Raw genomic sequence first — 72089 nt, forward strand, 5'->3', positions numbered from 1 at the left:
ATTTTTCTAATGTGTTCTTGGATCGGCTTGCCAGGATTTTGTTGAGAATTTTTGCTTCGATGTTCATGAGTGAGATTGGCCTGTAATTCTCTTTCTTGGTTGTGTCTTTTTGTGGTTTTGGTATTAGAGTAACTGTAGCTTCATAGAAAGAGTTTGGCAATAACTCTTCTGTTTCTATATTGTGACATACATTAAGGAGTGTAGTTATTAGCTCTTCCTGGAAGTTCTGGTAGAATTCTGCATTGAAACCATCTGGCCCTGGGCTTTTTTTACTAGGGAGTTTTTTTGATAACAGCTTCTAATTCTTCACAACTGACAGGTCTATTTAGATTGTTCACCTCGTCTTGGTTCAACTTTGGTATATGATACTTATTTAAAAAAATGTCCTCTTCTTTTACATTTTCCAGTTTTGTGGCGTACAGGCTTTTGTAGTAAGATCTAAGGATTCTCTGAATTTCCTCCGTGTCTGTGGTTATGTCTCCCTTTTCATTTCTGATCTTATTAATTTGCATGTTCTCTCTCTGCCATTTGATTAGTTTGGCTAGGAGTTTGTCAGTCTTGTTGAATTTCTCCAAGACCAGCTTTTTTTTCATTAATTCTTTGAATTGTTTTCTGTGTTTCTATTTTGTTGATTTCAGCCCTCAGTTTGATTATTTCTAATCTTCTACTCCTCCTGAATGAATCTGCTTCTTTTTCTTTCTAGAGCTTTCAAGTGTGCTGTTAAGTCTCCAATATGTGCTTTCTCTGTTTTCTTTAATTGGGCACTTAGTGCTATGAACTTTCCTCTTAGCATTGATTTCATAGTGTCCCATAGGTTTGAGTATGTTGTGTCTTTATTTTCATTAAATTCAAGGAAGACTTTAATTTCTTTCTTAATTTCTTCCTTGACCCAGGGGTGATTTAGTAGTTGACTGTTCAACTTCCATGAGTTTGTTGGCCTCCTGGGGGTAGCATTGTTGTTGAATTTTAACTTTAACCCATGGTTAAACATGATCTGACAAAACACAGGTGGTTACTAATATTTTTTTGTATCTGTGGAAGTTTGCTTTGTTACCAAGTATGTGGTCAATTTTTGAGAAGGTTCCATGGGCTGCAGAGAAGGTATATTCTTTCCTATTTGGGTGGAATGTTCTATAGATATCTGTTAAGTCCATTTGATTCAATACCTCCAAGAATTCTCTTATTTCTCTGTTGGATTTCTGTCTGATTGACCTGTCCATTGGTGAGAGAGGAGTGTTGAAGTCTCCTACTATTAGTGTGTGTGGTTTGATGACTGCCTTGAGTTCTAGAAGTGTTTCTTTTACATAAGTGGGTGCCTTTATATTAGGGGAATAGATATTCAGGATTGAGACTTCCTCCTGATGAATTGTTCCTGTTATGAGTATGAAATGTCCATCTCTATCTCTCCTGATAGATTTTAGTTTGAAGTCAATTTTTTTTAGGTATTAGAATGGCCACACCTGCTTGTTTCTTAGGTCCATTTGCTTGGAAAACCTTTTCCTAGCCCTTTACTCTGAGTAGATGTCTGTCTTTGTGGTTGAGGTGTGTTTCTTGTAAACAGCAGAATGTTGGATCCTGTTTTCGTATCCAATCTCTAAGTCTGTGCCTTTTTATAGGTGAATTAACAAAATAAAAATAACAATATAAAATAAAAACTATCTCATTGAAGGTGAATAAGACAGAAAATTGTATGAAAAATAGCCCAAGAGAAGGCATAATAATCAGGAACCCACTCGTTTGCACACTAAGGATTCCCATACGATCATTAAATTGGAAGCCATTGTGTAAGCATCCCTCTGCATACTGCTTCATTCAACAAGATGATTTCATGTACAGTTTGCATCAAAGATCTAGAAGATAGAAGGAGTCATTAGGTAGAAAACAAGTGAAGGGGTAGTAACACTTAAAGTGGTATATAATTCTCATTATCATACTAGTATAAGGAATACTAGACACAAAAATCATACTATCAAATTTTCCCTTGAATTATCAAAACTAAACCCTTCAATTTTAACTCTCAAAATATAAAGTCTAAAAAAGGATATCATTTATGATATGAAGAACACAGTGAAAACACCTTATAACAAAACGTAAATTTACTAAGTTCTTAAACTATAGCCAAGACTTTGCATATACTTATCCATAAAAAAAAATCTTCCAAGCAAGGAATGCTAGGGGTAATCTAGTTGTTAGTATCTAATTTAATTGTAGTCAGCTTTGTTTTGTATATCTGAGTCACATTCAGAACTATAGTGTTTTTAGATAGGATAGGGACTTCAAAATATCTATTTCATGTTTATTATAAGATTTTGCTGTTTCTCCTAAGTCTATCTGAATTTAATGCCATGCAGATTCCTAAGCATAGGTACTAGGTGTTTAGTCTCCTTCATATCTAGTTTGTATAAATGTTTGAGTGTTTTACCCATGCTCAAATTTCTAGACATCAACTGCTCGTGGAAGACGGGAGTACAGTTTGAGAGTTGATAAGCCGAGTTTATGTGCCATGGCAATCTGTGTTTAGGAGACGGGACTCTGAAGCATGAAACATGTAGAAAAGATTATTAGTTACCAAAAAGCTAACTATCACAGAGTGTTTTCAGAAGACCTTTGTAACATGTCACACAAACTTTGGTCTGAGACAATAATTTAAATTCTACAGAGATATGTTAAATCCGAGTGTCTATCACTGAGACACTCAATTTGATAACTGTCCTTTGCTGTCATTCTGTCTTCCTGGATAACATTTTTATAATGAATTCAAGTTCAGAATAAAACAAATCCAATATGGCTTCCCCCAAAAGTCAAAACAGACATCATCTTGATGTGCTTGATAACTGATCAACCTTCACTTTGGGATGCAGGTATTTTTTAATTGCCTTTCCATCAAATCCTCATTGACCTGATATATTTTATTAAATATACACAAATCTATTGATTTAGAACTTTTTGCTAGTGTTCTTCCTTTTCTATCTATAAGTTTTGGGTTTTGACCTTCTCAGCGGCTTCTCTTTAGGGGTCCTTCTCAAGAACCTGGTCAATGTTGACCTTCCCTTCTCTACTCTTTGGTACTGCTCACATTCACAACATGGCACTATTATGAGTTTCTTGACAACAGTAAAATCACAAGTTATTCAAGATGCTTTAGAGTTCAGGAAAATGTTCAAAGACATATAAATGGAAATTCTTTTTGCAAAGGGTTATTAGTCAGCACTCATAATCATGGCCATTTTTAAATGTGAATCTTACATTTTGTTTGTCTTCTTTCACTCATCAAGCAATTAACCTCTTTATATATCTTTTGGCTAATCTTTGGAAAATAAACCCCCATAAAATTGTTCTTTTTGATGTCATGCTGAACTTTCACAACAGAGTAACACAGGGATAATGTCTATGTTCATTTCTGTGACAAATGAAATAAACAAAGTGTGCCTTGTGTAATTTTTCTAAATGTTAGTGGTTGCAACTTATTAACCTATTTAACAGCTAAGATGAGTTCTTATTGTAATTATCCGAGTTCCTCTTCTGTGCCTTTAACAGATCATTCTTTATTTTTGCTACTGAGTGAGTTAGTGAGTAATTAATCCATTTGTTTTATGAATCTGTAGTGTATCTTACAGACCCATATAACCATTATCCTGTGACCAGTCCCAAGCATGCCTTAAAATGAATTTATTCTATTTTGTGAGTATATAAGAACTTATTGTTTGCTTATGCAAAGGTTCTATTTTTTAAAAAGTTAATGTTATCAAAAGCCTAAATAGATGAAGTAATGGTAAAGAAAACTGCAACACAAATATGAAATTTAATAACGGCCTTCCAACAGCTTGCCTTTCAAACTGTTAAGAATTCATTAAACAATGCTTGAGCAGCACTGACAATTAAATTACTCTCATATGAGGTACCTAGTCATATTATGAATATTGCATACTACAGAACTCACATTTCTAAAGGGATGTAGACAACAAATTGAATTTCAGATAATTAGCACGAGGCTTGAATTCTGTCTCCAGAAACCTCCCACTCTGTTTCTAAGCAAAAATAATTGGAATGTAACAGTTTAAGAAATATGTCCATTAAAAATATTAAGGAGAGTTTAGAGTTTCTGGCTATATTAAATGAAGTTTCCAAGACTATAGAGTAGTGTAGGGTAATGATATTGACTGGCCTTATAGAGTAGTAAATATTGTTTTACAAATTAAGCATCTTAAAACAAAAAAATCTATAAGGAGCCACTTTTTATTTTCCCCTGGATGTTTTAGCAATTGCTAAACATCATGTTGATATATGCCGTAACTGAGATTAAAAACCACAGAATCAAGAATTATAGTATCCATGGAACAGATTTGTTTCTTTAAAAACACAGGAATAATTATCCACTTATGTAGCCTTCTTTTTATTAGAAAATCTTTTTAAATTTAAAGAAAAATTATAACTTTTTATTTCTTAGAAAAGAATGTAAATTTCTTTATTAAGTCTCTAATTTCCAAGATCAAGCTTTTACTATAGGTAACTACTTCTGGGCCTTAAATATTAAATCAATTATATAGGGATTTAAAGAATTCATTTCACGTTAAGTCAACCATTATTTAGCTACAAAGAACCACTCTATTTAAATGACAGAACTGTATGAAGCCACCTTTGCTTACACTGGACATCAAGACTACCTTTGATTTTGCTGTAGAAGAGAGACAATGTATATGTGATCAATTCGCTACAATCCTTTGATAATGTATTTCTACTCTTTTACTGAATATGTACATTTACTAAAGGAAAATCCATGCTTCATAACAACTTTACGATTTCTTAGCCATGGGTTAAGCCATTTCTACAGTGTTTATCTATCTGCTATTCTTCTAAGATGTTCTGCGTCTACGTGGGATTAGTAAGTTTTGGTTTTCAAATGGTTGGACGAAAAGTTCCTAAAAGTTTAGTAAATTGCACTTGTGTATCCCACAGACAAGGATATTTTGTGGGCTCTAGTCTAATGAATAAATCAATCTGTTACAAGATTAGTGACATAATGGTGTTTCACTTCTCTCTGCTTGCTATCTGCCACAATATGAAATGAACTCTTCTGCTCTACCACAGATTTTCCTCAGAAATGGAATAAATAAATAATCCTCAAAACTACATACAGAGTATTATGAAGGCACATTACAACTCAACTAGGTAACCAATGTTCACAAGTATGCATTCTGAGAAATATCTCAGTGTGTATAAATATGTAAATATGAACACACACAAACATATACATTTACATATGGAGAGGCACACAATAACAGAGTATTCCATAGACTCTGAGTGTAGAAGGAAAAATAATAATATGCACTCTGGAACATGACGATTATGTGAAGGAACAGTGATTTGTTTGCCAACGTTTTGTAATTTGAACAAATATTAGATAAATCAAATATTGATGATGGCAGATGCATTAAATGACAGACTGCTGACATAACATGATTTTGGATAGAGATTATATTCTCAGGTTATTTTTTTATTTATTAAATTAGTAATGTACCTCTAAAATTAAATATTAATAATATCATTTAAAGTGTAATTACCAAAGAAAAGATCCAGGTGTATAGATTTTAAATCACATGAGGATGTAATTCTAGAGATTCCAATTTATGCACATTTGGGAATGCCACAGTAAAGTCCATTATTTTCTTCCAATAGCATTATTTAGTAATTATAATAACAAGTGACATAAAAACCTTTGACATCTGAAAAAGGGAAAAAAATAAAAGGAAGGGAGGAAAGAATTATGTGGTTACAGTCCAGTTTCGTGATATTAGAGACTGTTAGAGGTTAATGAAATATAGCTGGGTATTGTGACACATGCTTTTAATTCCAGCCCTCAAGGGCAAAGACAAGGTGATCTCTGTGAGTTCAAGTTCAAGGAAGCCGGGTCTACAAAGTGAGTTTCAGGATACCCAGGGCTGTTACACAGAGAAACCCTGTCTCAAAAAACACAAAACCACAAAGAATACCACAGTTAGATAAACAAATGCTTTATATGACTTTAAAGTCTTCAAATATGTATTTGATTTTTCATCTAATGAGTTTCAAAGTGATATTTCAACCCATAGAAAGTGTGAAACAATCAAGTCTTCTTTCTTTTATTTAACCTCTCCTCACTCTAATAATTAGTGAACTACCTTCAGAACAGCTTTAATTTGTAACTTCTATGTTTGAGAACAACTCCTGTTCTAGTCACTTAGCCGTGGTTGGCAGAATTAACCGTACTATTTAAAAATTAATTAAAGAATTAACTAAATTGATTATTTGTATGGAAAGGAGATTGTGTCCAAGATAAAACTCCCAAGTAAGTATTGACACACAGGTGCCTTGGCTATTGCATGCTTGTGATGGTCAAAAAACACCTTTGTGGAATCTTTTCTCTCATAAGCTTGCATAGGTTCAAGGGTTCAAATTCAGTTTGCCAGACTTACCCCTCAGGTGCCCTTATCTGCTTGACCATCTAACTCACCACAATTTCACTCTTTTAATATAAAAAATAATGTTCTAATATATTTACCTGCTACATCATATTAATTTGTCGACTGTTTATGGGTACCATCATGACTCATGACGGAAAAGGGAAAGTCCTAGGACATAGCTTGTTTTTATATGCTGCTGGTGTGGGAGAATTGTCTGTAATCTGTCAATCATATTTTAAGTAAATGCTGATTGGCCAGGCAGGAAGTATAGGTGGGAAAACCAGACAGGAAGTAGAGGTGGAGCCAAGAGAACGGGAGTATTCTGGGAAGCAGGAAGCTCCCTCCCAAGTCCAGCCCAGATCACTGAAGAAGCAACATGTGAGCTGCCCAGCTAGAAAAGGTACTGAGTCATGTTGCTAACGTAGGTAAGGATAATGGGGTAATATATGTTATGTTATAAGAGCTAATAAGTAGTCAGAGCTAAGGGTCAATCAGTTTATAAGCTTATGGAGTCCTCTGTATGATTATCTTTGGGGCTTGCTGGTTGTGGGATACCGGGCAGGTCATAAACCCCAACAAGCAAGACCCCTCATGTTACATGCTGAAAATCAAATGCAGTGCTCCCAGAAATACATTCCTGTCAGCTGTTGAGGTTTCTCTGCTGAAGCCTATGCAAACTGATTACCCCAACTGGAAGACAACAACACTGTAGTACCATTTTTTATTACAAATATAAGTTAATAGTTGATTGAATAAATTTTCATCACCACCAAAAAAACCAAATGTATATATGTATATAACATTTGAAAATGTGATTTTATAAAGGCCATGAGTTGGGAGAATGCTGAAAAATCTGCAATGGAAGGATAGAACCCAACAGAACACTTAGGGCCTTGAGAAATACTGCCTTGGAATCATTGATCCTAAGAAGAATATTCTCCCAAACATCCAACAGATATGCTTGTTTACATATACCCTGTGAATCTCAGGTTTTATAATTGTCTGCACAGACTTAATATGTCCTGAACTAGCTCCATAAAAAAGAGGAGTGGGAAAGAAGTATTCAGAAGAGGGAAGAGAATTTAAGGAAAAGACAAGTAGAGGGGAAATGGGAGTTTTGTTCAAGAAACTGAAATAAGTCTGCATCTTAATGCTAGAAAAGTACGTGGGTTATTTTAACAAAAGCTTCATGGGATCGTGACAACAAATTCTATAAACCTCTTTTGATATCAAACATTGGATTATAGATAGCCTTTATCTTTCATGCACTAGAAAACCCTGGATTCAATTAGTAAAGGATGTGGAAATATTTGAAATTTAAAATATCTAAAAAGTATCAGTGAGTAGAAAACAGCTCATTTGGAGATTAATCCACCAATAACGCATTAAGGCCAGTGTAAACACCAGCATCTTGTAGAGATTTTGTTTTGTCGCTACAATAGGGACAGACACACAGCTCTAGTCAGCCCCAGACCCCTCAGTGGCCTCAAATTCCCTTTCCTTTTGGAAATGACCTCTATTCAGACAAAAAGGACTCAAAGCTTCAAAAAAAATGAATTTCAGTGAGGATTTCAGATGTTGTCAATATGAAAGAAAACTGAATTTATTAAAGGAAGAGTGAAAGGCACTCCAAGAAAAGAAAACATGCCTGGTGGCAGGAGTGTGGTCTTCTCATGGGACAGTCACACTTACGAGTCTTTACAATGGACACGTAGACTCTCTGCTTTTATCTCTAAAGGCTTCTAAAGCCAGCCTCCTTACCCCCAGCTTTAAACATCATTCTGGAATGAAGTTTATAACAAGGTTAAAAGTAAAGATGATTTTCTTTTCTAAACAAAATTATGAGGTAGATTTGTGAGCCTTATTGCTTAGATTAAGAGTGTCCTAGAAACCTGAAGGTTATCCATCATCTTTGGCTTTGAGTAAACATGATTTATTTACTATCTTTGACAAGATGTCTTTAGAAAAACCCATTGTTCTATTAACAATTTTGCTCTTATCCCTGGTGCAAAAATTTCCTGAATGACAACAGATCAGCCAGAGTGTGTCATTTTTTCTCTCTTACATCCACGTAATTGCTTGCCTCTCAGTCTTCTCATGTCTAGGTTTTGGAGCACAGGGTTCTGGTTTTTCTGATGCTGGTAAACTTTTACGGGCCTAGTAAGGACAGAGTGCAGCAAACAGAAAAGAGACGACAAGCCTAGATGATGAAGGAAGTATTTCAGTGATGACTGGAAGGAGATGTCTAAGGAGGCTAGTTTTAAAGCCTGAATTGAACTTGTATTTTAACAAGAAATATTAGATCAAACTGTTCCTGGAGGGGTCTAGTTTGTGTGGGTACAGTAGTAGTGGTTACACAATCTCCTTTTCCTTTCAGTGCCTGAAATTCTTTGTGCCTTTCATTTCTTTCATTGTCCTCATGGTAAGCTCTTTTCCCAAGATATTCTTCACCTTTAACCAGTGGCTTCTTGCCATTTTCATACAATGATGTCTAAGCTTCCACTCTGAATTGAGTTCCCTCCATAAGGTCTTGAATTTTAAATGAGCATAATTGTGTGATCTGTGCCTTTTCTTAAGGCATTTCCCTCTGAGTTACCTTCACCAGTTTCCTGTGATTGTTTTTTTTCATGCATAATAGCTGTGATATATAGAACTGTGGACTGTCTTTATTAACTCCTCACAACTGGTCTGATGGATAAACAGACAGCATGGCTGGACAATCTATTGAAAATGATTTCTTATGTTATTTACAGAATCAGAAGAGAAATACTTGTTAGTCAAAGACAGATTTGATTCCCAGCACCAACTAACACAATGGTTTCCTTGGAGCAATATATTACTTAGGAACCCTTCATGGTCATTTAAATTAATTGATTCAAAAGTCACTCCGCATTATTTATTGATTATCTACACCAAATGCCAACTTCAGGGTTGGGTTTTCAGTGGTGCATTGAATAAATATGGCTTCTCTACTGCCTTGACCTCTTAGAAATTATCCACAAAGAATAGTTCCCCTAATTTGATGAAATGATTACATTTATAGAGGTAAACAATGAAATGGTTTGATTCAGTCAAGACTCCAGGGCTAGCTTCTGTGAGTTACACCATGGCTGAAGAAAAATAAATAACACTAAGCTCCTGTCTAAAGAACTCACAATCTACCAGGAAGTATTGACCACAGAGCTTGCGTGAGTGAACTATAGCTTGGATCCTTTACTGGATGTATAAAGAGTAGAGAACTGAGTGATATTATCTATCTGAAGTCTCACTAGAACTGATGAGGTGAATTGTGTTAGCTAAGCCTTAGACCCAGGATTACATTTCCCAGAATATTCCAGAAAAGAAAGCATGGACAAAAAGACACAGGTGGAAATTTTCACTTGCATTTCAGAATTTTAAACAATCCTCGTTATCCATGAAATTGCTATCTAAGGAATAGTATCACATCAGTGATATATGAGCCAATAGGTAAATAAGTAAAGTGACTTGTAGTATTATCATAGGAATATTGATCCCACAGTTTAAAGTGAAGTTGTTTCTCTAGTTTAAGCTTTTATAGCATGGAATGGGAATTACAGTGGTCACCAGACAACATGTACATATTTATTTCTATAAATTAATAAAGCACATGAAATTTTATGTTAAATATCTTCAAGGCAACCACTCTTTCCATTAATTGTTATGAATCTCTTTAGCAAATATCAATTCCCTAGGAGCTTTAATTGCTTTCATTACATTTTATTTAAAAAAAAACTTAACTCTTTGAGCCCTTTTCTGCTTCAGTTGAAGTTGCTGTTTTAGAATAGGGCACTGATCATATTTACTTTCTCAGTGCAAAGTGGAAATTATATGCAAAATGTGTTGATTTAATCAACCTTTATTTTTCCTCAAAGTGCATGAACTTTCACTAGATTCCCAAAGGGATTCATGGCCCATAATATCTCAGAAGATCAGAAATTCATTCCTTGTATGTTTGCCAGTTCTCAACATCCTTTAAAAGGCTTTGGTCAGTTGTTATCATCAAAGCATTAGAATTAATTTTAAAATCATCTTCTTATATAAAAGAGGAAAAAAAGAAATTTAACTTCACCACGTAAGATGGTTCTGCATTTTAAATATAAATTAATGTAGCCCGTCAAATCAACAAACTAAATCAGTAAAATCATATTATCATATCAATATACACAGAAAAGAACTTTGACAAAATTCAACAGCTATTTATTATATATTAAAAACAACCTCAGCAAACTAGGAATGGAGTTGAATTTCAAATCGCTAATGCATATTTACGAATGTATTACAAATAACATCAGACTGTATGCTATTAAACTTGAGCTTTTATGTTAACACAAAAAGAATAAATTTCCTCTTTCCTCTTCTATTAGTTTGAGTGTGTATGGTTGTTGTTCCCATCTACACCTGGAACTTTAGTTATAGATTTGAGTTGTAATGGAATCATATCCGGTCTTCTGACAGCTTAGCCAAAACTTTTAACCATCATCCAACTCCCACGCTCTGAAGACTTCTTACTATCAACAATTACTTACTTTTCAGTATCAATAGTAATAAAGTAGGCAAAGATATATAGAATGAAAAATTAAGAAATAAGGTTTTGACAGTGCCATGCTCATCTAGATTGTATTTCTAAATATTCAAAGAACACTTACAGCTTAACAGGAAACAGATTCACCCTAATTAAAGAGTAAACCTAAAAAATCTCAGCAAGTATTTCCCCAAACAAAATTAAAGATAACACATTAATATATGAAAATATGCAGCATCTTAAATGGGAATGTTAATTGCAAGAACTGATGTCTGGAGTCCAACATACAATAAAACCTTCATAACCATCTTCTGGTGAAAAGACAAAATGCCACTACTACACTCCAGAGTTTAGATATTTTTCACACAACAAAGCATGGTCTTAGAGTTAAAATAAATAATCAAGCTCTTTGTAATATACATCATAAAATTTAAAAACTATGTTTTTTGCATGAAATCTCCTCTTGAATGTTTGTTCCTACAAACATTCTTCACCTTAGTCAAAGCTTGCAAAAATCAGTATGTCAATCAACAGGTAAATGAATAAATATATGGTGTTGCACCAAAAGCTAGAATACTATTCAACACAAAACAAATGCCATAGATAGCTGTTAAAAAGAACTGGAGGAAATTTAAGTGCATATAGCAAATAATAGAAGCCAATAAGATGCTAAATGATATTTATTTTAACAAGTGATGCACTTTGAAAGATTAAACTGTATAGAAGATACTGCTCTCTGTGTTTGACACAGTTTAGGGGCAAGTAGAAATAATTAAACAGCACACAGAAGTTTATGTTAGGAAAAATACTTTGTGTGAAAAGATAAAACAACAAACTAAGATGGAATCTTAAGGAAAACTTTGCACTTTAGTTGATTATGATAATCAATGTATGTTACTCAGTTATAACAGATGTGTTATATCCCCCTCATGAGGGATGCTGATGATAGAGAAAGCAATGTTCAAATAGAGACAGGAGGTGGAGGAGATCTATCTATTTTTTCTTTTCTCATAATCAAAATTACCCTCCAAAGAGAAAATCAAAATCAAAACAAACCCCACAAGAATAGCAAACAAAGAAACAACAAAATAAGAAAGCAAAGTTAATTTTATGAGATCTACTATGAACATCTACCAGGATCTATTCTTATCAATACTAATTTAATTACTTTAAATTTTCAACAGTAAAATCTGAGATGTATTATTAATTATTGTATCTTTTCTACCATCTTCCACAACAGAAGCTCTATTTTTGGGCTTCAATACATGTGGGAAATGTGAATAAGTGAATATAATGTTATTTCAAAGTTTGGTGATACTGTGTAAATAAGCAACGCACATGATCAGAAGAACATGTTCATTCTGTGACATATCTTGTCACAGAATATCACAGCCTTTTTAATAAATATACATGTATAATAAACTTTTATTAGCAAAAGATTAATGTGTGTAACTGTTTTGTTCACATAAAAGCAAAATAATTAACATATTTCACTCTGAAGTGATTTTTTAAATTCCATTTTCGTCATTCACAACTCCTTTTTTGTTCTTTAATAACGTTAATTTAGGGTGTCTGAGCTGAACTGACTGCCACGTGGAAGCAGGACTACATTTGAATGCAATCAGCAGAATAGAATCTCTGTGTATTTCCATCATAATTTAAGGCTAAGTTGGAGCATGATAAATGATGCTTGTCCTTAGTCATTTTGTTACTTGAGCGGTGCTATGTCACTCATGTCTTCCCATTGTCCTTTTGAAACTGCCACAGAGGTAGCAAATCTTCACTAAATACACTACTCTATTAAATGTATGAATTTAAAAAAATTAAAATGCTAAAAATTCAAGAGCAGGAAATATAGAAGAAGCTGAGAATACAAGAGCAGAGAGACTTACTGACAACCCTTAGATGCATTCTGCATTGTGTGGTTTAGAAGTAATCGTGTATAGTGATATTCCTCAAAGATATAACAAGTTATGGGTGGTTATATGATTAGATCACAGTTTATCCATCTTCACTCCACCAACACTTATTAAGTATAATGCTCTAGATATTGCACTGGATGTATAGTGAATCCTTACTACTCTGAAGAATGATAGATTTGATGGGAGAGATTGACAAATTTTAATTACAATTACAGTACATGGGAAATGAGATGACTTTCTAGGCAAAGTTGCATGCGATGTTCAATAATGATAAAGAGGCTACACACCTCAGCCATTTATGTGTGGGTACAAAAGGCCTTTTAAGAGTTGTAGCATGAAAGGTTAACCGATATACTATAAAGCAGCATAAGAAGGAAAGGTTGAAAAATTGCACTCTGGCCTTAAAGAAGTGTGTTTGACCCAGGCATATGAGCTTGAAACCAGAGGAGACTCATTAATGTTCTTAAAGCAAGAAGTACCATAGCAACTCAGTAATGCAGTAATATTTTCTCAGCTTAGAACACTCTTTCTAGTTGCTTGCTTGCTCTGGGTATTAGATTAAAACAGGGAAAGCCTGACAAAAGAGCAATCACTCACATGCTTGATGGAAAGTTGGAAACACAAACTAAACAGATATAGCTTGGTAAACAATATATATATAAATAAAGCCTAGAGTACAGAAGGCACAGTGAAAGAATGAATGTGCTTTCTCCCTGGTGGATGAGAAAGAGCAAGGTTACTCAGTGCAGAACTTCGGAGCTTTGCAAACTCCATCCTGCTAGTAATTCACCAACTGGGTGTGTACAAGCTTATCCTTGAGCAAGGGCAAAAAACACACTTCAGGTTAGATAGGATATTTCTGATTAATATACACCTATGGATTAAAATGGTTTAAATATTATTACATGCTATTATAATCCTGTATGGACATAAAATACAATATCTATATTTTATCCAAAGATTATTGAGTTATTGAAATTTCCTTGTCAATTTTAAATATGGGAAGAAAGAATTACTAAATAGTAAAACTTATTTAACTAATCCTAATTGTTAAAAAATTTTACTTATGGTATGTTTGTTTCTGTTTTGATACTATTTGCAGCCTTGGGAAAAGTCATGTATATGCTTTTATTGTTTTCTTTTATTTTTTGTTTTGTTTTACTTTTGTCTTGTTGTAAACATCGTATACAGAACTACAATAAAAATAAGAAGAGCTATACTAAAGAATTATATTCTTAAGACTATAATTTAGGAATCATTTCTATAGTTCCTAACTAGAGAAGTTCCTCTGATTGAATAGAGAAGCTGAGACCATGAGGAGGTAATGTATATAGTGCTCCTTCCTGAGCATGAAGTTGGCTCTAGGTGCTGCTTCCCTGCAGCTGCTTCCTATCATTGATGATAGTTTTTCTAACCCTTTAGGAGAGTAAGAGGGAGGGAATGCAATCTGAGTGGGAAAAAAGGTACAACCACCGCCAAATATGTATATATACAGATATATATTCTTTTATAGGATAAATATGTTCTCCATTTTGAAATTTACATTTGGAATATATAGCCTGGACTAGTATTTGTTGTTACTGTCAGTCCATTTGATATGATAGCCATTTTCTCTCTCTAGATAGAGAATTTATAGGTATTAAAATACTTTGTTTTTTTTTAACTTAATCTACTTCTATTTCTCAGATTCTTTTTAAAATTCTATCCAGCTATAACAAATCTTAAATCTTGCAAGTAAATGTATGGAACTAGGAATGGTCGTATTGAGTAAGATATCCCAGGCTCACAAAGGTAAAATCACGAGTTTTCGTTTACCTTAGGTTTTGAGTTTCAACTTTTTGGAAAATTGAAGTGACTCTAATTAGGAAATTGGAGGGAAATAAACAGAGTAGGAAGAAAAAGGAAATTAAATAACAGTAACTGTTTCTGAGAAAATCATATGGAATCATACTATGAAGTATCTACCTTAAACAAACTATGTGTGCATATTTATACCTGGTCTGTGCATATATGTAAGACCATGTATAAATATGCACACATAGTTTGTATGAAATTTCCTTATCTGGGCTGACAAAATTACCACCAACAGTAAACAATTATTTGATGAAATTTCAAACATTAGGCATCAGATTTCACTTTTGAGGTGTTCTCAGGCTTGTCTAAGAGACTCTGACAGCATTACATATGATTACTATTACGTTTGCTTGTACCCCAGAGATGTAAGGTAAGTCCCCATAGCTGAAGACACCATAAGCTTCAAATATAGAATTTAGAGGCTCTTGACCTGTAGCTGACCTGAAAGCTTCCTCCCTGAGTACGAGCTTTTGTGAAACCAGTAAGAAAGGAAGAAACAGTTCTAGCCAGCTATGAATCACAACAGTGGCCAGCTTGGTCAGGTAAGGGTGCTATGGTGGCATGCATGATCAAAAGCTCTCTAATTGAATGTAAGACCTGCTCAAGAAGAGTGAAAATCATACTTTGTGTTGATAACCTAGCCTTTTATCCAGAATGTGTTAAATCACAGATCTTAGAGGAGAAACAATAGATGCCACTTTAATAAACCAGTACATTTCCTAACCTCATTCTAATTATCCATCTTAAACACAATGGATAAATGACAGACCTTTCTCCAGCAAGGAAACTTCTTGTAGTAATAGATAGAGACCATAACAAATCACAACCAATCAAAACAAAAAATTATAGAACCCAATCCCAATAGACACATCTACAACACATTTCTTGCACTCAAGACTCAGGGATCATTGCAGTAGAAGGAATAGGACAATTTTAAGAAACAGAATTAGGGTGCCCTGCCCTCTCACAGGGCTGGAGAGGGAGGGGGGCGGGAGGAAAATGCCAGGAGGGGAGGAAGCAGAAATTTTGAATGATTTTATTTATAAAGCAATAAAAATTTTAAAAAGATACAGAATCATGAAGTTTGCTGTAAGATTGTATCTCCTATTATATTAGAAACTGCAGTTCTTAAGTATTCACCAGCATGACTGTCTAATCATGAGATGACCAAGAACAATAAGAGCACAAATGTTTAAGTGGACAAAGGAAAGCCCATGAGGCCTCTATATTGCATAAAAATTACTGGCAGCTAAAGGAATGCTGAAAGTGGGAGAAACAGTATTACCCAGAGAAGAACACACCAGTTTGTTGTCCAATATTAAATAAATGATCAGACATTAAAACATACATACAAATACTATTATACATACAGAGTAGGTTGTATTTATGCGTTTCAAATTATATATATAATTTGAGAAAGTGGATCTCTGTGAGTCTGAGTCCATCCTGGTCTACAAATCTAGTTCCAGGACAGGCTCCAAAGCTATAGAGAAAACTTGTCTCAAAAAAAAAATACTTCAACTCTAAGAGGTTATTCCTTAAAGCTGATTTCTAAACCACTGTAGTGAGGAGTCACTCATTGGCTTCAGATCATATCTAGTTAATCAAGGAAAAGGAGGAATAGTACTGTGCAATCTAGGAAAATATTAGAACCATTCTCAAAATAACAGTGTTCTTCCTTAACCACTTTACCCTGTAAAATCATTCCTGTGATTTTCATCTAAAACAAACTATTAATAAATTCATTCATGTGATTTACTGCCATGACTCTCCTATGGCCATAATATTTAAAAAACTAAGATCTACCCTGTTTTTTACTCAGCATTACAGATAAAGTATGGAAATTGAAAACTTATATAATGTTTGTTATTGCGTATGAAGATTCACATAGGCAATATATCAATCTGACTAAACATCTGTCTCCTATCATCTTTAGATATCTTTAGATGTTACGTATAACATCAGTATGTATAAAACTGAACCTCTTCATTCTAGTGTAATTAACAATTGTGATATGACAAAACTAAGAGAAATGCATATTTCAAATAGATAGAGCAGTTTACAGTCTCAGGATTTTGTTTGATTGCATTGGACACATGAAAAATATGATTTTGTCCCTATCAGAAAAAAACAAAAAAATAGTAGTAATAATCTTGCTTCTATTATAAACAAGCGGATTAGGACTTGGATAAGAAATATAAAAATCCTATAGTGTGTAGTCCAGTTTAGAAATGAAAACCTAGAGTAATATTTGTAGAATTTAGCCCAGATCAGGTAATAAAAAAACTTATTGAATTTATTGGTAAATAAAATATATTTTTAATATTATGAATGAAGTAATTTACTTTTATCCTTGAAATATTTAGTTATTATGAGTATGTTTCCTCCTTTGTTCCCTTTACCCATTCTTTCCTGCCCAGAAGTTATTTGCTAATATAAACAGTCCAATTAAAAAAAAATTGTTGTGCTGTGATTCTTAATGGCTACATCTTCATACTATTTTCTCTGACAAGCTCCCCCCTCTGGTTACATGCTACAATAGGAGTGCTAACTCAAGGATTGGACTACCCCTCCAATCAATGCAATTAGAAAGGAAAAATGTGAACAAAGTCCTTATAAAGGATGTGTTCCATTCTATTTTTCATTATAAATGTGTTCAAACAAATATAGGATAAATGGATGACATTGGTACATATACCCAAGACAAGTTATTTTTTCAGTTTTACTTTCAATCTAACATGAAACATTTCTGAAAAGGGGAGCTGAGGTGAGTTTTTGCACGATTCAGGCAGTCCTAAATCTGTGACTTAATATCACTGAATAGCATAAAATTCTCACCTGATACAAACATTAAGTACATTTAATGGGTTTGTTGTAGTCATTAATTATTACAAGAGCATGAATAGAAAATCATAATGAAGGGTAGTGTAATGTCTACATTGTCCAAATATGCTACCAAATGGAATGTGAACTTAGTAAAAATGAGATAAATTTCCCACTATAGCATAGCACTAATAGCAGAGCTGCAGCCTGTGGACTTAGGAGCCTAAATATTTTGAACCTGAGTTCATATGGGTGAACTCTAAGCAGGGTTAATCATGGGGAAATAGAACTTAGAAGAATGAAGCAAACAATGTGACCTGAGATAGATAAAGAAAGATGTGAAGAGTATTTAATAAAATATGGAGAGTTTCAGTTACAAACAAATATAAATATTTACTTTTATTTATCTACAGACAAAAGATAACAGAAAATTAATCTGAAGAATATCAATAGAATTAGAGCCTCTTTGAAGCATTTAAAATCAAGTTCTTTAAGTTGTTAGACAAGGGGATTTGAACAATTGAAAAATAGTAATTTGATGGTTATAAGATTTGAAATCACTTAGTTTGTCCATTAGAGCCTACTTCTTCAAGATTCAAGCATATAAAAAGACCAGCTGGGACACCCAGCCTTGTGGTACTGAGTAACTACTAAATTCTTCAATTTTCTGTTCTCAGCTAGCCATTGTTGGATTAGTTGGACTTCAGCCTGTAAATCATAACAATAAATTCTTTAGAAGAGAGAGAGAGAGAGAGAGAGAGAGAGAGAGAGAGAGAGAGAGAGAGAGAGATTCATTTTATTTGTTCTGTGACTCTAGAAAATCCTCACTATTAGTGTGAGTTTGACTTGATCTATCAAGGTTAAAAGTTACCTACTTCAAAAATTAGAAGTCTATTACTTGGCAGTTTATCAAAATAAGAAAAAGACAGATTTTTTTAAAAAGAAACATATAGGTTGATGGGGAAGCCTTGTTAACCAATTATCTTTAAGAGGTGGGATCAAGTTAGAGTGTGGCTATCTCTGTGAGACCCAGAGAAAAATGGACACATGGCCCAGGTGTTCTCTCTCTGTGTGAATTTTTTTGTCACACAGCTGAGCTTAGACTTCTTGTTCCAGTTTCGTGAGTTTTGCCCTTATAATAAATAAAAATATAATTGTTTATCTTTTAGCTAGCATGGTTATTTCCCGAATCGAGTTAACTTCTTCCGTGTTGGTCGATTTGTGGGGCTTGGGTCTCCAGTGACTCTAGCCAGCTGCCATTAGGCTCCACGCCATTCATTTAGGTATACAATTCCTACACAGCCGCACTGAGTAGCTGCTAGATGCAGTCTTTCATATTTTCTCATTAAATGTCTCAGCTGGCTTCTGGGTTTATTTTCTCAGTGCTCATGGATGCTCAGGCAGGACACAGGCTTCCTCTATTGTCTTGTTTGGCATTTGTGCTCGTGCAGCCGTTGACCAATTAGGGACCTCCGTGGAGCACACAGTCTGTGGTTTACACTAAATAACAGGTTTTAATCTGAGCATAGCTTTCAGCTTTTAACGCTAAAATTCAGATTCAAACTGACCATGAGGCTGCAAGTGTGCCACAACACCTACTGGCAGGTAACACTTATTATAGCTACTTCAACTAAAACTCAACCACAGTTAAGATTTATAATTTAAAATATAAATTATAAATGTATAATTTAAAAGGCAAGATGGTGGACACTTTAACCATCCAGGAGTTCAATAACCTTTTTACTTATAGCATGTATGATGTTATGCAAGGTTTATATGATTTCCCTCCTATATCCCTCTATTTGAATCTGGGGACTAGCTTTGTCCTTCATATTTTCTCCTTAAAAACATAGCTTGATAATAGCACCAAGAAAGAGGAGCTTTTAGAAATGATACAGTCTTTACATACTGATAATGACCAACTAAAAGGGGAATTCAGCACTCTGAAGAAGGATACAACTAATCTGCCAAACAAAACCCAGTCAAATGAGGCACTTTTAGAAATGATACAGTCTTTACAGACTTATAATGATCAACTAAAAGAGAAATTCAGCACTCTGGAGAAGGATACAGTCAATTTGACAAACAAAACCCAGTAAAGGATTAGGGTTCCAGGACATTTTCTGAGAGAATTTTGTATCGTTGCATATATTCATCGGACTCTATCAAAGGGTTATGATAGATTGAATGATAAACTATCTCTCCAGGAAGGTAATAAACATGCTATAAAAAGAGCATCTGGCACCAAATACTCTGAGATTGTAAAATAATATACATGGGAGCCCATATGTAAGATTGATCTAAAAGAAATTATACAAGCATTGTTGCTTATGGAATACATTTGTCTTTTGTTGGTGAAATGGTTAAAATGTGAGCTTCAAGTAACAAAGCAACTCAACAGGACTGAATTTAGTTAATCTCAGCAGTCCTAGAAAATAAACCACAGTTGCTTTGGAAGTTTTACTAGAGAGAAGTGAAATTTTTAGAGCAACAGAGAAATGCAAAATGACTTGAGATCTCCCAAGATCAAATTCTGGGTGAGGGACATTACTCTGATCCTCAGGATCAGGCTCTTTATGATGAACACAGTGTGTCCCTATATAGCAGAACAGCTTTAAATATTTGAAAAAGGATTCAGGAACCAAGAAAGAGAATTGAATCATATATTAGGGTTAAATAGGGTGAGAGAGAACTCTTTAGTGACTTTTTACAGAGATTAACTAAGACAGTACAAATAGGAATAACAGACCCAGAAACTAGGCTCTTGTTTCCACAGGAGAAGAAAAACTATGGGTACCATCAAAATTAATAAAGATTCACTTTGAAAAAGAGAAACCCCTTGATAATGAGAAATGTCAGCTCATCCAAAATGGTGACAATCATACAGGTGGTAAGAAAACCATATAGGGTTGAGGCATGGTTTTCCTCTTGTCTTTACAGGAAATTTCACATCTTCAAAAATTCAAAAGACCCTGGATTTTTGGATGCTGACAGAAAACTATCCAATAAAGATCATCGAGGAAAAGAAATATGACTAATGAGGACAGGTGATCAAAATATATACATTTAAATATATATACATTTATGAATATATAGAGATGGATTTGGAGTTGGACAATGGCTCTGTACTTCTCTAAATCCAAGTGTGTTGTTAAAAGGAACATTTAGAGTTTCTGTCTCATGTCAGGAGCCATCTTATATGGGACAGAAGGACGACTTTAGGAAAAATTTTACTTTCTCCACGTGTATTTTGTCTATATCATATTCTTCATTGAATGTATGTCTATATGAATAATGTTCAAGTTTTCCATGATAAACAATGGAATTTCCTACAGATCCTTTTCCTGCAGTAATCTTTGATGTTTCCAGGAAGAAAATGGGGTCCCACAGCAACAACTTCACCTAATTAAGATAACATCATGATGCTAATAGCACAGCTATAAGACTGGATTTGGGGCATCAGCTTCTGATTATGGCATACCTTCTCATGACTTTATGGCCAGAACTCCAATTAAGAACTTTGGAAAAAACCCTATATACTGCTCAGAACTTGTTTCCTACTATGCTAAACAGCAAACTTGAAACTAATCATCACTTTACTTTTGCAGGATCCCATAAAAAGAACATTGCCCTCATGACAGTGGGAAGCAATTCTAGAGAACAATGTCCTCTCTCCCAAAAATGTTTGTCATCAGGGTTAGGGATACTATTTAGGTGTTGTTGATTATTACTTGTATCAGGTAGAGGGTTGTGGTGGAAACTATGTAGATTCAGAAATTATAAAAAAGGATCATAAAATGAGAAATAGTAAATACTTGTGAGCTATTATTTATGGATAATTTGCATTGGTATAGCTTTTCATACTGATACAAGTTCAAATTATATTTGTTACTTCTGTTTACAATATTTGTATGCCCATGCAAAGTTATTCTGTTAGATTTTATGCATGCATGTTTCTACCTCTGTTTAGGGAATTTGAATATTGATATAATATCTTAGGGTATTTTTCTGTATTGCATTGTATATTATTCTTACTTCTGATCAAGATATTTGTACATTGTTTACATTTTGAGGTTATTTTCCTCATTTGCTGCACATTTGTTTACAGATTATTTAATATTCTGACATGAAGTCTTAGTCTTTAAGTTATATAGGTGTTAAATATTATAGGTCAATAGTTGTTCATGTTTGTTATATATATTGTCAGATTAATTAGGTTCTTTAGTTACATAGAGATTGTATTCTGCCTCAATAGGTAATCTCCAACCACTTCAAGGATCTGCACAACATGGCATTTAAATAATTTAGGGTTCTATTGACATGAGACATGATTGCTCCCGACAGCACCAATCTATTCCAGAGAGAATGTTGAGCACTGAAGACAGTCCACTTGGAGTTTGTTTTCTTCTTGGATCAATTGGCCTTTGGGCAAGGAACTGCCCATGCCTCAACCATTGACAAAGTACAAGGTATCCAGACTGGATAAGCATGACACAAGGAAAAGGACTGCCAAACCTTGCCAAGACAGGGTAAGAGTGTTTTGAAAAATCTCCTGCTTCTGAAAAAGATCTGTAAGTTATGCTAGGCCTTAGTCAAAGTTAGTTGCTTCTTCAAAGTTGCAAATGAGTCTTTGGGTGATTGTTCAGGTATCCAGTTGTCTCCGTCATATACTGCTTACATTGGAAGATACTTGATTTCTCTTCCTGCCTACTAATCTCCCTTCTCAGGCCTTCAATGGGGTTGAAGATTAGATACTTGTAAGTGTCTTCTTCTGTACTGTTATATTTGAATACTTCAGCAGTCCTCTTCAAAGCTGAACACTGGTTTCCTCTGCATATACTGGATTTTTGGGATCCTGTCTGTTTGGATGCTCACCTTCCTGGACCTGGAGGGAGGGGGGAGGAACTTGAACTTCCCACAGGGCAGGAGACCCTGACTGCCCTTGGGGACAAAGAGGGAGGAGGAGAGGGAGGGGGGGAGTGGGAGGGCGTTGGGAGGAGGGGCGTAAATGGAAACTTTTTATAATTTAATAAAATTACTTTCAAAAAAAATTATAACTAATCTTCATTACCAAGATTATTCACTGCCCACAGTGATCAACCATAGCATACTTCATTCAATTACAGAAGAATACTCATTCTCAAACTTGCATAAAACATTTGATAATATAAATATGAGCCCTAATAGAAAGAATCATTGGATGAAATAAAATTATATAGCATTCCCTCTTATGTTACAATGAAATTAATATAGCGGTCACTGATGAGAAATGGATGAACAGTCCCTGAACATTTTATGATTAAAAGACATGTTTGCTTTTAACTTGCTGGTAATGGAAGAATATTCCATTAGACATTATCACACAAGTATGGTCATGTAATAACAATATCCTGGTTTTCTCTGATTCTCTAGTCTGATCTGTTTTGATAGTTTCAGCAGGCAAAAGTCTTGAAGAAGCACCAATTTTGTTTTAAAATTGGTTTTGCATTAGAATATGTGACAGAAAACTCATTGCTTCAGCAGTGTGAATCATCTTGCTTACACCTACCTTTGTTCTCCCTACCATTCCTCTGGACTGGCTGGTTTTCATTCATTAGAACATTATTTTGTTAATGAGATTGCTTTATAATCACTTCAGGATGAAAAGAATATATTTTATTATTATCTTCTTCCTGAGTTTGTTATTAAGAACATAATGCAAGTTCATGATAAATGAAAACAATGACTAATTTCTTTCTATTGTTCCCTGATCTTTCCTGAATAAATCTACAAAAGTGATAATCACAATTCTATATTTAAGATTGAACATAGTTTCAAAAGTTCATGCTGTCACTTTTCTTGATTTAATGGTGGGTAAACTACATACCTGTTTCATTATGAATCACACGGGAATTAGTTATGGCTCAAATTAAACTTTTAAATATAAAGAGAATTCACGCCACTCCTAATGAATTAAGTCCTTAGAGTTTATCTTTCACAAAGTGTTATCATTCTCATTTAGTTTTAAGCATGGTCCACATCATCATAGATTCAAATACGGCAACTCCCAATAAGAACTCCTTTGCTTTGATGCTTTCAAAGGGCCGGTCTAGTTTCTAAATACTCATGTCACATTAAAAAAAGATCATCCTCGTCATTTGACTACTACGAGTAGTTTTTTTTAAAAATAGATTTTATTGATGCACTCTGTGTTATTGCATTATACTGAAATAGTAAAGCTTAGTTAAAGCAATAATAATTAAGCAGTTTTTCATTCATGTATCATTTAGCTTAAGCATTTTTCGTTTTACATTGGAGTTAAATTACTTTAACTATTTTCTTCTGAGTATATATTTACAATATTCATTGGAAAAGACTAAATCTGGAAGATAAACTAACTTGGAATGTACAATACAGCAGCAGACACCATCTTCAATATTCTAAAACCAGTATGTAATATAATATATTTTCCCAATCCTTTTCTCATTCCACCAATAACTCATATACCTCATCTATTTGCTTAGAATTGCTTATTATCAAATCAATCTCAATACATATATACGTCTGTCTTGGGTCTGAAAGCACAGTTTCTTTGAATTTATCCACTTACAATATTATTTTCTACTGTTCCATTGAGACTTCAGATAACCAGGGTGATTAGATGTCCCATTTAGAGCTAATCACTCTAAAGTCTCTTGACCAGTTATTGTTGTTGTCTGTGTTAATTCATGTGTACTGCAAGTAGAATACTTTCTGATGAAAGTAGAATTATATACGGATATATAGGTATAATAGTAAGTCATTAGCACTCATTTTGTTAATATAAGCCTCTGTGTGTTTCCTTAGGACTGAATGGCTGTGGTATTAGGTGGTACAGAAACTTTCATCTACAAATGGCACCCAAACATTTGGCAAAAATTTCCACATAAAGCCTGAGAAAGCTTTTATAAAAGGATTCTAGTCAGACAAGTACAGAGTCAAGCACAGTTTCTTAGATCTTTACTCTGCTAGGCTTTGTTTGCTGGCAGCAAGCAGAGGCATGGTCCTTTAAGAAAAAAATTCATAATATCATTAGCTACAAAAAACCACATGGTGGCTCTTTCAAGAGGCCCTGCCACCAAATGCTTAGATGGTGTTTGCTATCAGTCAGGGGCATGCCTCTTGGTGGTGGCATTTCTTTAGAAACTTCAGAAAGTTATGACAACAAGAACGGTACCTACCTGTACCTTTGCATGAAGCAAGAATCTCAGGAAGTTAAGGAATGGAACAGAGCCAGTTGCCAAACTTGTATCTTTAATCCTATCTATATCATTTAGCAGATTAAAGACCCATGTGATCAGAAAATGATAGATATATACAGTAAAGATAGATTCAGATGAAGAAAAAACTAAGTGGATTGTAGTGTGTTTAAAAATATATGTAGGCTTTGGAGGGAAAAAAGATAGAGAAAGTCCTAAAAGAAGAAATAGAGTAAGAAAAGAAACCACATAAAAATACAAAAAAAATACAGAGAAATACCATATACTGTATGTTATTGTGTTATCTTTGAATTATTTGACTGCTGAGGAAAGAGCAACAACTGACTGCTAAAAGACATTTGTTTATAAAGACTGCTGGATTATTCCAACCTATATATTTTGAGAATGCCTTGAGTTCAAAATTTAAGTCAAAAAATATGTTACTTTGTAGTAGAAGTTTTGCTTTTGTTTCCATAGGAAATGAAAGGCTATGGATCCATCCTCAAGTAAGAAAAGCAAAGTTTAATCAAGGAAGATCCCCTGAAAATCTTCCAATGAGAACGAATGGTCTAGATGATTCAATGTTTCAAAGCACTTCTCTATCAGTTTCTTGTTATTTCTATATACAGAAGAGCTTTAACACTGCTGGCTAAGATGATCTAGCCTCACAGAATATTCCAGTAAAGAGTTAATAATAATTCTACCTTTTCTGTGGGTCCACATATGTAGCAGGAAGGTCTTCTGTATATGTGTTGCTTTTATTGGTTAATGAATGAAGATGACTTTTGGACCTATGACATGGCAGAATCGAGCTAGGTGGGAAAACTAAACTGAATGCTGGGAGAAAGTATGCGATGCCATGTAGCCACCAGAGGAGAAAGATGCTAACCTCCAGCTAGAAGCTTGCTGGTAAACCACAAGCCTCATGGTAAAATATAAAATAATTGAAATGTTTTGATTTAAGATATAATAGTCAGAAATATGTTTAATCTATTGACCACACATTATGGCAATTAATAAAGTTTCTGTGTGGTTATTTCAAGTCTGAGCAGCTAGGAATGAATGAAGTGACTCTGTCAACACTTGTAAGATTACTAGCACCCTCAATCAACAGTAAGTAACCTAGAAAACTATGCCCACAACACCCAAAAAATGGATTATGGAAGTTTGTCTTTATTTACAATGTTGGTTACAAGTTGTTATGGAAAATGGTCAAAAGAAAAAAAAAACTAAACAAAGGAGATTAGATTCATGGTTTGTGTTTTGAAAATAGAAAAAAGGGAAAATGCTATGGGCTAATGCTCTTGTACACTATAAAGTTTTATTACTCACATTGGTATAATTAATGTTGATTGGTAAGTAAAGGCAGGAACTATGGCCAGAGTGACAAGACTAGGAGAATTCAGGGTAGAAGAAAGACAGATGCAGTCACAAACCAGATGCAAGGAAAAAAGATGAGAATGCTTTAATGAGAAAAAAAAAAAACAAAGCATGTCAAGAGTGACTCTAGACACAGTGTCTTATTCTGAAAACAGTCATTAAGCACTGACTATTATGTACCACCACCACTATAAACATAAACTTTTAAGTTACCTTAAGTACATATATTAGTGATTAAATTGGCTTGAGATGAAACTGATACCTTACTTTTATAGGTGTATAAGAGTTCTGAAGACATCTCCTTATATTTTCTCATCAGAAAATAATTATTGAGTTTTCTTTACAATTGCCTAAATAATATGCCTTTAATTTTATCTTAATGTTATAATGTATAATACTTGAATCCATTCTATTTTATTATGGTCCATTTTACCTTTCTTTAGAAAGACTTCTATAAAAGCCTAATGATATCCTTATTTCACAACTTGTGATCTTTTATAGTGTCTTAATTGTATTTGATAATCTACATTTCAAGATAATTTCAATAGTCAACTGTGCTGATGCAAACTGGAAGGCAAGTTGTTGAGTATGAGGGAAAGAATTATAAATTCAAGGACATTCTGAGTTAGTTTTGGACAAAATCATGCCATATACCAAAATGCCAGCACTAAGGAGAATAAGGCAGCAGCATTTCCATTAGTTGGAGTCTTTACTCTTTAATAGAGCAAGCATCAGGCCAATTTAGACTACACAACACATTGTTTTAAATAAAACAAAACAAACAAAAGGTGGGATCTAGACAATGATCTTTGTCACAGTCTAAATCAATTTTCAAATGGGATCCTAGACTAGTCTTATATCAATAATTAGTTTGTGTGAGGGTCCACAGAGTTGTAATCCTGTTCCACTATGATTAGAGTACAGAAAGTTTGATCTTACTTTGCCTTCTCAAAGTTGCTGACAGCAGGTGTGGCTACAAAGAAGAGATTCTGATTAGCATTTTGAGTATAAATGTGGATCCACTACAGCTGGACCAAAGGTTGGAGAATTCAAGTCTACTTCTTCTATCATGTCTATGAATTCTGTTGCCTACACCCTCTACCTTTGGAGGAAAATATACAAGCATGTGGAAAATAAATGAGGGAGATTCAATACTCACTGAATGTTCCTCTTAATGCTGTTCTGTGTTTCTATTTCTTATTTCTGTTAAATCTCTGTTCCTTTTGCTTAATAATTCTAATCCTCAAGCTCCTATCCTGGAACCTGTGAATTTTGTCAAATCTGGTCTTTCACAGTTTGAATGAATTTCTCAGTTTAATACCCTCTACTAACCTTGGAAAATGCCCTGTGCTAGTGAGATGGAAGAAAAACTGTCACTCTAAAGGCAGGATATTACTGTCAAAATTAGAGTGTGTTGTTACTCTATGAAGGCTAACTGAGGGTACTATAAAGGTTATAGTAGAAAGGGTGACAATGAAAGCACAAGATGGCTGTGACCATTTTTAGAAGTCTGGTACCCAAGGATTTAAGAAATAAAGAACATCAGAGAAGGTACTGCATTTTTATTATGTTCACACATAAACAAAAGTGGCAAGTTTTGCTTATCAAGCCACTGTATCAGACATTGCAATTTATTTTCAGGTAAGAAAGATCATGCCTTGATATCATACTTTAAATCATTTTAATAATAAAATAGTGTTTCTTGGTGCATTGAGAATACATACCCAGCTTTCAAAATAAATTAATGAGAGGTGTTAAAAATTTCAGGCAATACTTTGCATATCCATTTCCTCTATCTTTATCTGATTTCCTTTTTCATATGCAGATTTAATAACTTTGTTTCATTTTACTCAAGGGACCTATAATGGTGTCTAAAAAATGCTAAGGAGCTTTGTAGCTTCTTTAATGATCTTTGACATTGAGTGAAACACCCTCCCAAATTGACAGTTATGTACTCTACTTCTATATTAATAATAATTTTTATTTATGCAGATTTGATAAATCATCATAGGGTGGACTTGATTGTGTCAGAGATATCGGAAATTATTCTTTATCTATTTGACTGTATTCTGAGGAATGATGCTAATAATGAGCATGCCCAAGTCTCAGTTTTATATCTGCAGTCTCTTTCTTCATGCAATAATCCTTTTTCTTTACTTATAATGATTCAGAATCTGCTTACTGTTCTGTTTTTGTAGCCTCTGACCTAAGCTAATTAGTTTTCTTTGCTAGCATAGCACTACAATAACAATTATTTCAACTATTCCTCTTTTGAGTGAAGCCAGGATAATGAGAAGTCCCTTGAATTGAATTTGAACAGTGGAACTTGATAAAAGCATGGAACCTTGAGAAGCAAGTCAAATCTATATTATGCATGTGATGTAATACATCTCATGAGTCTCTCATTTTTAAGCTCCTCATATCTTCATAGGATAACATATTCAACCTCAAAAGTGATATTTTGATGAGAGCAGACATTTCAGGGTCTAAATTTAAAGTTGGAAGCTTATCTCTAGGGTTAATCTATTGGAATTACTTATCTGAGCTGAAGTAATTCAAGTAATTCAGGTGTAGTGGAAACCTTTCTAATAAATTCAGAAGCACTGAGGAGTAGTGAGATTGGTAGCAGTGGTGCTTAGTTGATCCTCTTATCATTCTTGACTTTTAAAGCCTACACGTTTAAAAATGTGTTTCAGAAATCCGTGTGCTCATGAGCATTTGATTCACTAATTTTTGAAAGACTGATGAAGGTCTTTCAATGGTAAATTGAAGATACAAAAAAAAAAAAAAACCCGAAGTATCAACACACACAAGTAAAAAGGACTTAGTAAAATGTCACTGTGGAGTATAGAGGCAGGCCAAATCTTGAATATACTGGAAATTATACTCAAAAAGAAAAGCTATAAAATGCCTTTTGTTTAAAAAAAAGGAAGGAAGAAAGCATGGAATGAAGAAAGATATATAAATTTTGTAGGTTTTTGAATTTGATGGTGGATAGAGAAAAAAATTTCCTATTAGCTTACATTACAGGTATCATGTATATAGAATATGTATATAGAATGTTTAGTGTTTAACCTGTGTTTTTAAAGGAAAAGGTATATATATATATATATATATATATATATATATATATATATATATTCCCAAACTTAAGGTTATGGCTAGGAAAAAGTTAACTTCTAAAGATACTATCTTGATTTCTCTTCTCTCTTTGCTCTTTAGTCTTCCCTTCCCTCTATATCCCTTATCCCCTGCCTAGTTCCCTTCCTGTAGTGCAATGCTCTTCCACCTCCCCCACCCACTCACTATTCTATGATTAAACATAATTTAACCAAATAGGGATGACACTTCTAACATCATTGAAAGCCCCAATTATTATTCCATATTCCTTACTTCCTTATTGCAACATGAAGTTTTATGTGTGTGCTTATTAATTCTAATATGTAATAATATGCAAATGTATCATTTTTATGGCAATAGGAATAATACTAAACAAATGTGGTTGCAATTTAAGTAACGGTGCATTTTCATTGATATCTCAAAATAATTGAGCAAAGCAAATTTTAAAAAGTAAAAGGTTTATTTTGTTATGTGGTTTCAGATATTTCAGCCCAAAGATGATTGTTTGGTCCACTGCTTCTGGGATGGTGGTAAGCCAGGGTGCCATCATAAAGTGCATGCAGGAGATACCTGTGCATTTGTGGTTTATCTGACTCACAAAATGGGAAACAGGAAAGGGCCAAGGTTCCACTGTCCACCCTAAGAACATAATCCCAATGACTAAACCTCTTCCAAGGAGACCTTCACTGTTAAATATTCTGCCACTTCCAATAGAGTTATAGTATGGAGATTTGTATTTGGGTGGTGACCACCCAGACTCCTGAAATAATCACACAGAAATTATATAATTAAATCACTGCTTGCCCTATTAGTTCTAATTTCTTATCAGCTAGGTCTTACATCCCATCTCCATTAATCTGTGTATTGCGACATGGCTGTGTCTTACTGGGTAAAGTTCTATTCCCAGCATCTGTCTCTGGTGGGGCTATATGGAAACTCTCGACCTGCCTTTTTTCTTCCAGCATTTAGTTTTGTTATCTCTACCTACCTCTTTTCTGTTCTGTTTAGGCCCAAAACAGTTTCTTTATTAACCAATGGTACTCACTGCATACAGAGGTGAATTGCACATCAGGGATCACAATTTAAATATGAACCTTTAAGTGTGCTTCCAAATCACACTTAATTGTTTATAAACTTAACTACTCATATTAGCTGAATTATTCTAATATTTAGCTAAACTTTTACTATGAGTGGCAATTTTCAGCATGTTATAAAAAGTATTCTTTATCTTTCTCTTTGTGTTCAGTTATAAAAGGTCATTGCCCTGCTCTCTACCATGCTAAGGCAATCAGGCTAAAACCCTTTGTGCTGTTTTGTCTATAAAAATCCACCATTCAGAAGGAAGAAACAAGTCTCTACCTTCTACTTGAACTGGAAAAATAAATAGATAGATAGATAGATAGATAGATAGATAGATAGATAGATAGATAGATAGATAGATAAAACAAGACTGCCTTTAATCCCAGCACTCTGGATACAGAGGCAGTTGATCTCTTTGAGTTCAAGGTCAACCTGGTCTACCTAAAGAGTTCCAGGACACACCTGGGACAAGACAAGAAAGAGAGAGAGAGAGAGAGAGAGAGAGAGAGAGAGAGAGAGAGAGAGAGAGGAGGAGAGGAGAAGAGAAGAGAAGAGAAGAGAAGAGAAGAGAAGAGAAGAGAAGAGAAGAGAAGAGAAGAGAAGAGAAGAGAAGAGAAAGAAAATATTGGGTATCTCTATGAAGTTTTTTTTATTTTTTGTTTTTCTTTTATTCTGGCTTTTTTCTCTACTTTTATATTTTTTATATTTTATTTTGATTTCTCCTGTTTGTTTTCTAGTGAGAAAGAAAGGACATGTATTTCAGTAGGTGTGGAGGATTTGGGAGGAATTGGGCAAGGTGAAACCATGATCAGAATATATTGTTTGAAGAAATATTTTTAATACATGTATACAGATATAAAGAAAATAAAATATAAAGTAAAATAGTTTTATGATAATTAAAAGCAAAGGGGTTGGAGTTAATATAAGAAGAATAAAAAGGAAAAAGGTTTCAAGATTAGGAAGTTTACATAAACTATGAACAAACATAATGATACTAATATGTTGGATGTTGTGAGAAAACAGACCAGGTATGAGTAAAAATCAAGAATGGGTATGGTGGGAGACATTCTGTATGTGTGTGCTTTGTTGCCATTATAGAGATTCTGAGAAGTCAAGTAGTAGGTAGGTAACTGTGTTTTATGAGAAAGAGAAAAGAAATCCTTCAGGTCAAAAGGAAAATCTTTAAGAAGTGATTACAGCATAGTTAACAATGTTTTGCATTCTAAAAGAATTGAGGGAGTAACATTGTGCCTTCTAACCAAAAGACCAGTTCATGTGGTATGAGCATATTGATGTTGACTTTCAGAAATCCTTCTGAATATGATAAAAGTTATTCATTTTTGTCAATTTAAATAAACACTTAAAGTGGTTGCACAAGTTTGCATTCCCACCAACAATGAATGAGTGTTCCCCTTACTCCACATCCTCTCCAACATAGGTTATTATTGGTGTTTTTGATTTTAGCCATTCTGACAGGTATAAGATGGTATCTCAAAGTTGTTTTGATTTGCATTTCCCTGATAGCTAAGGAAGTTGAACATATTCTTAAGTATCTTTTGACCATTTGAAATTCTTCTGTTGAGAATTCTCTGTTCAGTTCAGTACCCCATTTTTTAAATGGGGTTAGTTAGAATTTTAATGTCTAGTTTCTTGAGTTCTTTATATATTTTAGTGATCAGACCTTTGTCTGATGTGGGGTTGGTAAAGATCTTCTCCCATTCATTTTTGTCTTAATGAATGTCCTTTGCTTTTCAGAAGCTTCTCAGTTTCAGGATGCCCCATTTATTCTTTGTTACTCTTATTGTCTGTGCTACTGGGGTCATATGTAGGAAGTGGTCTCCTGTGCCCATGTATTGCAAGCTACTTCCCATTTTCTCTTCTATCAGGTTCAGTGTGGTTGAATTTATATTGAGTTCTTTAATCTATTTGGACATGAGTTTTATGCATGTGTGGTGGTCTCTCAGAAAACTGGGAGTCAACCTACCTCGGGATCCAGCAATACCACTCTTGGAAATATACCCAAGAGATGCCCAATCATACCACAAAAGCATTTGCTCAACTATGTTCATAGCAGCATTATTTGTAATAGCCAGAACCTGGAAACAACCTAGATGTCCCTCAATGGAAGAATGGATAAAGAAAGTGTGGCACATCTACACATTAGAGTAGTACTCAGTGTTAAAAAAAACAAAACAAAACAATAACATCTTGAATTTTGCATGAAAATGGATGGAAACAGAAAACACTATCCTTAGTGAGATAACCAAGACCCAAAAAGTTGAATATGGTATGTAGTCATTCATTAGTGGATCCTAGTCATAAATAAAAGACATAGAGTCTATAGTTCGGGATCCTAGAGAAGCTAAGTAACAAGATGAACCTAAAAAAAAGACACATATAGATCCTCCTGGAAATTAGAAGCAGACAAAACCGCCAGGCAAAAGTTGGGAGCATGGAGGTTGGGGGAGGGGAAAAGAGGAGAGAGACGTGAGAAGGGGAGGGTAGGAGAGAGCCTGGAGAAGTGGGGTGGTTGAGATGGAGGAAGGGCGAATATGGGAGCAGGAAAGAAGATATCTTAATTAAGGGAGTCATTTTGGGGTTGGCAAGAGGCTTGGCTCTAGAGGGGTTCCCAGGTGTTCAGGGATGTCCCCAGCTAATACCCCGGGAAGTGGAGGAGAGGATGCCTGAACTAGCCTTGACCCATAGTCAGACTGATTACTATCTTGAATATCACCATAGAACCTTGGTCCTGCGACAGATGGAGATAGAGACAGAGACCCACATCAGAGCACTGGAATGAGCTCCCAAAGTCCAGTTGAAGAACAGGAGGGAGAATATGAGCAAGTAAGTCAGGACCGCAAGAGGTTTGTCTACCCACTGAGACTGTGTGCCTGATCTAATGGGAACTCACCAAATTCATCTGGACTGGGACTGAACGAGCATGGGATCAAACTGGACCATTTGACTGTGGCTAACAATTGGGACAGATTGAGAAGCCAATGATAATGGCACTGGGATTTGTCCCTACTTCATGTACTGGCTTTTTGGGAGCCTAGTCCATTTGGAATACATAACTTCCTAAACCTGGATGAAAAGGGGAGGGCCTTGAACTTCCCACAGGGGAGGGTACTCTGCCCCTTCTTAGGACTGGAGGGGGTGGGGAGAGGGTGAGTGTGGGAGAGGGAGGGAAATGCGAGGAGGGGAGGAAGTAGAAATTTTGAATGGTATTATTTATAAAGCAATAAAAAAGAAAAAATAAACAAAATCTTAGATGTTACAAAGACAAAAAATAAACACTTAAATTTAAAGAAAAAAATGAATTATTTTAAATGAATTATATAAAGAATAAACAATTGCCAAATTTTATGAACAAATCAAAGAAATAGCATTTAGACAATGAGTGTGCTCAAGACTTTGGCTCTAGTGTTTCCACATTGACCATTCATTTTAGAGTGCTTAGAGTGTAGGTTGGACCACCTTAGAATCTCATTCCTTAGCCACTACTTAAGAACTTCCCTAGCAATCACTACTAGCTCATGAAGAAAGTGTGATGCTCTGTCTTTGGAATAGTGTATTAGATATACGCATTATAGGTAGGATCTACATTCTGTTAACAAAGCCATGCATTATAGGTAGAAAAATTTATTTAATTAGTTACATTTTTCTTAATGGAGACATTTTTGACTATGTAATAGCAGATTTCCAACCTATAATTACCCAAGAGAAAACATTCGAGGCTATACAGATGCATGCACACATACAACATATGCACTCACAGAACCTGAAGACAAGAGCTAACCTAATCTCATTGCTTACTGTTATACTAAACTATAGTGAAACATGGCCAAGCATACTCCAGGAGTGTACCCATGTCTGAGTCTGCATTTATTGTCAGGTCACTGTCTCAGTCTTATTCTTTGTTCATTTGCAAATTCATCCTGATAGACTAGTGGCCACCCTGAAAGTTGTTCTTAAAGACTTGTTAAATTAAATTGCTCTTGATTTTTCCCTCTGGCTATGCATAACCCACTGGGTTGTCATAGAAAACTCTAGAGGAAAGAGATTTCTCACCATAGCTTCTCACAGGTGGTAGAAATCGAGTAGCATTGTGTTCTACATCATAATGCAAGATACTAATAATAATTAAGGAAATTTAAATCATATCCCTGTTTTCCTGCATTGGTTCACATTTATGCATTTTTACCCTCTGAATCCTTCCTCACTTGCAAAAATATCGTTCTTCTTTTATTTGGTCTCCTATATGACCATAGTTTAGACTGCCTGATCTTTTCAGTAGGGATTAATTTTTTTCTTGCTGTAACTGTCCACAGCATGTGTTGATACTAGCATCTCTTACAACTTTCAAATATATCTGAATTTGGATGGGATACACTTCTTTATTTGATGTTAATGCTTTCAGTGGCAAAATTTATTTTTCTTCAATGTCTAGATATATTAAATGCCCAGCTTTTTTTTAAACATGACTGATCAGATAAACAATCAAGAAGGATACATGAGATGAATCCTGTATCTACAGATGTTTTTTCCATCAGAATCTCTCTCTCTCTCTCTCTCTCTCTCTCTCTCTCTCTCTCTCTCTCCCCTACTCTTTTCTGAATCATGTTTTGCTGACTGATACAATGAGGAATGGTTATAAATCTTGAAAAATAATCACCATTTTGAATCTGATTAGATGCCAGTCTGCAATTTTGAGAGTCTCAGTTGTTATTGTTTCATGTGTAAAGGTAAGGAAAACATAATAGTTATACAAGAAATTTAATTATGTCTTTGGGATGCATTAATATTCTAGCTAAGCAAGTAATTCTGCTTTCATTTTAATTATTCTTCTAGAGTATCAAGATAGTTAAAATACATCATAATTCCTACAAGTCTATAAAAGTAATGAAGAATGAGGAATGAGCTATAAGATTTTATGACAAGCGTGAAAAGCTGGAAAGGAAGGACATGGTATATTTTTCAAAGTCCTTGAACCTTTTGTTAGAACTACCATACCAAATTTTCTTAGTCTATTATGGGCATAAGAATGAATGAATACCTGAAGTTCAATTAAGCTCAGCCAAGTATTGTAAAGGACTCTGGGAAAAAAGGGATTAATTTTTAAACTTTTCTTTAGAAAATAAAAAGACAGGAGTGATGTTTCTTAACCTATTACAAGCTAATATTGTGGGGTCAATAGATCACTCCATATTACCTAACTGCTGAAGACAGAATGAAAATCACTATAGATAAAAATAGACAAAATTCCCTCAGAAAAATGCCATATATGACTTTATCTCCTCACTCAGTTTAGATTGGAACTCTATTTAATGCCTGGATAATATTTAACTACTGATCTATCATAGCACCGGAAACACTAATATTAAGAATTAAATTAATTTTTTGTGCTTAGTTTTAGCTTCTTTAATTTTGTTAAAAGAGCTTAGTTAATTTTTATGTTGAAGTGTTAACTAATAACTGTTAACAAATATAACAGATAAAATGTTAAACAGTCAAGTCTTTTGGCTTCATGAAGTATATTATGTGCTCATGAAGCCAAATAAATAGATTTTAATAAGTCTTCCCTAACCCCACAGGAATGAAGAAGAAAGCAGAAATATTGATGTTGTTATTATCAGTCAGCCTCAATATTGTATGTATTTATATTCTTTATATCCCAATAAATTTCACTGAATTACAAGAACTATTTAAAAAATTCAAATCTTGTATTAAAAAAATGTAAAAAAAGACAATGCAGGCTGTCATTGCCAATGATCAGAAAGGAAGCTGGGATCTCTTATGCATATTACTCCTAAACTTGCTCTGAAATTTGCATAAACTCACATGACATTTTGGTAAATTAATTTCTTCGAGAAGATGCCATGAATTTTAGAAAGAATATTATTTGGCAATTACTAAAGAAATAATTTATTCTCCTGTATAAAAAAATAAATAGTTGCATTAAGTACTTGTGAACTGTCAGAATGTGATGTATGGTTGCTTCCAGCAACAGCAGTATATGCACTCAGCTCATTCAGCTTAGTAATATATTTTCAATAACACATGAATTAGGTCACACATTTGTGTGAAAACCTAGAAATAACTCTCTCCTTTTCCCACCTCCCTTATCTATATAATCATCCCCCTCTTTCTACCTCTGTAGCTAATTTTTCTATGTGTATCTTCATCTTTCTCCTTTACAATGATTAGTCATCATCTCTTGACATCATGATACTTTGTAGAAATAAATACAAAAAGAACCAAATAGTATTGTGCTCAGCAAAATATAGTTCCTCCCAAAGAGGGTAAGAATATTTATGATCTGTAATGCTCAAGAAAGCATTACTTTTGTTATTTATAATTCTTTTATATGGCTTGTCTCATAATATTTTCATCAAATTCTCTGGGGATCAATGATATTATTTTGAATATTTACTAATCTGTTCCTGGAAGACATGTGATTGATCAATTCACATATGAAACAGTGGTGAGTAAAACATTTAGAGACTGGTTTTATTGACTTCAGTTCCATATTCTTTCTACAGAACAAATAACTGAATGATATTGCCATTTAATCATGCCAGGTTCATAGCATTTCTTATTTGTGCTTTGAATTTTCTTCCTTACTCCTGTGTTATTCAAAAATATTACTATTAAGAAGATCATTCCTGACTTAGATTCAAAGATGAAGGCATGATTTCCATGACCAGGGGCTGAACTGGAACTTATAATGAATGCAGAGATGCCAGTAGAATACAGAACAACTGAAAATCAGCATTGAGAAGATAAAAATAAATAGGGAAAACTCTGGACACAAACACTATTTTCCTGTAAATAGCATGGCAAGACAGAAAAAAAAAAAACATACTCAGATCTTGACTTGGTGCAAATACACATTGTAACTTTTTTCTTTTCTCTTTGATGTGATAATATATTTTCATCATCTATCCTCTGCTCATCCTCCCCCCCAAAAACTCCTAAATATGCCTCCTTGCTTGCTTTTAAATAGATAACCACTTTGTTCATATATTACTGTTATAGGCATATATGTGCATAAATATTCGTGTATATATTTCTAAATACAAGCTACTAAGTCTGTAGTTTTAATTGTGTGTGTGTTCTCAGGACTGTTAATTTTGTCTTGGATAATCGGTTGGTGTAGTCTTCCTTAGAGTCGACTGTTTCTCCACTTTCAGTATTCCATACTTCAGTTCTTTGTGTTCAGCTTAGGTCTCCTGGGCTCTCCCATGTCTAATTTAGCATGTTTATTACTGCTGTCCTCATTGAGCTCAGCTTTAGACAGTCATGTTGGTGAGTTTAAGAGCTTAGTTTCTGACATTACTTGGAGATACAATATACCAGAAAAATCCCTGATCCTCTGACTTACCTTCTTTTTGATCCCGTGTTGGCTGGGGGCCCTTATCTTTAAGCGCATAAGTGTTTCATAGTTGCATTCATTGAAACTGGGCTCCATAAGTCTGAATTCTGATTGGCTGTGGTTTTCTATGATGGTCCCCATCTGTTGAATGGAGAAATTTCCTTGATGGATGGTAAGTACTATACTTATATATGAGTATAAGGATATATGATGAGTACTGCTGAGAATTTTCTAAGCAAGGGATGAAATATAAATATCCATAAGTGGAAATGGTGTACATTTTCTAGTAAGAGTAAGAATCTTGCTATAGGCAGTACTTTATAGTAAGCTTTAAAATTTCCTTAGTGTTAACTTACTTCGGGTGAGTGCTGAAAATATATTCATATTTATGTGAAAGTTAGGCTCAAAGAAATGAATGAATCCATCATTCATGGAGAAGGAGACAGCATTTGAATTAGCTATAGATGTTTATTATTCCTTGTCTGTTCCTAATGACTATTCTTCAATACAGGCAGACCTTGGTAACTTCTGTCAAGTCCTGCCTCATGACTGGCCTTGATGTTCATCAACTCTAATCAGTCCACTGTGGCCTTGTCTTTCCTTTCATTCCTGGGGATGTAGGAACTTTTCCCATCTAATCATTTCCAGTTTTCTGTCCTTGTTAGATCTCCTTAAACAGCTAACCACTTTGTAAATCATCTCTTTCCTAAACCATCTTCAAGGGTCTCTTTTCAATGTGCCATCTGTTCTCTGACTGGGACAGTGATCAAGCAATTATTATTATGATCATCATTATAATTATTAAAGGGTCTCATTGAATTGGATGCCAAGTGTGCTTATGAAGGGGATTCATAGCTACTGTCTTGAGACTATGTGAGCTATCAAGTGGCACAAGCATATGGAGAACTGTCAATCTTGTGAGTAATTATCTAATGTGGCAAACATTATAAAGGGGGTTTAAAACTGTTTATTTTTGTTGAGAAATAGAACGATTTCACCCAATGTTTATCTTTAATGAGGCATCATAAAGGATTTCTCAAATATCACATGTCAGTTGAGTTTTGTAAATAATTATAAATGTGAAAATTAAAGCCAAAGATCTTATCTTTTATTAACTTTTGATATTCCAAAATATGTGTGATTATATCTTCCTGGGCATGACAAGGAGAGGGGGATTGAGAAAGAGAAACTCCCTGCCAGGAAGGCAGCTGTAAGTCAGCATTGAGCATGCTTATCCTGACCTTGCCAGGACTCCTTACTTTATCAGTGGATACACTGAACAGGGAAGAAAGCTTTATAATTAGCCATAAGTAAATATGTCAGCAGTAATCAGTTGGAGGGGGAAATAAAAGATACTGAGTTTTAGACACTGAGAATTGAATGAAGAAATTTGGTACTAGGTGTGAACTCTTTGAATTATTTCTTTTCTAAGGGTACTATATATTTTAAGATATTATGAACCACATCTGCTCAATAATTTAAGTAGTCTGAGTTTAAGTAGCACATAATCTGATTTTTTTTGTTGGTGATTTGCTCCAAAGCAGTTTAACGTAGTTCAAAGATAACTAGCTGATTTCTCTTATAAAGTTATAGCAAAATGAATTAGGATGAGGAATCTTTTTCTCAAACATACTGAGAAGGCAAATATTCATTTTCTCAGTGTTTGTTGTCAGTGGGGTTTCCCATATTCCACAGAGCCTGGCCAAGACCTTCTCTCCTTCCTTATTTGTTTGACCTGGGCATCAGAATTGATTGTTACTGGCTTACTGTAGTAACCACAAAGGAGTCATAGATTGTTTTACAATCAATCCTGGCTTGAAATGTCTATTAAAGTTCACCACAGGAACTGGGATGTCAACCTACCTGTGACAAATATTTCTCTCCAAGTCAACTGTTAAAACACTCTCCACAAGATAACATAGCTTATATTCAAAAGTACAGAAACTAATAAAACAAGTCAAAATGTTCTTAAATATCAGATAAGTAAGCTCTATTATCTATGGTTATCTCAAAGCTCAATAATGCACAAAACTTTTTACTCCTACCTATCTATAATATAGTACCAACTGGCAAATTTTATTTGATACAGTAGGCTTTAAAGGTGTGTGGAGTGTAAACATATATGCTTATGTGTATTTATTTAGAGATAAAATATCTTCCTTTATATTTCTTTGTATTAGGATACATCCAGAGTTTTGAAAATAATATGTAATTGTCTTCCTTCCTTCTACATCTTCCCTATTTTCCCCAGTGGCTAAAAGCTAAAATCCAACTGATTTTTGGAGACCTATTAAAAAAAATCTTTCTCAAAGTCTCTTGTTGATACAATGGAACAACACATACAAAAATCTACCCTCCTACTCTCTCAGCATTTATACTCTCATTTCAGAAAGACTGAACCTTCATCCGGCGATAGATGGAGATAGAGACAGAGACCCACATTGGAGCACTGGACTGAGCTCCCAAGGTCCAGATGAAGAGCAGAAGAAGGGAGAACTTGAGCAAGGAAGTCAGGACCGCGAGGGGTGCGTCCACCCACTGAGACAGTGGGACTGATCTAATGGGAGCTCACCAAGGCCAGCTGGACTGGGACTGATAGAGCATGTGATCAAACCGGACTCTCTGAATGTGGCTTTCAATGAGGGCTTCTCAAAGCCAAAGACAATGGTACTGAGTTTTGATTCTACTGCATGAACTGACTTTGTGGGAGCCTGGTTTGTTTGGATGCTCACCTTCCTAGACCTGGATGGGGGATGGGGAGGACCTTGGACTTCCCATGGGACAGGGAACCCTGACTGCTCTTAGGACTGGAGAGGGAGGGGGAGGAGGAGTGTGGGGAGTGGGAGGGAAATGGGAGATGGGGAGGAGGTGGAAATTTTGAATAAATAAATAACAAAGAAACAAAAAAAAACAAAAAAAGAAAGGCTGTAACTTTTAAGGAGTAGTCTATAGTATTCTGTTTTTTCAACAACAACAAAAATGAACAAAAGCAAATGCTTTTAGACAGTGGGGGCTCTGCGAAGCTGAATTTATATCTTAATTTCAAATTTTACAGAATATAAAGACAAAAATGTACAATTTAGTACCATTTTTTCATATATTACATGTGCTATATATTTGAAATCTTATTTATAGGCTGAATGAATGAGTGACAATATTAAAACACAATCAAAAATTTAAAAATGAGTTAACTAAGAGAAGACTGATCTTTTTGAGATCCTCTAATTCAAACTTTTTTTTTTTTCTTTTTTGAAGATATGAATCTGACTTGTGAAAACTTACTATCAGTGGAAGGGCAGCTTAGGCTTAAAGAGAGAGAGAGAGAGAGAGAGAGAGAGAGAGAGAGAGACGCACTGAGAGATAGGAGATTATCTCCATGTCTGAACCTTCCAAGCAACAGTCTTCTGTAAGGAAAGATGACAAAAACGAGCAAAGGACTTTTTCTGTCAGGCAACCAGAAGGCAGATACAGGCAGTAACTACAAAACATGACTATGTTTCATAGAAATTATGAAATTATTATATTGTTGAGAACTTGATCAATTTTGAAATGTTGAAATATGAGAAAGGATTTCATAAGTTGGAAACATTTAGGGAAGTTTTGTTGAGTAATGTGTATGAGAAGTTAGAGAAGGCCTCTGTGATCTCTCACTCCTTCCCACAGAGCACATTTTCTCTGAAGCAGCGGGATATTGTAGTGATGCACAGTACAGATTAGTAGGATTCCCATTTAGATTACAAGAACAAAAGACATTTTAAGAATCCCAAAAGCTTAAGTGTCAACTGTTCTGGGAGTGAATTGTTATTTATCTGATTCATGTCATTGAAGAATCTCGGGGCATTTAAGCACATTTCACATTGACTTTCACAGAATAATGTATCCATGTTATAATTGAAATCCCACAACTCAAACTGACAAGCCCAGTTTCCTAACTTTATTAAAAACTACAAAACAGAAGAAAAGTGGGTAATGACTCTCTCTTGGTGAATTATTAACAAGCAGGCACTTGCGTGGCAGAGGAGCAGAAAGCGTGGCACTTCACAAACACCGTGTGGCAGGATCATTTATGGGAAAATTCATTTGTGTTTTCCTTTCTCCACTGAGGAGTGATCAGAAAGAATGTGAGTTCAATGTGTTTTGTGCTCTGCATTTTTTCCTTCTGTTCTTAGAAGCCTTTTGTGTTTCTTTGCCTTAGGGGCCTTTCAGGGCCTAAAGCAGAAGGTTCTTGAAAATAACCTTCTTCTGGCTTTTGTAAAAGTATAAGCTAGGGGTCACAAATTCAAATACAGACAGATGCAGGCAGATATCTACAGGAATAAAGCAACATGGGTTTGACTCTCCCACCAGGTTCAACTTGTTTGCATATGTATGTGTGCGAGAATAGTCCTTGTTTACAGCAAAGGATATACTGTCTTCTATCTCTTCATAAAATATTAAGAACTCTAGTCCATTGGACCCTTACTTTGAAAGTGTCAAAGTAAAGCTGCTCTGGACAGACTGAAGGAGGTGAAGCATTTTTCTAAAGACACGTGAGGCCAGGCTATTGACATATAGGTGAAAAATGAATTTCAATTCTGTAGAAGCAAAAAAATGTGTGTTGGAGGGATTAGGATAGAGTAAAATAATGAAAACGATGATGGGGGTTTTTAGGAGGAAGCTGATTTTTCTGACTAGCTAATTGTTCGCCCATTGCAAACATTACTAACAGGTTCTTACCTACCCAAAAGCTGAGAAACAGGAACACCATCTTCCTGACCTTGAGCATTGAGGGAGAAATAGCACCCAGGTCCTTGAGGAAGACATTTCTGGATGCAACACTATTAAAACCCAATAAGAATACTTAAGAACTCAAAAACAAGAATTTAAGTTTCCAAAGTTAATGTTATTTTAAAAAGCAAGAAAAACAAAAATAAATCAGCTGAGGAAATATTTGTTGTTACGAAAATACCATGCAATTGTGACTGACTTGGAACAAAACTAAGGACATTATCAGAAAGATGCCTTCAGTGCTGGGAAGGAAATACTCTGTTTGTGTAGCCAAGAATATTGGTCTCTTGTAAAATGATGATGGTGCTGATTGGAGAGTGAAGCCCTTCAGTCCATTGTGTGAGGGACATCTGGTGTTCTGAGTAGCTGCTGATCCTAGGAGCAACTGAAAGCTAGTCACATTAGATATGTATTGAAATCTGATTTCTGTTACTAGGTAATTAGTTTTCTGCACAACAAAATACTACTAACAGATGTAATTAAATAGTATCTTAACAGAGAGCATGTGTCCTCTGGCCAAAACACAAAGTAGTATATCAAACATACTTACAAACTGTGAGGAAGGAGAATTGTTCCTCTTGGTCTAAGGAATGAGAGACCAGCAAGAGGTGTTGGTTGAAAAGGAGTCTCAATAATTGAGCGTATGTGTCATCAGCCATGAAAAAACACCTTCATGACTTTCTTCAACTGAAATTATTGGAAATTCAGGGCTTGGTGTCAACAATGGCTTGATTTCAAGTAAAATAGCTATTTTTTTAATTTTTAATAAAAAATAAATAAAATTAAATAATATACAATAATTTTAATAATTGTATATTTATAATTTAAATAACACATAAATTTTAATAAATAATATTTAATAATAATTTTTCTTTTATTAACTTCACAGAAAAATGCATTGAATACAGGATGGATCAAATTATAAGGAAAGTGTAGCATTAATTGTGGTAGCTCACATGTGAGTCAGTTTCCATCTGGAGTCAATTCTGACTTAAATAAGTCAGTTGAGTTCAAGTTTGCCTGCCCTGTCTGCATCTTTGAGGGCTCTGAGAAAGTTCTGATTAAGCCCATAAGAAAAAGCATTTTTGCCCAAATGAAAGAACACAGTATCTATTAAGATTTGGGCTAGTGCATGGCACATTCAGTGAGAGTTTGTAGCTGCTTGCTGCTACCTAAATTTTTGTGTGAGATAATGCACCTGCTTGAGCTTTCTCCCAGGGACAGTGCAGGGAGGCAGTTAGCTGACTGTACTACACTTTGTTCAACCCTGAGAGTTAAAGACAGATAGCTATAGTTATAATTTTCCTTTGATAAAAGATAACTTAAATATAAAACTTTAGACTCACAAAGAAATATTGTAATTGTAATTCTTGCTTGATACCTGTTTTATTACATGTACTACGCTAATGTTAAAACCTCTCTTTTGAATTAGATAGAAATGGGGAAATAATGTGGGATTCCCCTCTGTATGCTGTAAAAATGTTTTACTGCTTTCAGTTAATAAAAAAAATCTACTTTGGCCTATAGCAGGGCAGAATATAGTTGGGTGGGAAAACTAAACTGAATGTATGGAGAAAGAAGGCAGAGTCAGGTAGTAGACATCATGTAGACACCCAAGACACAACAGGTAACAAACTATGAGTCCTGTGGTAAAATATAGAACAATAAATTTAAGATGTAAGAGTTAGTTATTAAGAAGCCTGAGCGAATAGGCCAAAGAGTATGTGATTAATATTAAGTCTCAGAGTGATTATTTCATAAATGTCTTTGGGAACAGGTGGGCAGAGAATATCCAGTACCTGGGGACCAATTGGGAGGAGGATATTTGTATCGACACCCATTTTCCCAACATCAGGATATAACTTAATGGTGCCAGTGAATACTATACATGAATGTGAAGTTAGGTACTTGCTTCAATCATGTGATTAAGAAGAACTTAAAACTGTCAAGTACATCTATTGAAACTATGACTCTGTTAGGTTCCAGTGGTCACTATTTCAATTATAGTTCTTTTGAAATACGTTTTATCACTGAAACCACACATAGTATATGTGACAAACAACTCAGCACAAAGAAATCACATTTTTTTTTTTTTGGTTTGTAGTGAAACAAGTTGAGTTGGCCATAGGCTTTCATTCTGGTCTTTGCTAGTTAAATTTATTGTTTCTTTGATACTTCATTGTTTCTTTTTTTCTCATCATCTATTACCAGCTTTTCTTTTTTCTGTTTCCATTTCCGCCCCTCCTCCCAACACCCTCCCACTCCCCCAACTCCCTCTCCTCCTCCCTCTCCATCCCTAAGAGCAGTCAGTGTTTCCTGCCCTGTGGGAAGTTCAAGTTCCTCCCCACTCCCTCCAGGTCCAGGAAGGTGAGCATCCAAACAGACTGGATCCCAGAAATCCAGTATATGCAGAGGAAACAAGTCCCAGTGTCATTGTCAATGGCTTTTCAGAAAGACTCCGGGCCACCCACATTCAGAGAATCTGGCCACATTCAGAGAATCTGGTTGGATAGCATCCTCGTTCAGTCCCAGTACAACTGGCCTTGGTAAACTCTCACTAGATCAGTCCCCTTGTATCAGTGGGTGATCGCATCCCTCGTAGTCGTGATTTCCTTTTTCATTTTCTTCCTCCTTCTACTCCTCATTTGGACCTTGGGGGGGCTCAGTCCGGTACTCCAATGTGGGTCTCCGTCTGTATCGCCATCCATTGTCGGATGAAGGTTCCCTCTGGTCTTGCCTTCTTTGCTCACGTTCTCTTTCCTTCTGCGTCTCGTTTGGACCTAGGGAGTTATGTCCAGTGTTCCAATGTGGGTCTCTGTCTCTATCTCCATCCATCGCCAGATGAAGGTTCTATGGTGATAAGCAAAATATTCATCAGTATGGTTATGGGCCAAGGCCAGTTCAGGCACCCTCTCCTCTGTCCAGAGAACAATCTGGGGATCTCTCCTTGGACCTGGAATCCCATTTATAATCAAGTCTCCTGTAAACCCTAAAATGACTCCCTTCATAGCAGCACTATTTGTAATAGCCAGAACCTGGAAACAACCTAGGTGCCCCTCAATAGAAGAATGGTTAAAAAAGGTGTGGAACATATACACATTAGAGTTTTACTCAGTGGTAAAAAACAATGGCATCTTGAATTTTGCATGCAAATGGATGGAAATAGAAAACGCTTTACTGAGTGAGGTAAGCCAGACCCAAAAAGAGGAATATGGTATGTATTCGCTCATAAGTGGATTCTAACCATACTTAAAGGTCTTTGAGCCTATTATTCGTGATCCTAGAGAAGCTAAATAAGAAGGTGAACCTGGTGAAAATCATGTAGCTATCCTCCTGGAGATTGGAAATAGACAAGAGTCCCTGGTAACCTCGGGTGCATGGGGGGGGGTGGGAGGGTTGTTGGAAGGGGAGAGGGTTAGAGAGAAGGGAGTAGGGGAGGAATGGGGAAAGCTCGGTGGACTGGGATGGGGGGAGGGAGGAAGGATGGATATTACCAGCTTTTCTATGTGTTCTCATTAATTGTGTATTGATGTGTTGATTGTATATTTTAAAGAACATAAATTGGTTATGTCATCAATTTCATGGTTCATCTTTGGTTCCCCCATACACTGTGTTGTTAAATTATTTAAATTAGTTCATTTGTAGATAGTCTCCATTTTCAGTTTTTGTTTGATTATGCCTTGCTTTGATATTCTAAAAATAATAGACAGTTTGATGGACAATATTTTCTTACAACCATGACAATGTAGTACAGAATAGCTGAGTTTGTTTCCATTTTAAATCTGCATACAGATGGTCTCAGATGATGGGTGAGATGTAGTTTGTATCAGTTGTTCGGTTTTGTGAACAAGTATCAGCTTTCTTTCTCATAAGCATGGAGCAGACACAAGCTCATGAACAGTTTTAAGAATCTGTCTTTTTGACAGTAGTTACCATGATTAACATGATTAAATCTAACAATATTAAATTATTTAAGTATTAAAATAATTATATTATACCTTTTAGATTTGTGCATTTCCATCTTTTATCCATTTATCTCTAAAATGATTAATAAATAAAAAAAATAATAAATAAAAAGATTTATTTTTGCTGTGTGAAAATGATTATGGGTTATTTCATTTTATTTCAATTGTCCATGAGGATTATTTCCAAGATCCCTCCAAAAGTTTATATATATATTCTCCCCAAGTACACACACATATATAGTATACATATATGCACATATACATTTATACCATACATTATCTTCTTTTCATGTGTATAAATACATCATGCATAAAGTAGGAATAAGAAGAAATTAACAACAATATTAAGCAATAAAACATATCAAGTAGCAAACTACCATAATAAAAGTTATTTGAATGTGACTTTTCTCGTAAGTTTTTCAGTTTGGAGTATGGCAGAATGCTTTCTCTCTTCACAGCTTCATAGAGGGACAATTCACATATTACAGTTATGAGAAACCCTCGGAATATATATATATATATATATATATATATATATATGCATACATACATATAGATGTATGTATGTGTATGTATATGTTCTTCATTCATAAGAAAATTAACCTGAACTTTATCATTGAAAGGGAATTACAGTATATCCTTTCACCACTTGAACTGCCACCGTGGTCACTCTAAGGCTTTAAGGCAATTACCAAGTAAAATTAGGGTTAATTCTTCGCAATTACAACCTTATGGTAACATGTAGTCTTATACTGGGGTACCTCAGTGACTGTCAGGCGGGCAGTATATTCAACACAGGAAAGGGAAGAGAAGGAATAGCTTACTTCTGGGAAATGATGGTGAATGATATTTTCAGTTTACATCATATTTTTGCACAATTTACTTCTGAAATTTTATATTAAATATTTTGAAATTGGGGCTGGTGATTGGGAAATTAAAATAATCAACATATAGTAGAAAATAAAGCATACTGTGAATTTTATACATATTTTCTTTGAAACACAGACTTTAATATTTAACTTTCTTTACATTTTGCTTTGGCATTTTTATTGTCAGTAATTTTGGCCTCTTCAATATACCTATAATCTCAGCAGAAAAATCTCAAATCAATTTTACATTTTATCATTCAATTTAATAGTATCTAGTTTGTGGAAATAATTTTCCTGTATATCTTTTCAAGTAGGAAAATAAAAAGAAAGACAATAAGATTTATAACAAAAAAAGCACACAACTTCTTGAAGTACAAGACTACATGCCATAGGATCTTTGCTTTAAAATGATGAATAGTGAGTGATCTTATGAGGTGTGTCACATCCTGCTAACCTTTATATTTTGAAGCACTAATCCCCAGGTCCTCTGTATTTGTGAATTGTCTGGAGACCCTTAGGTATAGATGATTCCATTAGGGAAGTCATCAGTTCTATCAGAACAGTCCTCAAAAACTGAGATCATGATTAAAAAAAAAATTAAAAAACCACTAGGCTACTACCTGATTGGACTTTGAATGTTTTACCTGAGGAAGTATGTTTCTTGTTTTTAATCCACTCAGATTACTGTAGCCTGTTATGCCAACTCTATTAAATAGATATAAGTAGGTTACTATGTACATATATATTATTTTCAGAAAGTTCTTAGAAAATATACCTGATAGTAATTATTATCAGGATTACAAAGCAGATTTTTTAGATAAACAAATGCAGTCATATTCCCTGCTAATGCTTATAACCACTGAAATACAAATACTGAAATATACCACACCTAGTGCTTACATATATAAGTATATATCATCAGGTTATTTCTCATACTATGTTTCATATCTATTAACTATAATTCATAGTTTCTTTGGCGATGTGTTTATAAAAAAGACATACAAAAGTTAGTATAAGGAAACACCCAATGCGTATGTCTCTAAATAATTGAAGCTATTACTTTGCATTCCCTTTACACAATCATTTTAAATAAGTGTTTGTTTTTCCACTGAGACAGTTGTTTCCTCTTTGAAAAGAAATGGGAGGAAGTGGAAGTTTTTGTAAATAAATAAATAAAATTAAAAAAAATGGCACAGTGACTTCTATTTCTGTGTTTTGTTGTATGATCTTTCCCATCTAATTAAATGCCCCTTATTGGAATGAGAGTGTGTACTTTTCTGATTTAAATATAAATGAGGTGTGTTCCCACTTTTATTAATGCTTTGAGAGCAGAGGAGTAACTTAAAAAATAATGTTTTTCCTTAAACAGACTGCTTCGAACACTTAGAACCCCGCTGGCCTGAGATAGGTTTCTAAATTCTTCACTGCCTTTATGATAAACAGAGCAATGGTTATGTGCAACTTTCAACAAATACATATGGGGAATAAAAGCATCCCAAAATGACTCATAATGAAGTAGATTGGCAGGAACTGCCTGTGTACTTTCATTCAACTGTCTCCTTTTATTTACCCGGGTAGGCAGCTTTTATTTCTTTCCTTCCTCTCAAGGATCAAGTTACATAAAGTAAAAGAATGGCAATGAGTTTTGTCTTCTATGATTTGGAGAGTGCACAGGCTGCCTAGCCTTAACTTGACTGACATTTACTCAAGTAATTCTTATATACGTAAATGATGGCACCACCTTGGAGTAGTGATAAAGCACCAGCTCTCCAATGCTAAACCAGGAAGGCATGGAGGGCAGCTGCTTTTTCCCATCACATTTCTGGTGATAAGGTTATACATCACTGGGACAATGGCATGTCTAATTCAAATATGAAATGCCCTTTTGTTTTTTCACATGCAAAGAGAAAAACTTTTTCTCAAAGTCTTCAATATATTTACCGTTAAGCACAATTCTAGCCTGCCAGAAGATGTGCATTGCACAAAAGTTTGAAGCAGATTATATTTGGTTTTGAAAACCTAATAATCATATATATATTTTCATGAGATGAAGTCAATAGTTGTTTGTAAATATTACTTAAGGAATTACTTATGGAAGTATGAAGATAATGTTTCTACTTCCCTTTCTCATTTTCTTCTCTAACTTTTATTACTCTTTTCATTTTTACTCCGTTATAGTAAAAAGACTGTTAACAAGTTTAACTTGACTTAAATTTAAATTATAATTTTGTCATTTGATATATGAGTAGATACTCTACAAGTGTTTAACTTTTTTGAACTTTAATATCGTCAACTATAAAATGAAGGCTGTTTCCTCTTTAGTTGTAAGGATAAATTAAATGTTTCTGTTACTCATAGGTTTGACAAAGTATCTGACAAATATTTGTTACTTAAAATTCATGTATTCAATCTCCAAGTCAAGTTTGGATTTTGATACACAAAAGCCATTTTCAGCTTCTGGCTTGAGTCTGACATTCAAGAAGCTACAAAATCTCCTTTTATCCTAACAGGTAAAAGAGGGAAGAGTTGAAAATACAACAGTTCTTCAAGGTAAAAAACGTTAGGTCAGAGGGTAAGTAAACCACTGCCTTTCTTCAACTGGAGACACTAACAGGCAGGAGCTGAAAATCAAACCTTTCTACAGCAGATCTCTGTTGTGGGAGTAACTTCCGCTGCCTCAATCAATAGTCGCTGAAATACGAGCCCACAGTGCAGCGGGGAGCGACTTCCGCTCCGTCAGCCAATAGCTGCTGAAATACCAGCCCACTGGGGCGTGGTATATTTCTCTTTTAAAAAGAGAAGCATATCCGGAATAGGCCCTCTTGGTTCCGGCTCTTGGTTCCGGTGCTCGGTCTCGGCTGCTGCTCCCGGCTCCTGCTCCAGCGAATAGGCTCCCTTCCTGACGGTTTATGGTGTATGTAAGTTTTACCCCCCGCCAAATAAATAACCCCTTAAAACATAACTGGTGTGGGATTGATTCGTTAATAATTGGCGCCCAGCGTTTGGTTTAAGAACCGCCCCACCCCCCCACCCCCAGCTCGGCCTCCCAGGATACACAGGTCCGGACAGTCTCTGCCGGCTTACTTTGCCCTGTTCGGCACGGATTTTTAAATTTCTCCTTGCAACGTGAGTCAAAGAGCTCACAGCGCAAGCTCCCTTTGAAGTTCCAGCAAGCTGTTTGAAACCCATAACTGATTAGGAGTGCTGAAAGCAGCTTGACCCTTAATCCCAGCACAGGGACACGGGGCCCAAAGCACTAGGCCTCTTTAGCAACAGCGCAGTGGCTGTGTCACGACCCTCTGCATCCGGTTGAACAGAGCAGCAGGGCCTTGTTTATTGCCTTGTTTATTGGCCACTAGAAGCTCTCTGACCTTTTGTGATCTGTGGATTTAACCTCTGGATTTGAGTGTATATATTCTAGAGTTTACTTCCTCAATCAATACCACTGCCACGTGGATTCAGGTGCGCCCCACCTCCTACTGGCAGGCAACGGTCATTACAGGTAAGATTTTTCTTTTCGGTTGAAAATACATACATACATACATACATACAAGTACAATTTCCTTTGATTGAAAATGTCGGAAAATATTACTATCCAAAAGTTCAATGGTTTTTTCAGTTGCGCTATGGAGGATATTCTGAAGGATGTCTCAGATATTCCTCTTACTTTGTTATTCCTGGGATCTGTTGCTTTTCTGGTGTTTGGCTATTTTATAAGAAAGATACAGTCCTTACAGACTGAATCTACAATGCTGAGGGCAGAGATTAAAACCTTAAGAACAATTCAGACTGATACCAACCTCCTCAAAAAAGAGTTTGGAGATTTCAAGGAGGAAACTAGATCAGAGTTTGGAGTTTTCAAGCAGGAGACTAGATCAGAGTTTGGAGTTCTCAAGGAGGAGAATAGATCTTTGTTTGATATGACTCGGTCAACTGGCCAAAATATCAAGAAGGTACAGTCTGATATTGCTTCTTTAGAAGGGAGCGTCACTGCCCTGGAGGAGGGGACAACCAAAATGACGCATAACCTCCAGTCCATGACTGTAAGTGCTGAAACATTAGCTGAGAGGATTATAACCATTGAATGTGAAAATCGGACTTTATCAAAAGGGTATGATAGATTAATTGACAGGATTTCCATACAAGAAGGCACAGTACATGCCATGAGGATTATGTCCAAGGAGGATATCGTGTCTCTGACGGACAAGCTCCATGCCTTAGAATCGTTAATGAAGGCTTTGGAGCATAATACTGGACAGGAGATTCAGGACTTACAGAAGGCAATGGTGAGCAGATTTAATAAGATTGAGGAAATCATAGACTCTGATGAACAGGAGCAAAAGGTAGAAAGGCAACCTTCACCTCAAAAAACTCTCAGTCTACATAGAGTTATACCTGCCTTTCCAGTAATAACATCAGAAAAGATAACTGGCTCCAAAAACCCTAAGGTCGTTAAAGAACATACATGGGAGCCTATACGTATGAATGATCTGAAAGAATTTAAACAAGCAATTGTGAATTATGGACTACATTCATCCTTTGTTAGGGAGATGTTAAAATCCTGGGCTCTGAGCAACAGGGCCACCCCTAAAGATTGGAACCAGCTCACATCAGCTGTCCTTGAGAACGGACCTTTATGGCATTTTAAATGCCTATTCAAACAAGAGGCCAGACTTTTACAACAACAAGAATCAGCGAAAGGAATTGAGGTTTCTCTAGATCAAATTCTAGGGGAAGGACCTTACTCTGATCCTCAGGAACAAGCTCTTTATGATGAAAACATTTTATCCATATGTGCTACAGCAGCTCTAAGAGCCTGGGACAGGGTTCAAGACTCAGGTCAGAGAGTAGAATCGTATGTCAGGGTCAAACAGGGTCAGAGAGAACCCTTTAGTGATTTTTTGCAACGACTAACTAAGGCTGTACAAATAGGGATACCTGATCCAGAAGCAAGAAATATAGTAATTGAGTCTTTGGCTTATGAGAATGCCAATGTAGAATGCAAAAGGATCCTGGGGCCTTTAAAGCTCAGATCAGCGCCTTTGGACGAATGGGTTTTACATACAATGAATGTTGATACATTTGATTATGGCAATGAAACATGGGTACAAGAAGCAATTTCCAAAGGTAAAAGGAGACATCAGATTACAAAATGCTTTCATTGTGGCAAAATGGGACACATGAAAAGGGACTGCAGACAATGGAAGTCCAGGAATAATGCCTCTTCTAGGAATAACAGGAATAGGAGGACTCAGCCTTCAGGTTTATGTAGGAGATGTGGAAAGGGCAGGCATTGGACGAATGAGTGTAGGTCAACAAGAGATAAACAGGGCAACCCGTTGCCATCGGGAAACTCAATAGGGGGCCTCTCGAAGGCCCCCATGGCAAATGTGGTCCAGTCATTTCCGATCACTGCAGAGAACATGCCTCTTCAGGGAAATTAGAATGCCCCATGCCTGCTGTTAAAAGCAATAACGGCCTGAAGGATGAGTTAAATGTGGTGAATGAATCAAGAAATCTAAGAGGACAAAGTAAACGAATATTCTGGCAGACTTCTATAAATGAACAAAGGCCACAGCTAAGAGTGTGTGTAAATGGCAAACTTATTACTGGCTTACTGGACACAGGTGCGGATGTAAGTATCATTACACCAGAGTCTTGGCATCCGCATTGGCCTCTTCAGGAGGTAGATATTCAGTTCTTAGGAATTGGAACCCTATCTCGAGTAAGACAAAGCACGAGATGGGTCAATTGTATAGGTCCAGACGGACAAATAGGAAAACTAAGGCCATATGTAGCAAATATTGCAGTGAATTTATGGGGCCGTGACCTATTGCAGCAATGGAATACCCAAATTAACATTCCTGCTGCTTCCAGAGCCCATATTTCTGAGGACAATATTACAAGATATTACAGATGGCGGAAACCAGCCATTAGAGCTATACAAGAACACAACACAATTGATGGCTCTTCAGAGGTACCAACAGCCATGCCTCTACAATGGTTGACTGAGAAACCAATATGGACTAAACAGTGGCCTTTAGCTGAGGAAAAGTTACAGGCTTTAGAACAGCTGGTACAAGAGCAATTAGATGCTGGACATATAGAAGAATCTACCAGCCCTTGGAACTCTCCTGTGTTTGTTGTTAAGAAAAAATCTGGTAAATGGAGAATGGTGACAGATCTTAGAGCTATCAACAAGGTTATTCAACCTATGGGCCCTCTGCAATCTGGAATTCCTCTGCCCTCCCTGTTACCAAAGGGATGGCCTCTTATAGTTATTGATCTGAAAGATTGTTTCTTCACTATACCATTACAAGAAAAAGATAGAGAAAAGTTTGCCTTCACAGTGCCTACCTATAATAACTCTCAGCCTGCAAGGAGGTACCAGTGGACCGTCCTCCCACAGGGAATGTTGAACTCTCCCACCCTGTGCCAATATTTTGTAAGCCAACCATTGAAAATTATACGCAAACAATTTCCTAAGTCCATAATATACCACTATATGGATGATATCCTGATATCTGATCAAAACAAAGATACCTTAGAAAGGCTGTTTGAAGAAGTAAAACTAGTACTACCTAAATGGGGATTGCAAATTGCTCCTGAAAAAATTCAGAGAGGAGATTCTGTTAATTATTTAGGTTATAAAATAGGCTTACAAAGAATTAAGACTCAAAAGGCACAAATCAGGAGAGACCGGTTACGAACGCTTAACGACTTTCAAAGATTATTAGGAGACATTTCCAGTCTACGACCAGCTGTTGGGATAACACCTGATCTAATAATTCATTTAAACAAAACCTTAGATGGTGACAAAGATTTGAATAGTCCCAGAGAGTTAACAGCTGAAGCAGAAAAGGAACTGATGATGGTTGAGGAAAAATTACAGGAGGCACATGTAGATAGGGTGGATCCAAATTTTAGTTGCGTTCTAGTTATATTGCCTTCCAGAATTTCTCCTACAGGAATTTTAATGCAGAGGGAAGATACTATTTTAGAATGGATTTTTTTACCACACAAACCAAGTAAAAAATTAAAAACTTATGTGGAAAAAGTCTCTGAATTGATTATAAAAGGAAAATTGAGACTTCGTCAATTAGCAGGTATAGACACATCAGAAATTATAGTGCCTTTCACTGCTGATGAGATAAAAAAGTTGTGGGAAGACAATGAACCATGGCAAAGAGCTTGTGCTAATTTTTTGGGAGAAATCAATAACAATTACCCAAAAAGCAAGAGACTTAACTTTATAAAGAGAACTTCTTGGATCCTCCCTCGAATTGTCCGTGATGCTCCAATAACCGGAGCCCATACATTTTATACCGATGCTAATAAATCAGGGAAAGCAGGTTACAAATCAGAAGAATTGAGTAAAGTGGAACAAAGTCCTTATGATTCTGTCCAGAAAGCAGAATTATATGCCATCCTTATGGTGCTTAGGGATTTTAAAGAACCTCTTAATATAATTACTGACTCACAATATGCAGAAAGAGTTATTTTGCATATTGAAACTGCTGAATTTATACCTGATGATACAGAACTGACCTCATTGTTTATCCAGGTACAAGACATGATCAGAAACAGGCTCTGCCCTATGTATATAACGCATATCCGATCCCATACAGGTCTGCCAGGTCCTCTAGCACAAGGTAATGCAGATATTGATCAATTATTAATTGGTAGTGTGCTGGAGGCATCTGAATTTCATAAAAAACATCATGTCAATAGCAAAGGCTTGAAAAAAGAGTTTTCTATTACATGGCAACAAGCTAAGGAGATTGTAAAGAAATGCCCTACTTGCTCTTTTTATAACCAAACACCATTGCCTGCAGGGACTAATCCAAAGGGTATTAAAAGGAATGAAATTTGGCAGATGGATGTGTTTCACTTTCCAGAATTTGGCAAGTTAAAATATGTACATCACACCATTGACACTTATTCAGGCTTTCAGTGGGCAACCGCTTTAAGCTCAGAAAAAGCTGACTCAGTAATCACACATTTATTAGAAGTTATGGCCATTATGGGTATACCTTCACAAATAAAAACAGATAATGGTCCAGCTTATGTATCTAGGAAAATGAAACGATTTTTTGCTTATTATAATATTAAGCATGTTACAGGTATACCATACAATCCTACAGGTCAAGCAGTTATAGAAAGATCAAATCGTACTATAAAGGATATGCTAAACAAACAGAAAGGGACGAAAGATACCCCCAGAAATAGATTGCATAATGCTTTATTAACCTTGAATTTTCTTAATGCTAATGAGAAAGGAACAACAGCAGCAGAGAGGCATTGGATAATGGAAAAAACTTCTGAACTAAACCAACCTGTTTATTTCAAAGACGTGCTGACCTCTCAATGGAGGCCAGGAGATGTGCTACGTTGGGGAAGGGGTTTTGCTCTTGTTTCCACAGGAGAAGAAAAATTGTGGATACCATCAAAATTAATAAAGGTTCGATTTGAAGAGGAGAAACCTCTTGGAAAGGAGAAATGACAGCTCATCCACAATGATGATATTCATACAGTTGGTAAGAAAAACATATAGAATGGGGGCAGGGTTCTGTTCTTATCTCCACAGGAAAACACTGATTTTTGAAAAGTTCAAGGGACCCTGGATATCTGAATACTGACAGATGGAAAATAATGGCACAATAAGGACTATCAAGAAAACTGAATAGGTTCTGTAAGTAAAATATACTAAATCATATTTCTAAATTTATAGAGCTGGTTTTAGAGTTGGACTCTGGCTCAGTCCCTCTCTAATTCCAAGCCTGTTGTTAAAAGAAAAACCCAGAATTTCTGGAGTTTCTGTCTCATGTCAAGAGCCATGATATGGGACAGAAAGAAATATGAGTTTAGAAAACATTTTTACTTTTCTTCATATCTATCATACCTTTCAGTGAATATATCTATCATGTCTTTCATTGAATATATGTATGTCTGTATATGTCTATATGATTAATATACGATTATATATTATTATAATCATATAATATATGATATTAATATATGATTAATATATATGATTAATGTTTAATTTTTCCACAATGAACAATAAGTTTTTCCTGCAGTGACATTTGAAGTTTCCAGGAAGAAGATGGGGCCCCATAACAACAACTCCACCTGGTTGAGATGACATCATGATACTGATAGCACTACCACAAGACCTGTTTTGGGTACCAGATGCACAAGACGATGCCAACGTGGTTAGCTGAAATGATGCACATCTTGTACAACATTCTGGCCAGACCTCCACAAAATACTCAGAGACTATTTGCAATTTTAAAAGACATTGATCTTGAAATTTAACCATCATTTTGCTTTCACAGGATCCCCCAGAAAGAACGTCGCCCCCATGACAGCTGGAAGTAATTCTAGAGAACGACGTCCCCTCTCCCAGTAAAGTTTGTCCTTGGGTTTAGGGACATCATTTAGGGGTTGGTTATAATTAGTATAGGGTTGAGGGTTGGGGGAGAAATTTTATAAGCGCAGGAATCCAAAAAAAAAAAAAAAAAAAAAAAAGAGGGATAATTGGATTATGGGATAATAGCTTTGTACTTGTGAGTTATTGTTTTTAGACAAATATATTGGTATTGATTCTTATATATTGATACAAACTTAAATTATGTTGACTATTTTAGGCATGCATGCTTCTACCTCTGTTTAAAACATTTTTATGTATTGACATATATATATTGTATTGATATATGTATATTTTACCATATTGCATTGTACACTTCTACCTCTGATTAAGATACTTATATATTGTTTATGTATTGATATATATATTTACCATATTGCAATGTATACTTGCACATTGTTTATACTTGGAGGTTATATTGTCCCCATTTATTGCACAGTTGTTTACTATTTCAGTCTTTAAGTTAGATAGATATTGAGAATAATATAGATCAATAGTCATCTAAGTTTGTCATTTATAATTAGACTAATCAGGTTCTTTAGATACATAGACATTATATTCAGTATAGATAGATAATCTTCAACCTCTTCAAAGAGCTGTAGAAAATGGCCTTTAATCTAACTCAGAGTTCTGTGGTAGGGAGACACAATCGCTCCTGGCAACACTGATCTATTCCCGAGAGAATGTTGAGCACCAAAGACACTCCACCTGGAGCCTTTCTTCTTGGCAGAACTGGCCTTTGGGTAAAGAAATGCCCATACCTCAACTACTGACAGAGTTGGATAAAACAGGACTGTCATATCCTGCCAAGACAGGATAAGATAGTTTTGAAAAGTTCCTTGCCTTTGAAAATGGTATGTCAGTTACGTTAGGCCAAAGTTGGTTGCTTCAACGCTGCAAATGTGATTTTGGGTGTTTGCCCAGGTAGCCAGTTGTCTATGTGATTTGTTACATGTTCTGGAAGTTTGATTGCACTTCCTAATTACTCAGGTAACATTATTTCCCTTCTCAGATCTTTGATGGGATTGAAGATTATATAAACGTAGTTACTTTCTTTTCATGACGTGGCCAAGTTATTTCTTATACAAGACTTAAGCTAGTTAGAATAGGATATTTGTATTTATTGTATATAATTGTGTAGGTTTGTACTTACTGTATATAATTTCGTAGTAGGCTTAGAACTCTCTTACTTAAACAAAAGGGGGAGGTGTTGTGGGAGTAACTTCCGCTGCCTCAATCAATAGTCGCTGAAATACGAGCCCACAGTGCAGCGGGGAGCGACTTCCGCTCCGTCAGCCAATAGCTGCTGAAATACCAGCCCACTGGGGCGTGGTATATTTCTCTTTTAAAAAGAGAAGCATATCCGGAATAGGCCCTCTTGGTTCCGGCTCTTGGTTCCGGTGCTCGGTCTCGGCTGCTGCTCCCGGCTCCTGCTCCAGCGACTAGGCTCCCTTCCTGACGGTTTATGGTGTATGTAAGTTTTACCCCCCGCCAAATAAATAACCCCTTAAAACATAACTGGTGTGGGATTGATTCGTTAATAGATCTCCATAGCAGGCATTTCCATAAAATGACTTGTCAGTATAGAGAAATCAGGACCACAACTGTTACACTGATAGATGTTAATCACAGAAAATTAAGAGAATTTGAGTGTTGAGGAATGCTCGGCAAGAAAAGAGCTTCCCTAGCCCTCAGCAAGAGCTTTTGTCTTCTGGAATACTTGACATGTTTTATAGTGACTGTTTGAGAAATACCATCTTGTACTCTGACAAAGGATAGAGGTAAGTGATGCTTCTAAAATATATCAAAATATTCGCTTCTTTTTACTGAGATTTTTATGCATGCTTATAATGTGTTTGATCAAATCCACTTTCTATTGTCCCTTCTATAATTTCTCCTATATTGACCCTGTCATATTTAAGTCAAACAATGCGCTCTCTCTTTCTCTCTTTCTCTCTCTTCTCTCTCTCTCTCTCTCTACACACACACACACACACACACACACACACACACACACACACACATGTGCGTGCATGTGCAGAAGACTACTTAGTGCCGAATAATGAACATAGGACCATATATTTTCTGGAACATGGGTAGTGCATCATGGGCTGATCCCTGAGGAAAAACTTATTCTGAGTTCCCTAACAGCTATAAATTTCCAGTAGTTTCCAAATTAAGAATAAGGCCTCATGATCCCCTCTTCATTCCATGCCGGAATTTTGGCTGGCCTGGTGTGTTTTAGATCTAGAACATGAAGGTGTACCTACTGTAATTTCATGTGCAAAACAGATATGTCATGTACAGAAAACACTGTTACTATGTAGACATTTATTTCTCCTTGCTTTTACTATCTTTTTGGCCCCCTTTCTTGTTGGGACGGTGTGAGATGTTGAGATCCCAGTGAGAATTGAGCACCCCATAGTCTACTATCCTCTGCATTTGACCAGTGGTGGGCCTCTTCATTAATTGCCATGTTCTAGAGGGAGAAGTTTCTCTGATCAAAGTTGAGAGATGCTGATCTATGAGTATAATGTTAAGTACTCAAGGGGAAGCTAAATATTAGGTCAATCAGCAGAAAATTAACATTAAGTTCTCCCTAGTGCTCCTTGATAGAGCCGGATTTATTCTGAGAGAGGTAACCCAGACTCAAAGGAAACTGCTGCATGTTTTTCTTCATATGTAAAAAGTAAATTAAGCACTGCGGATATGTGTGTTTACCTTGGAGTACCTAAAGAAGTCAGAAAATTAGTAAGGGTTTGAGGTGGGAGGGTAGGGGCTCTAGGGAAGAGAGCATAAGTTATATGAAGGGGGAAAGGGAATAATGGAACAGGAAGGGTGAAATAGTTGGGTGAAGGGAAAGAAATGTAGAAAAAGATATATAGGGAGGGAGGAGAGATAACCAATACTAAAGACCTTTGATATAAAGATATTGAAACCTACTGCTGTAGAAGTTCAATATAATATTTACATATATAATATTAATGGTATTATATTGATAATAAATACATAAAAACAGCATTAAATGAATTATTGTTTAATAACTCTTTCAAACATCATAGACTATCAAAGAAAAAGCCCAGTACAGTCTTTTTAGTTGTTTGTCAGCTGGGTCCCATCCACTTTTCTTGAAATAAAAACATTGAAATCTGTCGCTCTTGCTTAACCTCCAGACCTTGATGACAAAACACTGTTCCTAAAGACACCACATACTTATGTCACAAATCATAGGAAGATGTAGCTGTCACTAACCTGAAAGAATCATCCTCAAGACAACCTTCACAAGCCAGGCGATTCTATTTCTGCTACCAGAGGGAGTAAAGGAAGAAAGAGCTGTGGACCCTGTGAGTTACTGAAGTGACCAGTCTAGCAAGATGCATCCACTGGTGCAATAGTGACGTGAATATAGGAAGAACTAAATAAATTCTGATTAAATTTAAAGTCTGTTCTACACATTGAAACTCATGTCTGATAATTTTTTAATGGAGCATTCAAGACCCCTAGAACTAGTTACAGATAGCTGTGAGTCACCATGTGGGTGCTGAGAACCAAACATTGGTCCTTTGCAAGAGCAGTAAAGTAAACTTGTTCTGCTCTCCAGGCCTAGAGGACTGTCTTAGGAAAGAGCTGTGCCTTCAAGGGGAGCTAGTTAAGCAGAGCAAATTTTCTAGGCCTTTATCAAAGGATAACTGATCTCTGGAAAGAGAAATATCTAAATCCATTCCACTGTGGCCAGCCTTACTCACTAAAAGTTATGGGACTCTCTGAGAAGCTGGTGTGAGGCTCACAGTCCAAAGCAAATTCTTACTAGAAGACTGAAACTTGATAGCAGGATTATACAATGATTCCTCTCCCCAGAATCCTACAACTTCATATGGAGGCCAGTATGCAGCAAATCCATCCACTCCAAAGAAAAAACTAACACTGCACATTAAAAGTCCAAAAGCACAGTTTGTGGACACAGAGAAAGCATCTGAACCTGACTCTGAAAAAGCAGGGTTGTTAAAAACGATCAGATGGGGGCTTAAACCACCTGTGATTAATATGCTAAGGGTTGTGATGGGCAAAGTAGACAGCATGCAAGCACAGATGGGCAGTGTAAGCAAACAGATGGAAGTGCTAAGAACCAAAAATAAATATCTGAAATAAAATCACAACAGAAATGAAGAATGCCATGGTTGGGGGTATTAGTAGACCTGACTCCATTGAGGAGATGATCTTTTTTTCTGACTACATCTCAACCGAAACTTCCCAAACTTAAAGTCAAACACATAATAGAATGCCTAGAATCGTAAAGACAGTTATCAGCTGCACAAGTACACAAAATGGGAGGTGGAGAAGAGAGAATAAGAAATATATCACGTCACCACAGTCTACCTAAAGGTAAAAGAATATGAGCCAGATTAATGTCGCAAATCTGACACCTCCAAATTTCAGAAAATCAAAGGAAAGAAAAGTGCTGAAAGAACTGGGGAGAAGCTTGTGCTGATGACCGTTAGTAGGGAGCATTCTGACTGTTCCCACAGAGGTCAGGCAAGTAGTATGTCGAGAATTTAAACATTGACAGAGACAAAATAAAGCATCAGTCAAGAGTTCTTCACTCTGTGGAACTGACCTTTACAATTAGTAGAGAAATGAAGGGTTTCTCAGACAGTGAAACTAAAGAAATTTGCTCTGGGAAGACTTGTTTTGCAAAAGTGTTGAAGAAGTTTGTTGGAGTAAAACCAGCAGAAGTCAGACAAACAGATACAAACAAGAAAGTACAGAGAGACCAGGAGGTAAGGGTAGAACATAGGCTTTTCCGTTTATCATTTTAATGTGTTGTTCTAAGTGTCTTTGCTCAATGATCAATTTACATGATCCCTTATTTTACCCATTATTTATATATTGGTTTAAAAACATTGAGAGAAATAAAGCTTTAGATTATTAAACAGAGAAAAGCTGATTATCCCCCCAGTGTGGGTGGAGTTTTTTAATCTGGGTGGCCTACAAACTAAGCTCTCAGCTCTCCTGGGTCCTTAGCTTGCTGACTTTATTGCAAAATCTTGGGATTAGACCATCTCATGGCTATAATAAGAATATGCAATGCCTTGTAATAAGCATAATTAATTTTCTGTATGCAAACAATATATACAGAAGAAACAAAAAGCAGACCAAAGCATCATGCCAATGTAAGAATTTAGCAAGAAAGTTTTGAACAATAAGTGCACACTCCAGGTACACTAGTCTGTCAGTAAGCTTCGTAGACAATCCCTAAGCATGCATAGAAACTCTCTCCTCATTCTCTTTCTAGAGGAAATCCTAATACACATCCTATGCTTTGCTCCTGCAAACATTAATTAAGAAAGACATATACAGAACACAAGAATCCATTTAAACATATTTAAAAATTTCTATAAATAAATGGATATAGTGTTATTCCTTCAAATTGTAGTAACATATTGCAATAGTTTTCTGTCTGCTTTTGACCTTACATTACGGTGAATGATTGTAAACCAATGCCTAGATACACAAAGGATTACAATCCAGTAATACTTTTCTATGAATCTAACCTGTTAGTGGTACATACCTATTAAAATAACATTTTCTTTTAAAGTGGTTAAGGAAAGGTAAAGATAAGAATTAATCAAACCAGCATATATTCTTTACCAAATTAATTATACTTTCTAAGTTATATTAGACACGTGTACTGAATATCAGTAGATCAAGTTCCGAGTCTGGTGTTTCGATAAAATTTATTAATAGCATTTAACTTAATATACAATATTGTGGATGTCAAGCAGTGTAAGGAGGGTCTTTTAATATAGAAAACTTAGAACTGGGAAGATGAAGGAAAACATATCACTGTGTGGGAAAAAGTTGAAATCATCAGTACCATCTATTTACAAGCATGATCACGATATTAAAAGCATTTCATTTGAGATGAGTGTATGCGATCCCAACAAGCATCTTCTGATCCAGTCTTAGAAATAAGCTCCATAAGGAACTAGGAATAAACATCCCTCTCAAAAAAGGCCATCTCTTGGTTGAACAACTGCTGACATCACCGTTCTATTTTCACTAGTGAAGTCAGATGATCACATCACCTAAAAGCTATATAACATGACTAGTCATTCAGATTTGGTTTACTTTTCACTGTATAGCAATTTTGAATTTTCCTCTTCTATTTTCCAAGCTGCAGACTATCACAGTGTCCCCACTTCTCTCCGTTCTTTTATTATCTTTGTATTAATTGATGTGTACAGACAGACAGGGACAGAATAACTGATTCGCAAAGGAGGTTGTTAGTGCTTACAATAAATAGTGCCTTGCCTCATGATTCCACCAGTTCAGAGTACCACAAAGGCACTAGTTAGTTTAATACTAGTAAATCAATACACTGCTCCTCTGCTATGCTTGTTCTTCCCAATTTGTGTACTGTAACAGCATGTCAATATAGAATAATATCCATTATCTATAGCTATATACATATCTGTGGCTGCTTTAATTCTGGGAATTGATTTTGGACAAAATCTTTGTGCCTCCATCCATACCACTTTGTCATAGCATTATATGCTGGAGCCAAGTGGTATTAAGAATGATTTTGCACTGAGGGAGAATTCAATGATATATTTTAGAAGTAATATCCTAAATTTAAGAAGGGATTGCTTTTTCACATCATGGGAGCAAGCATGAGAGAGCAGTTTACTCACATACCATTGCTATTTTTCCCACTTATTTTTGTACTGGAATTTTTTATTATCAGGAACACAGTGATGTGCTTTTAAATCATGTTTTTTCTTATTTGATGAAACTACCAGAAACATCTCCAAAAGAAAAAGCATGATAGCAAAACAGAGAAAACAGAAAGGACCTTAGAAGTCTCACCTGTATAATATTGACATTGATTGTGATGATTACACAGCAGACAGGCTTCGTGAGATTTATGTATTGACACAGGTGGAGGATATGCCACAGCTACGTTTACGTACCTCAACTGGTAGATGATAATGAAACACTTTCAAGGCTAATAATAAACTACAAAGCTTCGAGGTGGTGTGTCAAAAGTGATACTCCTTTTGATAGCTTTGTAGCTCAGAATTCTCACCAGCATCTGGGTCTGTCATAATGGACACTTAAGGAAAAAAAAATGTGGAGAACTGACTTATTTCATTCAGTTGTGGCTGCATTCTTCCAACCAGATAGCAGGATCTAATCCCCTTCACTGTTCGACGGGGCAGTGGCTGGCTTCCGATGCTACCTGATGAAAATGATTTTCATCTATTTGTGTTCACAGCCAATTCACTTCCCAAGGCAGCATACTCCTAATGAATTGCAAATCTATGGAAACTGTCCTTGCATGTGCTGTGATATGTGAGTTGAAACAGTTATCCTTAGAATACAATTTGCAGGCATAATGAGATTACAAACTTATTTGAATTATTCGGAAAAAATTGCTTGGAATTGAGGACATCTTAACAGTGCCTAGTATATTTATACATAAACCGTGGGGCAATATTTATTAAACATTCTCTTGAAAATGAATGGTTTCCAGATGTAAAGATAAGAGAAAATTGTTTTTACTTGATGGAAACATGTAGGGGCATCTACATGGAAATTTTGCTACATGAGTTGACTATTTTTTCATTGATTTTTATTGAACTCTACATTTTTCTCTGCTCCCCTCCCTGCCTCTCCCCTCCCCTTCAGCCCTCTCCCAAGGTCCCCATACCCCCAATTTATTCAGGAGATCTTGCCTTTTTCTACTTCCCTTGTAGACTAGATAGATCAATGTATGTCTCTCTTAGTGTTCTCATTGTTGTCTAGGTACTCTGGGATTGTGATTTGTGGGCTAGCTTTCTTTGTTCTATGTTTAAAAATCATTTGTGAGTGAGTACATGTGATAATTGTCTTTCTGAGTCTGGGTTACTTCACTCAAAATGATGTTTTCTCGCTCCATCAATTTGCCTGCAAAAGTCAAGATATTGTTACTTTATTTGCTGTGTAGTACTCCATTATGTAAATGTACCACATTTCCCTTATCCATTCTTTGAATGAAGGTATTTAGGTTGTTTCCAGCTCCTGGCTATGACAAGCAATGCTACTATGAACATAGTTGAGCACATGTCCTTATGGCACAATTGAGCATCCTTTGGTTATATACCCAAAAGTGGTATTACTGAGTCTTGAGGGAGGCTGTTTTCTAATTTTCTGCGAAATCACCAATTTAATTGATGTAACACCAAATTCTGCTATTTGTATAATTTTATTATCCAATCAGAAGTTTATATTTGTAAAAATAAACCATGATAACAACAACAACAAAAATCCTAATAATTTTCCAACAGAAAGGCATTTCTCTATTGAGTAAATCGGCATAAGCCTGACTTATTTTGCTTCTTAATTAATCTTTAGATATTGTGATATTGGCTCTATTTTTTGTGTATTATAATATATAGCATATAATACATTTATGCTACTTCCTTATTGAAAAATTGTTGACTAGTAAGTGAAACTCACAAAATTTGAATTTAATTTACAAAAGTATAAATACATCTCACACACACAATCATACATTCCACCAATAGGTGTTTTGCTAGTGAGCTAATTTTACAAAGCATGCCAGAAACAATTTCTAGCTTATACAACCACTATTTATAAGGAATAAAAAGGCTACAATATATGGTACATAAACATGTATAAATTATTTGTATTTCCTCAGTCAATTCTCAGAATTATATTTAGAACAATGAGGAAAATGTATCATATATTTATCTTTCTGAAGTTCTATTGTTCTGATCTCCCTTTATACTACTAGAAATAATATTCTTTTTTATAAAGAATGAAGTACAGGAATGTGAGGTCAGGAGTATCATAGCTTTGCTTCAGTCTTATATATTTAAATCATATTGGTTCATGTATAATCTCATCTGTTATAAATTTATTAATATTCTCAAAAATGTTAGAAGAACAAAATTGCATCTATTTTCAAATTATATTCAACCCAAGGGATAGCTTTGATTAGAAATCATGTCCACAGGAATGTCAAAAATTAGTCATTTCTGTTGTACATAATTAGTTAGAATAACTGATTGGTGAAGGTTTAGAAACAGTGTTTTTCCTCTAGGGCCGTGCAGTCATCCCTTGGATCTCAACTGGAAAGCAGAGCTCTGTATAATTGACAAATGATTCTTATTCATGAAGAAATGACTCTGTTGACCTTCAGGCTTTTGCCTACAGAACATGGTGCAAATTCCTTCTGCTTTTTTTATATAACTTTTTAACCTATTTCAAAGTATTTCACTATTTCTCTCATCTGTCATAACATATCAATGTCACTTTCAGAAACTTTGATCCATATACCACTGTTCCACCTTTCCTCCTATGCTGTATAAATATCCATTACTGTTGACATTTAACATTCATGAACAATTGTAGCAGATTTTTCTTATGCATGATTGGCTAGGATTTTTCTCTATTTGGCTTTATCCAGAAAGTTTTTAAAGATCTTCATATCATTGATTGACATGTTAAATGAATTATGGTGTTTTTTGTAAAACAAACTTTAGTAATTAACTATATTTACAGTATTTTACATGAACTTATAAATGCAAATTCATGTTTCCTTGTCAGTTAAACAAGATCCTGTCAATTAAACACAGATCTTATTTTGTATGATATATTATTACATATGTATATACATAGATTACAGAGAGATCTTGTTTCTCTATGTATCAGTTACTGTACAGCTGATGATAAAAACATAGAGTGCTGAAGTGAGGGCTAGATGTTGAGAGTACTTGTTTTCTTTGCAGAGGTCCCAGGTGTGGCTTCCAGCATCCAAATGTGGATTCATCACTTTCTGGTACTCGAGTTTCAGGTATTTGACAGCCACTTCTCATCTTTACAGATATCAGACAGGCATGTGTGACATATACATACCTACAGGCTCTCACACGTACACATAAAACAAAAATAATTAATCTGAAAAACATGAACATATACCTATTTGGTCCTCAGCATCCGCAAAGTAAAAGAAGATAATTGATGACTCCAAAGAACTTTACATATAAATTTCTAAATTTTTCCTATAGTCTGTGCACTCATTCTATTTTAATAGCACGGTATTTTGGAGTTTTTGTTCCTTGCAATGCTGTGAGATGGAGTACACCTTTATAGATTAGACCACATTTATGCTTTGGGGATTTTAACAAAGGTAGTCATCAATCTAAGTGGCTGGAACGCTGGGGTTTTGAAGTTGTTCTAATTTGATACCTATAGCTCACTTCTACAGATTATTTAGGTAGAATCTTTCTTAATGTGCGTATTATACTTCATTTTAAACATGAAATTTTCTCTCTGTTATTGAAAGATTGTTTTTCAGAGGGAAACATTCCAATAGAAATATGTTGATCACACATTAGTGTATATCCAAATATTATTTTGTTCTATAGCCTTTGATTAATTTTTGTTTCAAGGGTAACTCATGTTATTGTATAAAATACATTACTAGATAACATGATTTCTACTAACATTAGTTGTGAGAGAAATACTCATACATATACACACAGAGACAGCTCTTCTAGACATATGCATACATACATACATACACATGTGCACATGAATACAATTTAAATATAAGAATATTTATACAACATATTAATTCTCAGCAATAGAGATGCATATATTAAGCATTATGCATAATTAAACATATTAAACCAATGTTATTGTATACACATTTAATCCTAGCCCTGGGCAGAAGCAGAGGAAGAGGCAGAAACAGAGGCAATGAGTTTGAGCTCTATGAGTTTGAGCCCATCCTGATCCACATAACAAATTCCAAGTCATGGATACATGTCAAGATGACAAAAACAAAAACAAAAAACAACCAAAAACCAGACATTTTTATTTTAATCATCAAATAGCATTGTAGCTTCAAATTATTGCCATTGTCACTTCAAGTGTTTCAGTGATAAGGATGACAAAGCAATTGAATGATCCAATGCAGTCTAATCCAGAGGGTAGTAGAACTACCAAAGTGGAATCCAGTAGGCAACATTTAACTTACTCACTGTAGTTTCAGAGAGGCTTGCAAAATTATCAACCCTAAACACACCAAAACTCTTAATTTCAACCATGGCTATTGTTGATTTTTCTGGAGAGATAGATTATTCTAAACGAAATTATGTATACAAACACATATGTACTTATACATTATTTTACAGACTAGTTGGGAAATCTTTGTACTTTGCTGGTTGATAATTACTATCATATTCTGACTGTAAAGCAAGAACTAAGTAAGTATATGGGCTATTTAGATGCTGTGCCACAACGCTCCTGTTCTGAGTAGATAAAGAAGAAAATATATCTTTTCTTTCTAGGAGTTGAGATGGGGGATGCCATCCATCTCCATTTCCTTTTTTTTTTCTCAAAGTTTATTAAAATGCAAAAGTCTCCATTTCCACCCCTCCTCCCAACACCCTCCCACTCCCCTCACTCCCTCTCCTCCTCCCTCTCCATCCCCAAGAGCAGTCAGGGTCTCCAGCCCTGTGGGTCGTTCAAGCTCCTCCCTCCTCCCTCCAGGTCCAGGAAGGTGAGCATCCAAACAGACTGGATCCCAAAAATCCAGTATATGCAGAGAAACAAGTCCCAGTGTCATTGTCAATGGCTTTTCAGAAAGACTCCAAAGGTCCAAATGAGGAGCAGAAGGCGGAAGAACATGAAAAAGGGAATCAGGACTGCGAGGGGTGCGATCACCCACTGATACAAGGGGACTGATCTAATGAGAGTTCACTAAGGCCAGTTGTCTGGGACTGAGCGAGCACATGATCCAGCCAGATTCTCTGAATGCGGCCGGATTCTCTGAATGTGGCTGGCCCGGAGTCTTTCTGAAAAGCCATCTCCATTTCCATGTGAAACTTGAGCAAGCCAAGAGAGGAGAGAGGGAGGACATTCTGGCCTCACCTGCAGGCTCCCAGCCAGGAATATTTCTACAGACCACCATCGGCACATTCCTTGTGTCAGCTGGAGTGAGATTCCTGCCCTTAGACTCATTACTTATGCTATAATAACTTGTAACTGCTTAAGCTAACTTAATTTTCTGAGACCCCTGCTGTAATTCTTCAAATAAATGCGCTACGTTGTTTTGAAATTTTGCCAAAATCAGAAAAGGCTCATTTCTTGTTAAAAAGTTCCTTAATAGTTAATTGGTTTTTTTTCTGATAAAATGATAGCCAATTACAGAATGCTAATTAAAATAAAAAAATTAAAAGCATATTTTTAAGTATCTTTTGTGGATTATTTCTTCAGAACAATAGAGGTTAGCAAAAAACATTTGCCACAGTCAAGTTTATGATTCACCATGTAGCAATTGCTTCAAAGGGCAGTATTTTCTTTTTCTTTTGTTGGGATCCAAGAGAAAGATGTGCTTGAAAGTAGCAAAAGTCTATTACATTTTCCCCTTCTGAAGCACTGAAAAAAAGCCTGGTATTCTATAAAACAAACATTCAAATAAAGCAAGCTAACAACAGTGTCCTGATTATGAACACGGTTAGAAGAAAACACCACCATTTACTAATAAAAAAGACATGAATAAAGCATTTGCTGGATGTGAACAATAGAGGAGGCTGGCTGATTTTAATTCCAAAGTGTGAATGAGTGGTGAAGGGGACTCCCACACAGGGGATGTTCCCCCCCAGACTGTGGATTAAGCACAAACCACAGGCAAACACCTGCTTACACAAAGAGATCCTTTATTAAGCAGTGAAGAAAAGTTAAAGTGGCTGCTTTGTGACTCTGGCAGAAAAACAGCAGCAAATGTCTTTGCAGGTCTAATTTTTTAGAGGCAGAAAAGTGGAAGTCTGTGTTAGAATAAGTTAGGATGCAGTGGTAAAGAACATAGGGGTTGAGGGAGAAGTGAAGAGGACAAGGGAAAGGGAGAAAAGACATTTACTATGGAGGGACAAAGACTGTCTTTGGAAAGAGAGGAGACATATAGCGAAATGACAGTTTATAAAGATAAAATGAGAAACCCCTTCCTAGGGTGAGATGAGGTGTTTCATTTCAGTTGGGGATATTAATTAGATGAACCAAAAAGGGCTTCTGATTGCTGGACTTCAATACTTTGGTAACTGGAACTTGGTAGTCATCTTCAGGAGGAGGAAGTGGCCAAGTAAGGGAATAGACCTTGATGGTTAGCCTTAAGAATAAACACTAATGGTCTTGAGCAAGGCAGAGGGAATAGAAGAGAGGGGCAAGACCTACCAGAGCCATTCTTGCTACTCTTACGCTGTTCACAGTCCCTTTCAATGGTGACTTTAAGATGTCTATGGATTTACCCCTAGGAGCTTCCTCAATGTTGCCCAAAGCATAAATTTTCAATTGCTTTTTTGAGCATCAATCTGCCTTCAAATCCAGCATCTGGTATCATGTAGTAGGGATTTGACTCTTCTGCAATCCAAAAAGCACACAATTTAACAAACGAATCTATAGATGAAATGAAACCTATAATTTCAAGACCTATAGATTATTTATGGAATCAAATAGTTTGTTTCCTAAAGATGTTCTTGCTGGTTTGTTTGATTTTTGTTTGTGAGTCTATGTGTGTGTCTGTGTGTGCACACGTGTGTATGAACTGAGGACCCTGAACATGTTATATTTTTGCTTTTCATGCTTGATAAAAAATATAAATATGAAGGAAAGCCCTATTTGTGTTTATGTACTTATTATTTATGCAATTTGAATTTTCAATTTGATATTTAAACAAATAAAAATTAGGGATGGTTTTATCAGCATATGTGTTAGAATTGGAAAACAACAAAGAAATAATTGTTAAGGCAGACAAGAATAATCTAAACCATCTGAAGTAAAATTTACTATAGAAATATCCAAACTAATAAATTCCTTTCATGAAGGAGTGGAAGACATAATTCAGTGTGAACAGGTATTGGCTGCTTTTCTAGAGGACCTGGAATCAGTTCCCAGTAGCTACATGGCAGGCAGTTCATTACAGTCTGTAACTAAAATCCCACACTATCTGATTCCCTGCTTCAGGCATCCACAGGTAGCCATAAGTGGGGCACTGATGTCCATGAAGGTTAAAAAAAAAAAAAACATACCCATAACTTAAACTAAAAGTAATGAAATCAAAGCTCCTTCTAGATTTTGTGAAGTATGTATCTACAAATACAGGAGGTAAATATAGTCCTGTAAACTAGAAAGACAGATTTAGATTATAATCACTCCATTAAAAGTGCTTGAATAAAACAACTGGTGCGGGAGAATTGTCTGTATTCTGTCAATCATATTTTAAATAAATGCTGATTGACCAGGCAGGAGTTATAGGCGGGAAAACCAGACAGAAAGTGGAAATGATGCAAGGAGAGCAGGAGAATTCTGGGGAGGAGGAAGTTGATTCCCCCCACTCTTGCCCAGATCACCGAAGCAGCAGGATGTGAGCTGCCCCACTGAAAAAGGTACTGAGCCACATGGCTAACATAGATTAGAAAAATGGGTTAATCAAGATGTGAGAGATAGCCAGTAAGAAGCTAGACCTAAAGGGCCAATCAGCATTATAACTTATAGAGATCTCAGTGTGATTTTTCTCTGGGACTAAACAGGCTGGGGGAACCGGGTAGGACAGAAAACACAAACAAGCAGGCCCAGCCTCTTCATGTTACAAACAACAACTGATGTGGTCAAGAAATAAATACTGCATAGAAATTAAGGCAAATGCATTTGACTAAAAAGTATTCTTTTTTTAGCAGTAAGTAAGTACAGCAGAAAATGAGCAGTCATTAAATATCTATCTACACACTATTCCTTATAGTCTATGTGGATAGATACCTCCTACCCATCAAGTTGTCAATTAGAAAGGCACCTGTGATGTTGTATAGAGGCAATCAGTAAAGAAGCCACTAGTAATACTTATGCACAATTAGAAAGGTTTGTGTGTTTAAAAGCCACCATACTAAGTAGTTGGGAAATACAAAGAGTAGAGTTTTGTTAAGTCTGCAGCAGTCACCCCAATAACAGGAGACATAGTGACAAATATGGGAGTCTTTATTTAATAATGAAAAAGTGACAAAATATCCCTTCTGTATGTATGTCCTTTCAAGAACAATTATTGGTTCATTGTGCAATTTGAATATCTTAAGTCAACTTTACATTTCACAGTGAACTTCAAGATTGCTTTAATGACTATTGTAATGAAATCATTAAATCTGAAAGCCAATATTAATTTATCTGAAAACTCGGTAAATTATATTGGAAGATGAGACAGAATAGTTTAATATTATCTATTTGATTATTCCATAACCCATGTTCT

At 35.5% G+C, this 72089-nt stretch overlaps 1 non-coding gene across 1 annotated transcript; it reads left to right on the forward strand.

Annotated features, from left to right (window-relative positions):
• The first annotated feature begins 14142 nt into the window (after nt 1–14142).
• LOC125392496 (small nucleolar RNA U3) lies at nt 14143–14361 on the forward strand. Its single transcript, XR_007229554.1, has one exon. It is a non-coding gene; the product is annotated as a small nucleolar RNA U3 (small nucleolar RNA).
• The last annotated feature ends 57728 nt before the right edge of the window (nt 14362–72089 follow it).

This window comes from Myodes glareolus, chromosome 12 (genome assembly GCF_982192425.1).
Source record: "Myodes glareolus chromosome 12, mMyoGla1.1, whole genome shotgun sequence".
Classification (NCBI taxonomy): domain Eukaryota; kingdom Metazoa; phylum Chordata; class Mammalia; order Rodentia; family Cricetidae; genus Myodes; species Myodes glareolus.